Source organism: Mus caroli, unplaced genomic scaffold (genome assembly GCF_978045245.1).
Source record: "Mus caroli unplaced genomic scaffold, Mus_caroli_1 scaffold_17, whole genome shotgun sequence".
NCBI lineage: Eukaryota > Metazoa > Chordata > Mammalia > Rodentia > Muridae > Mus > Mus caroli.
This window is the reverse complement of record NW_028227272.1, coordinates 75,562,122-75,634,210: the sequence shown is the minus strand read 5'-3', so window position 1 is coordinate 75,634,210 and position 72,089 is coordinate 75,562,122. Positions and strand designations below refer to the sequence as shown.

Genomic DNA, 72,089 nt, shown 5'->3' with positions numbered 1-72,089 from the left:
TAATGTGATGAATTTGAACGATGATGTGGCTCTAATTAAGATCAAATTTTTAAATACGATGAACATATTTGTAAAATACCTGTTAATCACCTAAGTCTAATTACATGTTAAAAGATAATATGCTTTATATTTGGATTAAATAAAATATATTTTATAGTTTATTTTAACAAAAAGGATATATAGCCCATGGTAGAATGTCTGGGTAGCATGCAGAAAGTCCTAGGCTCAATCCTAAGAGCTTCCCCATATTAATTGTACTTGTTTTTATTCCCTTTAAGAAAAGAGAGTGTCTATGTCTCCTAAGTGTAACACTGCAAGTGTCAATTGCAATTTGGTAATAGCAGATAGAATTCGAGAGTTTCTCAGATGTTAAAATAGGAGGAACATGGATTCTGACTTGGCCATTAAGAATGTGTCCTCTGCTAATAAACAAACAATAGAGAATTCAGTTTCATCCTTAAACATGATGATGGAGATAGAAACTACTTATAAATCTATTTTTGCAGTGATTTTAATCATAAATAGTTGAGGAAAGTTACAGATGCTCCTCATATGCTACATGCCTTCCTGCGCAGCCTTCCTGGAACATTCCTTTGTTCAAATTGATGGACCTTCATTGGCCATTAAATTCCCTCAGATGCCAACATTGTCCCTGTTGGGTATGCATTCTGTAGATGAAAAATATGGAATTAAATGGTCCCATGATTAATAGGACCACACTTTGCAAATTGCTCTGTGATCTCCCTCATCCCTCCCTTTCTTCCCCCAGCCCCTAGCAGCTACTACTTTTTTAACCATACAACTCCTTTTACTTTTTTCAAGAACATCATCTAGTTCAAACTAGATGTAGCCTTTTAATTTGTCTTCTATTACTAAATAATCTCCATGTAAACTTTCTCTCTGGTGAGGCATCATTAGAAAATAGCACAGTCACAAATAAGGGTAAACTTCAATAATACAACTTATCTTTAAAATTTTCTCCATTTTTATTGGTGTGAGAACATTTCTTTTACACTTGCATACTTGTATCTATATATACATTTATATATTGATATATTTATACATATTTATATAATCTATATTATATATACAGAAAATGGCATTTTGGTTGTGTCTAGGCTTTGACAATTATGAATAAAGCTCTTATAGAAAAAAAAAAGAAAAAGAAAAGAGAGTGTCTTCAGTGGAATATGTAGAATGTCTTCATGTAGCCACCTGCAGCCACGTGAACTGGGTTCCCCTGAAAGGCGGGCTGGGGCAGAAAGAGATCAGACTGTGAGAAAGCCAAGACAAACCTTTCTGTTCAAAGCCTCTGAAGTTTGCTTATAAAGAGGTTAGGCCCACCCCACCCCCCACGCCCCCAGCCCATTCTTAGTGCCTGGAACCAGTCCGTAGGCGATCTATAGGGCGTGTCTCCAGAACATCTCAAGGACCTTTCAGCTGGAAGCAGAGTCTTGAAGAAGAGCAAATAGAGCCTTCAAGGTCAGATGGCTCCACTCTAGGTAATCTCCTTCTTAGTAGCAGCAAGGTCAAAGTCTGGATCAACCTGCTTCAAGGCTGAGGGAGGCTACATCTTCAGTGGAACATGTAGCTCCCATTACATTGCTAGTGGGATCATAGGAGGATAATTTGCCTGTATTGGCTCTCTCCTTCTTCCATGTATTTTCTATGGAAGGCAAAGAAAAGCCAAAGGATAGGCCATGTCAATTCCAAAGGGAAGAATGTCTTGTGTAGAGACTTAAACAACCATAAAAAACAAGGTGAGGGCCTGCCTGCCATGACCCAGTAGCAACAAAGACCAATGTGGCTTAGCTCTCCAACTCCAGTAGGTGAAGCACAAATAGGAACTGGGTAACAGGATTGGGGTCATTTTCAAGACTTGAACTCCCACCCTGAATAAAATGGAAAGCCATTGAAAGGTTTTGGAAAGTTCCTCCAGGGAACTCTGTTGAGAACAGACTGTGGAGTTAATCAAGTCTGCAGCAGGAAGCCCAGCATCAACTATAAGGAAGAGAGATACTGCAGACTAGTTTATTCTTCTTCCAGTGGGATTTTGGAAGTAGAGCCAATGAGATTTGATGAGCAATTAGAAGTAGAGTAAGACAGATAATGAAGGAAAACACCACAAAGGATTTTTTTTTTAATCTCAAGCAACCAGAAGATCTAAATAATCACTAAGTAGAAGGCAAGGAGAATAAAAGGTCTGAGGTTAGGGATGGGAGGAAAAGGGGCAAAAACAGAAGTTCAGTAATGGATATGCTAATGAGTGTATCCATTCAGTATAGATATGCTAATGAGTCTCATCAATCCTGGATTCAGAGAAAGTTCTATACTGTAAATATATATGTATATATGTGTGCGTGAGTGTGTGTGTGTAAGTGCATACAGTATATTGTATATTGCTAAACAGAGGTTAGTTAGCATCATCAATGGACTGAGAGCAGATAGACAACAGTTCTAAGATACTTTATGAAATAGCAGGATTGATTGATAACTGATAGATAAATAGATATTCTGCAATAATCAAAATTAAAATTCTTACAATTTTTAAGTATATATATATAGAGAGAGATAATAGATAAGGTGATAGATTAGATAGGCAGACAGACAGATAATGGATAAATAGATCGATCAATAGATGATAGATAGATAATAGACAGACAGATGATAGAATGCATATATTCCTTCCATAGGTAAAAAGGAATAGAAAATTGAGACAGAAAAGAAAGTAGGTTGCAACGTGTTTTTTCCAGTAAATTTTTATTTTCTTCCAAAACCTCTCATGTATTTTCAGAAGTCAAAAATAACTTCTATTTAAACTAAATAATCATTCCAGATTCTCCTACATAAACAAAGGCAGGAAATATAATCAGGCCGAACCAGAAAATGAAAGACAAATTTGTGTTATCTTTCTCATCAGTTAGGAATGCTTCCTTCTGAGCTTCTGCATCATTTCCTTAACTGTTTGCCAAATAGTACAAAACCTCCTTCCCCTGCACACACACACACACACATACACACACGTTGCTTTTAATACTTTATTATACTGTTTGACATTTTCTGAGTTAAGTTCCAAAGACCTTCATCATCTGGCTGGGTCATTATCTTTCTTAGGTAAAATCCACAAGAACAGGACTAATTGGCTCAGCTTGAATTAAATTGTTTGGCTGAGTGTACTAGAACCAGAAATGAGAAGTCAGTTGGTCAAAATATGGAGACTCTGAATCCCATTAATTGATGCATTTTCTTTAAAATTATATCTAGTTCCATAACTGTTCATAATATAAGCCTGTTTAAAAATTCAAATAAGGTGGGGGGGGGGAGCTGGAGAGATGGCTCAGTGGTTAAGAGCACCAACTATTCTTCCAGAGGTCCTGAGTTCAATTCCGACCAACTACACAGTGGCTCACAACCATCTGTAAAGGGATACGATGCCCTCTTCTGGTGTGTCTGAAGAGAGCTACAGTGTGTACTCACATAAACTCCCTCCTCCTCCTCCCCTTCCTCCTCTTCCTCCTCCTCCTCCTCCTCCCCTTCTTCTTCTTCTTCTTCTTCTTCTTCTTCTTCTTCTTCTTCTTCTTCTTCTTCTTCTTCTTCTTCTTCTTCTTCTTCTTCTTCTTCTTCTTCTTCGATAGAGTCCAGTCCCAAGATGAAACAGGTTTGGTTGCTCACTCTTATCCCTAACTACCCCTAATTTTACATCCCAAGGTGAGGGATAGATACAGTTCTAACAAAACTGGTAACTGAAGACCCCAAGTACAAGTCCAAAAAAAGACCTGTATTTGACTTTTATAATCTACTTAACAAGTAATATAACCAATATGAAGTTCTCCCCTTTCCTCACACATCTCTTCTATTTCAGGTAGCTTTCCACAGCACTGCTTTCCTGAAACTCTTCAGTTGCGTGTATATTACCACTGGCACCGTGTGCTTTAATGCATAAAATGGGTCTGACAGGCATAAAATCACAGTTAAGAGCGAATTTATATTTCTAAGGAAGCACTGAAATGCAGAAATATATTCTGAAGTGCAAAATGGACCCATTGAAGCCATCTGAACTACCAGGACCCCCTCCCCTTCTTCAGTGAATACTTTCTCCTTGCATCTTGTTAGACTTGGAAATGATCTTGGAGGCAGTGCACAAAACTCAAAAGACTGCTCATGCAGATTTTCCTTAACTGCTATAGTTGCATAGGTCATGGTTTATCTCATAGAACCCAGACTGTTCTGGAACTTTCTATCTATCTGAGTATGACCTTGGAATTCTGATCCTCCTGCCCCACTTTTGAAGTGATGTTATAATAAGCTTACACCAGCATGCCCAGCACTACTCAGGATGGAACCCAGGGCTTCACACATCCCATGTAAACACTCTAACAACTGGGCCACACCCCCGTCCCATGTTTGTATATTTAAAAATTCAAATAAGCATATACGGAAAAACAAAAGGTGGCTCAATGTAATCCTATCTAAGTCACTACTAATTATGCTCAAGTCCCCAGCCCTCTGCAGAGGAAAATGTATTTAACAGCCTCTGCAGAGGAGAAGTCTGCAGAAGTCACCTCTGTGAGCTGAAGTCCTTTAAATGTTTCTCTAGGTTAGATTTACTGTCTAACTCATTCTCGGCTTTTCTCTTTCATCTTTAGCTTGCCCTTTTCCTTTATGCCTACGGCTTCTTGTCAATATTCCTGGCAAGTGACTCTACTGAATCTATCCAGAACCCGTAAAAACGTCTTTCATACAGCCCCAAAGAGTTAATCTCTTAAGGTTTTCCTATTTCTCCCCCCTCCCCCCTTTTTTTGAAAAGTGAACATTTTACGAGCTGGTGAAGCAATCATTCAGAAACATACATTTCTAAGGCCATAATCATTTTATAATTTGTGCTGTGTAGCCAACAACTGTAGCTAGTCCTCCACAAGGACAATCCTTCAAATTCAGTCGCTAACATTAAAGCCGCTTATGGCTATCTCAGATAATGGGAGCTGCCCAGCCTGTGATGTGTTCAGTCCCTTTCATTTATGGGGATCAGTGGTGCTAATAGTTGACTGGAAAATGAGCTGTGCACTGCAAACTCAGCAGTGAATGATGGGAACAAGTGAGCATACGACATTTATAAGGCATCTCTCCCCAGTGAGAATATATTAAGCACAATGGTAAATGTGATTTCTTTTTCAAAGCGGCATATTGCATTCTCATGAGATGCTGTGCTTAAGTTCATGTGTTGCCTGGTGAGAAAAACTGACCCAAGGAAGCAGATCAGCAGCATGAGAATCTGTGGAGCACACACAAGGCCTCGAGTTCCAGGCCTTGGAACTGAGTCCAGGAAAGAAGAGAACTGACTGCAGAGGCTTCAATCGCAAACTACTTTATACATTTTTCTAAATTTTTGAAATAAAAAAAAAAATGAAAATTTTAAAATAAGGATCTCCATAGGAATAAAGTCCCCTAAATTATATCCTTTGTGGACTTGTGGTCATATTTTCCTAGAGAACCAGTGTACCACAAGAGTTATCTTATTATGGAAATACACAGTTTTTCTGATTTCTATTGTCCTTCTAAAACTGGGAATGGCAATATCTATTTTGCAGGTTTTGTTGATACAACCTGAATATTTTCTTGCCCTAAACTGATATGACAAACTCAACCCCCAGTTCAGCTAAGACTGGTGAGGTCATGAGTGTGAAACTCCTAAGTGGGATTGGTGTCCTTGAAGGGACTAAGAGATTGAGTTTTTCCCTTCTACCAAGTGAGAACACAGAGAGAAAGCACCACTCTGTGAACCAGAGAATGAACCATCATCAGATGCTTCATCTGCCAGAGGCTTGATCTTATATCTCTTGCCCTTGAAAGCCTTAAGAAGTAAGGTTCTGTTGTACAAGTCACCCAGATTCGCTACATTGCTATAGGAGCCTGGCCAAAAAATATATATAATGTAAACAGCAGAGGTTTTGTCGTGTGTGAGGTCCACCGCTGATTCTGTTTCCATCCTGTGGCGAATAATTTCCATACATACTACCAAAAGTTCAAACGCCTGCCTCGTTGCTCAGTTTTTCTGACTTCCATTCACTTGAAAGATGTATTTTCTTTTGTTCTTTGAAGGAAGAGTTCTGAAGCCTATTCTGTGTCTGTCCCCTGAGAAGACTGGTTGAAATTACTCACCAGTCATGCACAGAAATAACTGGCTCAATAATGCATCCATAATTGGCTTGGGAGAACCATCTCTCACATAAGTGACCTTCATTCAGATGTTTATCCATGAGGGAAAAACGATCAAAGATGTTACGTAAAGTGTTTTTCACAATGCCCAATACAAAAATTCATGAGAGGTCTCTTTGGGTAATGTTGTCCACTTTCCTGTCGAATCTGAGTCCACTTCTTAACAGTAACCCATACTGGGCAAAATGATGTCCTACATAGAATAGCCACATGTGGCTACTGAAGACTTGAAACATTATTCTAAACTGAAAATGGATGACAGTATAAGCTGAAAATATTTAGAGAACATAGAATAAAAACTAAAGGAGACTCAGGAATAATTATTGTGCTGATTAATTGAGTTAACACATTTTATATACTGAATTATTGCCTTTGTGTCTTTAATTTTTGTGGGACTGGAACTAGAAGACCATACACTATATACTAGTAAAATAAAACATATTAATACTAGTCCTCTACCAACTTCTTATGTTTTACAATGTGGCTCTACCCCAACATATTAATTTACTTTAATTGTATTGTATATTATTGTGGTGGACTACAGTACACTGTACTTTTTTACTATAGTAAGGTCTCAGCTTCTGAACAAAAGGGAAAGAGAGAGAGAGAGAGAGAGAGAGAGAGAGAGAGAGAGAACACCGCATGCACAGAAAGAGCCTTGGACCTCATAGTCAGTATCCTTTCCTACTGTAGAGGAATTTTAATCCAGCAACATGGTTGCTCTGGCAAGGGATCTCACCCAAAGACCTTCAAGGTTTTTATCAGCATCTCTAGATTTCTATAGTACAATTCTTTCTGCTTACCAAAACAGGGATCTCCAACTGTTGCAAGGGTATTCTAACACTAAAAATTCCAGGAAACCAGAAGAAGAAAAGAGAAGGAGGAGGAGGAGGAGGAAGAAGAGAGAGAGAGAGAGAGAGAGAGAGAGAGAGAGAGAGAGCTCTTAAGACATCAAGTCTCTGGAGGCAGAGGCAAGCTCTGTGAACTCTGTTAGCTTGAGGCTAGCTGTTCTATAGCGTGAGTTGCAGACCAGTCAGGGCAACAGTGAGACCCTGTCTGAAAGTAACAACTAAAGCTATCCCAATACCATAACGTTACATGTCTTCATCTTTAGTGATGTAGAAAACTACCTGTGGAATATAGCCTTACCCTCAATACAACAGCTTCCTTTAGTCTTGCTTGGTACACAGTTCTGACTCTCCCATTTGCCATTCTTGGCCAAATAAGACAAACACACAAACATGGAACTTAGCAAACTAAATAGCATTTTCATTGTAGTCTTAGTTCCTCATTGGTCAGACTTCTTAACACCAGTGTTCATTCAACCAGAGGTGTTTAATATCGTTCATTCATTCCTCGAGGCTAAGGGAAAGCACGTGGAACAGTGAGGGATAAAGGTGATTCCAGCTTAGGCAGACAGATGTCAACTATGATGATGATTAAGGGATGACAGATGTCACAACTGGATCTACCTCATATCCAAGAGTGTCTTGAGTAAGACAGGGAAAAATTCATGTAGGAGCAGCAAGAAGAGTAAATGCAGAGATGAGGGGCCCCTGACCCATTCCCTAGCTGAGTAGCTAGAGGAGGACAGCAGTGGAAAAGAGTGTTAAGTCTGCAACATTTGGTATCCAATCATTAGCGCAGAAATTGTAGTGTCTGTTGGGTCTCTAGAGACACCTTTGGCCAATGAACGTTAAGAAATAAATTCTCCCTATATCTAAGCAAGCATTAGAATTTACTTGAAAAAGACAGCTGGAGATGAAACAAGCTTGAAATTTTAACCCAAATTTAACCATGGTGAGTCAGTCAACAAGAATTGCAGGGATTTCAGAATGTAGCTTTTGGAAGACTGGCAAATAGCATAGCAGCCCAAGAACAGACATCTCCTTCCTTGCCCACTCTGAAGATCTACCTCGTCCAAACTACACAAAGCAACCATATTATCCCAAAAGAAAGACAGAATCAAGGACTGACAGATTTTAAACCTCAGGTGCTAACAAGGTGTATTGTTTTGTAAATGCTTGGCCTGGGGAGTGACGGATATTAAGAGGTGTGGCCTTGTTAGAGTAGGCGTGTCATTATGGGTGTTGGCTTAAATATCCTCACCCTAGCTGCCTGGAAGTGAGTCGTCTGTCTACTAGCAGCCTTCAGATAAAGATGTAGAACTCTCAGCTCTGCCTGCACCACGTCTGCCTAGATGCTGCTATACTCCCACCTTGATGATAATGGACTGAGCCTCCAAACCGGCCCCACTCAAATGTTGTCCTTTATAAGACTTGCCTTGGTCATGGTGCCAGTTCACAGCAGTAAAACCCTAACTATGACACAAGGCATGGGAAAAGGGAACATTAACCGAGAAATAACTACAGACAGCTTTATACCATCACAGGAAGTTGAGCATAGAATAGGCAGCAAGCAATTAAAAATATTATCTTGAGAAGCCTGCCCACCACCTCACCACAACTGTCCCGCACCCAGAGGAAGTTACTGTGATGTACAAGTCTATGGTGGATTAATGGGAGAGAGAAAGAAACAGAAGAGTTTCAGCACTATGGTGAGATGTGGACCCAGATGGAGAGGAATAACCTGATAGGAGTAGTCTGCACTGCCACCGGAGGCCATGATGAAATTCTCCTTCCACGCTGCCTCTGAGGGCCATGTCTGGATATAGGCATTGTGTTTGTGTGCATTGTGTAAACATTATCCTTGTTTTATTCAAATGCTTATTTCTCTGCCTTTACAGATGGTTTCAATCTGGACACACCATGGAAATGATAAGAATCTCCAGTCCTACGTTTGTGTAAACAAGTCTTATTTATTCTTTGCCTTGTCAATAAATGTTGATCACCCAATGTCTGGGCAGAGGAGAGAATGGGGCTGGACTTCTGCCAGCCAGGGGAAGGAAGGAGAGAGAGAGAAGGGGAAGGAGGAGGAGGAGGAGGAGGAGGAGGAGGATCACATCTGTGACAAGAAAGAAGGAGGAAAGAGTTCTTAAAAGTCCAGCAGAAACATGGAAAGCCATAAATGGGTGTATTATTGAGATTTTGGATGGGAGGAAGCCAGATTAGTTTAAGGGATTAAGATAGACTTTGCAGGTATTAAGGTGAAGCTTGAGACTGAATCTTGGTTTCTCTGTTTCATTATTGGGAACTAGCTAGGAAAAAAACCAGCCACCCTATTTACTACTTATATTTATATTAAAAAGTAGCTTTTACAACTGGGTCTGTGTCCATATAACTGCAGGGGTCTGTGTCAATGTCTATGGCTCATATTACCTCCAAAGGCAATGTGGAAGTCCCTGAACTGGGCTACTGCCTGGGACCATGTTGATGTCCAAGGGCTGTGATGAGCTGCTCACCCCCTACCCACCCACCCACCCCACCCCCACCCCCCCCGCAACCAGCTGTAGCACTTGGGAGAGTGGGCTCTGAATCATACCTGGGTAGCTCAGCAGAGCTGGCCCTGGTGGCAGAAGCAAAGATGATGTGACATCCTGATCCCCACCCCCCACCTCCCCTGCAACCCCCAATTGTGAATGCTAAAGAGCTGGACCCACACCTTAACCACCATAAGGTGGCATGGGTAAGGAAGAGATCCCTCCCCACCACCCCATCCCTCAATCCCACAAAGAGTTGTCTTTCGAACTCCACACATGGCACATCCTGTGCATGCCGGCACTAAAACACACACACATGCACACAAGACAATTAATTAATTTTTTAAAAGCGGATGACAGTTGAGGAACAAATAGCTAAGACTGTCCTCTGGCCTACAGAGAGAGACAGAGACAGAGAGAGAGAGAGAGAGAGAGAGAGAGAGACCAGAAGGGGGCTCCTTAAATAGAGGAAGGGAATTAGGTGAGTGTGAGACGGAGGGTCCTCTCTTTCTGCTTCCTGACTCTATGGGCAATGTGTGCATTGTGACCACAGGCCTTTGCTACCATGCCTCCTCACCTGCCTTTGGACCTCGAAACTAAAATACACCTTTCCTCTTTTAAAGAATGAAGGTAAACTGAGGGAATTCTGTAAGCCTAGAAAGATCCAGCTGCATCCCCACCCTTTCAGATCTAAGCGCAGTCAGGACTTTGCAGGGAAAGCTGTTCCACTCTGGATAATGCTTTAGCTCAATGCGAATCATTAAAGTCAGGCTGAATTCTGTCTGTGTTTGCTCTCTGCCAGTGTCCAAGGGCTACCGATTCATTCTGTCTCTACCTGTGGTTGTAAACATAAAGTATGGTGTAAGAGGATTTCATTGATAAGATAAAGAGATGTCCTCGTTAGCTATAGAATTAAATGTCACCCGCTTTATTTTTATCAAGCACCAGAGCTCTGCTAAGCCTCAGATCTAAGTCTTAAAGGTATAGAAGAAGCTGGGAACCAGTGGGTAAAACATGGATGAACTTTTTGCTTTTATGAACACACTCAGCCTTATGTTTTTTATCGTTGGTTCCTAGAAACCTTAGAAGAGTAGGATGGGAGGGATGCCACTGACTATATTTTTTATGATAAAAAAAACAAAGTGACAAATTGCATCAAGCAGGAGAAAAATTATGAACTATAAGAACATGGTGGAAAGGCACGGTCTGGAGATTTCTGAGTATAGTTCGCAGAGATGGTCAGGCTCAGTACAGAGACTCTGAAAACGATGCCTCAAACATTATTGTAAGAGATGGATGCTGCCATCAGAGACTGGAGCCTTTAAGCACAATGGACCACTTGGATAAATCTTATCTCAGTTCCTATGAACTGGACACCTGGCAACCAAAAGTTGACCTCGTGGTTGGTGGAATGGAACAACAGCTGCAGAAGGATATAACTGGAAAGGCGTGCCCAGTATAATCCAGATATAACTGGAAAGGCGTGCCCAGTATAATCCAGATATAACTGGAAAGGCATGCCCAGTATAATCCAGATATAACTGGAAAGGCATGCCCAGTATAATCCTCTAACAAGCTGAATTTCCTGCTCTTCTGCATCCATGTGTGAGTGCACTCGCATGAGCGTGTGTGTGTGTGTGTGTGTGTGTGTATGCATATGTGCACCTTATTTTAATATCTATTTTATCTGTGTGTGTGAGTGTTCTGGGCATGGATGTGCACCTTATTTTAATATCTATTTTATCTGTGTGTGTGAGTGTTCTGGGCATGGAACTTGGGTCCTCATATTTGACAGCAAGTAATTTACCCACCAAGCCATCTCCCCATCCCCCTACATCCATCAACCGATCACCATGGAAGTCTAGTGAACCTGAACTTCTAGGAACTCTCCCAGTAGGCACGGCCATGGCTCAGTACACAACAGAGAACACTTGTCAGAATGGTAGCAAATGAATACACCTTTCATGACTGATAGCACGGTCACCGCTCCCAGTGTCCTGTTCATCTCTGTCACCACAGAGCTGTCACTGGAAGTCATTCTTCCATTTCACAAATATGAACTATAGACGACACATGACCCAGAGCCACAGTGGAACTGCTGTGTGCACAAGGAAATGCTTGGGACCACTTTAGAAAGGTCCTGAAGAATCTAAAAGATCATTTGGTCCAGGCAGAGCAGATGGCTTTATTAATAGTCCCTCTATTTTTGTTTTCCTTGTAAATGCTTACTAAAATTATAAGTTTGCACATGTTTAAATGAAAATTCTGTTGTCTCTTTTATAGCTACTTAACTATATCTAGTGATAGAACACTACCAACCCAAAGCAACTGTTATGTGCTGTGAGAGAACTTGGTGATGACAGAGTAGATTTCATCACTCTCAAACAACAATGAAGAAACTGGGCATAAATTTTGACATAAGTGTGCATGAGGTGAACATCAAAATTCCAAAGCAACTAAGAGTGGACCCAAAACTGTCCCCAGATGGGGGTGCATGTGTCAACCTATCTGCTAATCTCTCAGAAATCCATGTACTATTCAGTATTCCTGAAAGAAAGACTTGGTTCTCAAGATCCCCTTTCAGCTTTAGAATAATCAGAAAAATCCATGTGCCGGCTTTGAGTTATGGACTAAAAAAACAGCAACTAAATGTTCTTTATGTTCTCTCCCCAGTCTCCTACTCGTTACTATTTGCAATACACAGAAAATCTTAGAGGTGGCAGAGAGAAAACTAGAGGCACCATTCATGGCTCAAGACTTCATGGGCCAGGCCTCCCACATCCAGACAATGTAGGAAAAAATAAAATAAAGTGCTATCTTTCTGAGTCACTGGTATTGGTCATTTTATACTAAATGTGGTGAAGCCTAACCCCAAGGGCACAAGAACAGATTTTAAGGCATTAAATAAGTGCTAAATACAAATGAGAAACATAATTATTAGCGACAATATGTTTACAATTGAGTGATGTAAAAAGCACGGATATAGGTTATGCATTTTTTTTAACCACTTAGGTTTTTGTTGTGTCTTGATTTTTGTTTGGTAGTGGTGGTGTTGTATGGGGGGTTGTGACAGTTTGCCTGGTAGGTGTATTTGTTAATGTGGGTGCGTGCACAGGATACACGTATTTGTGTGTGCATATTATGGAGGACAGAGGTTGACATAGGTTATCTTTCTATGATTGGTCTCCATCTTCCTTTCTTTCTTTCTTTCTTTCTTTCTTTCTTTCTTTCTTTCTTTCTTTCTTTCTTTCTTCCTTCCTTCCTTCCTTCCTTCCTTCCTTCCTTCCTTCCTTCCTTCCTTTCTTTCTTTCTTTCTTTCTTTCTTTCTTTCTTTCTTTCTTTCTTTCTTTTTTTATCTAGGGTCTCTCTAACCAATGAACCAGTTCATTGATTTACCTAGCCAATGAACTTCAGAGGTCTGCCTATATCTGCCCATCTCAGCCCTGCGATAACAAGTGTGAGCCTCCATACCCAGCCTTTGACATCAAGTCTGGAGATCTGAACTCAGCTCCTCGTGCCTGTCCATCTGTTGCAATCAGTGTGGCTCCAGCGTGCTGCCTGATGAAGCCACCATCTGTTATGCGTCTGTCATTCAGCTGCCCCACCCTAACTTTACACTATGGATGGACACTTGACTGTTATAAATCTCTCATCTCCTTTGCACCAGCAGATAACGTTGAGGAAGTATTTCTCAAGATGTTGACAGCACACAGGAACTTAAGCTGATCCATCGAATCACATTTATAGTGTGTCTGTGAATATCTCACAGGGATAAAACATTACATGCAAACCATTATATGAACATAGGGTTACAGGAACTAGAGAGTGGATGAAGACACAGAAATAAAGTGTGATTTACTTGTGCAGACTGTGTGAGTTCCACAGTTTTTAGAGGCATGGTACAAGGGGCTACAGTATCAATCTTCCTCTTGGAGAAAAAGAGATGGTTTATAAGGACAAGCAAGGAGGTTGTGTTCCTCAGCGTTCCTACTGCTGTGTTAAAATACCACAACCAAAAGAAAGATGGTTAAGAAAGGATTTGTTTGACTTACACTTTCACATCACTGTTTTTCATCAGAGGAAGTCAAGGCAGAAACTCAAACGGGACAAGAACCTGGAGGCAAAAGCTGATGCAGAGGCCATGGAGGGGTGCTGCTTACTGGCTTGCTCCCCATGTCTTACCCAGCCGACTTTTTTGATAGAACACAAGACCACCAGCCCAGGGATGGTGCCACCCATCAATCACCAATTAAGAAGATGTGGCACAAGCTTGCTAACAGCCAGACCTTATGGCAGCACTTTCTCAGTCAATGTCCCTGTCTCTCAGAAGACTCTAACTTCCATCAGGTTGACATAAAACTAGCTGACACAGACGTACATTTATGGAAGGACATGTTGAGTGTATTAAGTTCTTTACTTTAAAAGTGGGACCCTGTTACTGAAGGTGAGCAGGATATGAAATCCAGAACGTGAAAGGAATATGTTAGTAGAATGAATCTGTGTGTGTTGAACTTTACTGAGGGATAGGGATGATTTTCTAACACACAAATGGAAGACATTTTCAAGAAATATTTACATATCTCTTTTTCTTGCTTTGTTTTTGTTTTGTTTTTGTTTGTTTGTTTCTGTTGTTGTTGTTGTTGTTGTTGTGGAGTCCAGGGGAAAAAAAGATTTATTTTTCTCAAACCTGTTACCAGTGACGATTTCATATAAACAAAACTCTGCTATGGCCTCGTAGGAAATGGCTTGCTTCCTGGCTGAAGTGAAATGTGTGGCTTACTCTCAGGCCTTTCCCACACCTTCCGTTTCTATTCTTTTTCCTGGAGGAAAATATGGTGCCTAGCTGGAGATAAAGCAGAGCAGGCAGTTTTGACGATGACAGCTGTGAGTGCTTGGCTCTGCTGAGCTTGCTCAGAGGCACACAGAAGCCTTTACATGACTCAGGTACTGTTAATTTGGGGTTTTGATCCCTGTACATCAAATGATTTGGAACTATTCGAAACCCCAGTTCACAGTAGTGTCTATGTTAGATCAAGCCTAATTGTAAAGATAGCCTTTGTTTATAATACAGTTTTTCACACTTCAGTGAGTCACTAATTTGAAGGGTTTATAAGGTTTATTAAGTCACACACACACACACACACACACATGAAAGCACACGTGCCACAGTGTATTGCAGAGTTCAAAGGATAACTTTGGTCCTTGCTATCCACCCTGACTCTTGTTTACTCTCACCGCATATAGCAGAATAGCTGATTCATGAGCTTCTAGGAATTCTCTTGTGTCTGCCTCCCATCTTGCCATAGAATGATTCCAGGCATGCATTCCCAAGCCTGGCTTTTATGTGGGTTCCAAGAATTCAAACACATTTGAGCCGCAAGGTCTTTACCCATGGAGCTATCTTCCCAGCCCGGAGCTAGTTTTGAAAGGACTCCATGTACATTTAGCTATTCAAGTCCCTCTGAGCCTGCCTCTTGAATTATGGAGAACTGAAGACCAACCCTTTTGGAAGGACTGGCTTTTCTTCTCCCTATATTGTCAGGGAAGGAGGCGAGGCAGTGTGGTTACTCAGGGATTTTTGCAGCATTGTTCCGGAACCTCCCTGAGAATGGAAGGAGATTACCACCAACCCAGGTATTCCCAATCAATTTTTATGACTTAAAACAGAAGATAACTATGAAATAAATAAATGAGATTGTTTAATGAAAAACAATAAGCTGAAAATCAGCTTGTATCTCTCTAAGTGCTAAATGGATTAACGTATTCCTGTTAGGAGAAAGGCAAAAAGCCATCATGAGTTTCTAGAGGGGGGTGCCATCTGCATTTGTCTCCGACAACTCTTTGAAGAATACACTGAGATAGAGGAAAGATCTGCAGACATAACAACCAAGGATTCCAGCCAGGATGAAATAAGGGTTACTAGAATAGCTTGTAAAAGAAAGCTGGCCACAGTATACAAAATACCTATTTTTAAAGGCTGGAACACGGATCATACAGCATGGGGTTTTTAAAGGAAGGCAAATGGGATGAGGCACACAAAGCCCCTGGTTCTATCTATGCCTAGATGTATTTTCAGACCGCACGAGGAAAGGCCATGCTGCAGTAAGGAGCATGAGGAAGATGAAGGAGTGGAGGAGGAGGTGGTGGTGGTGGCGGCGGCTGGAATTTGACATACATAGTGTTACAAAGGAAGGCCCATACATAAACAGTATTTCAATTTGTTTGTTTGTTTGTTTGTCTGTTTGTTTGTTTACGTCTTTGACTGAAGGTGAAACTGAGCCTGTGTAGGGTGAGACCCCGAGAGGCTTGGGGAAAATTATCCAATAGAGAAAGACTAACTACTACAGACTATAAGGCAAGCATCTACTAGGACTCACAGGAACGTGAGTTGGTTGAGTTTTACTCAGTTAGGGTGCAGAGGCTTTCCCGAGCATCATGACATAGAATAGAGACCCTAGAAAGACCTCGTCTAAGGACAGGATAAAGGGACAGCTATATGCACTTACAAACTGAGTTTAAAAACATGTTTGGAGACAATCAAGCAGAATGGTGCCAAAATAACTTCTAAACAAACTCCAAACTTTTCTAAAACTTTATATATACTCACTGTATCAGTTTCATAAAACTGGCATAACAAATTAAGACACGTTTAATGGCTGAAGGCCATATCCATTTATTATCTCATGGATGGCTAGGCATGGTTTCAATAACCATTTCTCCCACTGGCTCGTAGATTTGAATGCTTGGCTACAGGGGAGCGGCACTATTTGAAAGGATTAGGAGGTGTGGCTTTGTTGGAGGAAGTGTGTCACTGGGGGTGGGCTTTGAAGTTTTCAAAAGCTAGAAATTGCTGGGCGTGGTGGCGCACGCCTTTAATCCCAGAACTTGGGAGGCAGAGGCAGGCGCAGATTTCTGAGTTCGAGGCCAGCCTGATCTACAAAGTGAGTTCCAGGACAGCCAGGGCTATACAGAGAAACCCTGTCTCGAAAAAAACAAACAAACAAAGAGAGAGAGAGAATCAAAAGCTAGAAATCTCAGCTACTGCTGCGTTGCCTGGAGGCTGCCATTATCCCCACCATTTTGATAATGAACTAAATGTTGGAAACTGCAAGCCAGCCCCAATTAAATCCTTTCTTTTATCAGAATTGCTGTGGTCATGGTGTCTCCTGTCAGCAGTAGAACATTAATGGAGACAATGGGTAAGAAAAAAAATCCAGTAAAATGTATTTCAGTTGAATGCTCTGTTTTGGGTCCACTGAAGCTAAAATTAGGATGTCCGTAGGATGCTGAAATGAAGCCCAAGTTTTTCAGGTTGTTGGCTAAACATAGTTTCTCACAGACTTGGCCTGAGAACTCTACTCTTGCTGTTTCCTGGGGATGGTGACTTATATCTCTGGGATTCGCCCAGTTGGTTTGGTATAATCTTCTGAAGCGTTTCTGACATTAAAGATTCCTGCTTTTAATGGTTTCTATGATTAGAGTCACTTATTACTGTGCCTTACTGTACCGAAGGCTCCGAATACAGTGTTTTCCCATTAGTATCTCTCAAATAAACTTAAAGGTCGACTGAATTCTCTCAACATTTCCTTACGAATGGCTAGATCTTCCGCTTCTCTTTGTGTGGAGATGTCTTTATTTTCAGAGCTACACTGTGTAAACAGAAATTTAGGAGTCCAGCTCTGTTTCCACCTCTGAAAGCCTTTATTCCAGGTTTTTCGGGTTTGTGTGATTTCTAATGAGAAAACTGTAGCAGTTTCTCAACTCCTCTTTAAATGCATCTCTTTTCTTGGTCTACTTGATGGTTTTTATCTTTTCCTTGTTGTTTTTCTTTTGATTATGCGTTAGGGCTCTTTTGTCTAGCTTCAGGTTTGTTGAGCTTCTGAGATATGGCTGATACTTTTCATCAACTCTAGCTTGTTCCCTCCCCCACCCCCCCCACCCTCCCCCGGTACTGCAGTCATACATGTGTGTTAGGTTGGGAGCTGTTATATCTGAGATCGCTAGCACTCTTGGCTTTTGTTCCTCTGTGTCTCCTCTCTGCATTCCTTTTCTTTCTGAACCCAGGTCTTTTCTTCTGCAGGATCTGATTGGCTTTGAAAGGTGCCCAGTGACTCTTTCCTTTCAGAGATATTCTTTGCAACAACAGAAGCCCGCCCGCCTCCCCCCCCCCCCCCCCCGCGCTGCTCCCCCTTTCATTTTCAAATAAAACTAGTTGTATTTGTGATTTCTGTACCACAGTAACAAAAGCACCAGACTGAAACAACTTAGGTTTATTTGGTCTCAGGACTTCAGAAGGATTTCAGCTCGTCCCACATCCCACGGCAGGGAAGGCATGGGAGGTGGTGCAGCTCTTGGAAGCTGATGTGAACTAAATGGCAGTGGGTGTGTACATATGGGGAGAGTAGGAAGCAGAGTCTTCAGTGCTGGGCCAGAACTAAAGACCAGGCTAATAATATTCAGACTTCCTCCCAGTGATCCACTTCTACTAGCTGGGTTCTGCCTCCAGAAATTTTCGTGGTCCCTAAAACAGTACCAACCGCTAGGACACATAAGCCTTCAGATCATGAACCTATGGGGACTGTGTCTTAGATTTAAGCCATAGCGGGTATCAATTCACTAAGAGTATATTAACGATTCTCAATGCCTAAAGTTGCATAAGCACCGAGGAAACACATTTGGCAATTTCCTTTTTAAACTGAATGGGAATATGAGTTAGTGGTATGGTAATTACGCAACTCGCACGGATTTGATCCTCACATTCACACGGACCCTGACACAAAATAAGCAAATGCTCACCATATCATCTAGCAATTCCGCCCTAGTTATTTACCCAAGAGAATAGAGAGACAGATAACATAGAGCCACTGATCTTGGAAGCTTATCAGTTATGGGTTATGAGAACTGAAGAATCATGATGTAACCCATCAGTGCCTCAAAAAAGCAGCCAATGTCCCTGTTGATGAAGTGAAAGTACAAGAGTCAGTAACACTGACTTCATGCGGCCTCGCTACAAGTGCAGGATTTCCGGTCCTACCCCAAATTCCCTAAATATGTACCTACATCCGAAAACGGCACTCAGATCTGTGGACCTGCAATGGCTCCAAGGTGTGGGTAAAGAGCTTTCTAAGTAAGTGTGAGGACCAGAGTTCAGTTGCCCAGATCCAGGTGTAATGGCTACTCTTGGTTGTCAACTTGGCTATATCTGTAATGAACTACCATCTAGAATTGGAGGGCTCACCTGTGATCCAGATCTTGAGGCTGGAAGACACAAGCTTCTGACCTGGATCTTGGCATGGTGATCTTAAGGCATAGCGGCCATGAAAAATTGAGGCCCAGCCTAGGTAGTACTGGCCTTTAATCCCAGGAGACTAAGGCAAAGAGATCTCTTAGTTCAAAGTCATCCTGGGACAAAACAAGTCCCAGACCCAGTTGTGCTAGCACACCCTTTAATCTGGGCCACACCCTCTGCTGGAGACCTACATAAGGACTTTGGAAGAAGGAAGATTCATTCTTCTTTGCCCGCTTGCACTTGCCAGCACATCTGTTGAACCTACTTCTACAGAAGACTAGCTGAAACAACTAGCCTCGTGGGACCGAGCAAATACTAGATTCCTGGACTTCCCATTCACAGCTGACCATTGTTGGGGTAGTTGGACTACAGACTGTAAGTCATCACAATAAATTCCCTTAATATATAGAGACATTCCATAAGTTCTGTCACTCTAGAGAACCCTGACTAACACACCAGGAGAAACCAAACAAATTTAACACATTTACTGCATCATGGGAGCTGGAGACAGGGAGATCATGAGAAGCCCCCTGGCCCGCTAGCCTAGACTACACACCTATGAACAGCAAAGAGGCCCTTTCTCAAACAAGATTAAAAAAAAAAATGAGGACAGACATCTGAAGTTGTCCTCTGAGCTCCACACACATGCCAGGAGATGATCATGCACACATCATACATACCACATATACAAACATATACATACAAATATAAACTTTGTAAAAATCACTTTAGTTAAATAGATGAGTAGAATCCAAATGCAAGATATTTAGCACACCCCAAATTTTAATATGCATAGGGTCCGGGAACCTATAAAATATTTATTATTATTATTAATGGGGGGGGGCGTGTTATGGTGACTGTGGGACACTCTTGGAGGACAGCTTTGTGGAGTCAGTACTCCCGTACTCCACTGGGAATGGAGCTCAGGTTGCCAGGTTTGCCATAGCAAACATCCCCCCCCCACCCCCCCACCCCCGCTGAGGCACCTGAGGTCCATGGATCTGGGGGTCTTGTTCAGAGCAAGGTATTGATTTTTGGATTCGGCATTTGTAAAAACGCCACATGGGGTCTTTGAGTCATCCTCCACACTTCAGTAGCATGGGCACAGATGACCTTTCTGAGTCCTTGATTAGTGGCTTTACCTCCGCAGCCTTGAGTTCAAGCTCCAGTTTTTGTTTCTAAGAAACTGCGATAAAGGGTTAGTCACCACTAAGCTGCCTGATGAGTTTCCTGTTTCTCTTCTGTGGGCTGTTGAGAAAGACTAGCATAGCAAACGTAACTGAAAGTGTTGCATAGACGCGTGGCCTAGTCAAGGCTTAAGGAGTCAAGCAGATGATGAAAGTACATTTACATACTAAAAAAAAAAGTTTAGGAAAAGGGTAGACTTAAAAACAAGAGGCGGAGCCTCAAGAATGTTTTCCGTGGATGTGCATGGGAAGTACCACATCGTGGGGAGGGGCGTCTCATCAAGACATAATCCGAAGAAAACGATGCTCTGCTTCTAGAATTACACCTAAATGGGGATATCTGAAATATCAACTTTTATCTCATTCAGAAAGTCAACCAATATGAAACAGGAGTTCAGGGATAATTCTTGGTTCAGGCTCCTGGTTTCGAAGCAATCCATTCCCCACGTGTGTGTGTGTGCCTTTCTCCTCCTCCACCCCTCAGCCTTAGCCGTGGGCCCATTCCTGCAACCCCGCGTGTGGCTGGAGTTTTCAGGGGCTGCAGGGAGGCGGGCCGGACGGGACCAAGTGCGCCACGCGGAGGGGAGCGAGAAGCTCTCCGCGGAGGCGCAAGAGGATGCGCACGGGAGCGCGGGGCGGGCGCGGGGCGGGCGGAGGGCGGCTACACCTAGCCTGCGCTAGGGTGGCCACGTGGGGCCCAGGGGCTGTGGGCTGGCCCGGCCGCTCTCCCCGTGGGCGGCTCCGGGTGGCGCAGGCGGCCGGGGCGGGGCGGAGCGCGCTGCTGTCTGCGCTGCGGCGGCGGCGGAAACAATAGTGCGGATCGGATCGTGGCGCGCGGACGGTGGCCCGCGGAGCCGGACGGTAGAGGTCCTTCTCTGAGCCGCTCTGGTGCTCAGGACCAGTGCCGGGACGGACGGACGGACGGACAGACGAGACGGATCCCACGCCGTGCCGGACGCCCACGATCCTCGATTGGCGCCCCCGGGACCCTCCGGTCCGTGGCCGCGGAGTCTCCGACGTGAGCCGATCCTTCCCGGGTGTCCCCGTCCCCACGTGCGTCTTGCCGCGGCGGAGCCAGGGAGCGGGTAACCGAGTTAGCGGGACGCCTCCAGGCGCTCACCCAGAAGTTGGCAAAGCCGCGTCCCAGCGGCTCCTTCTGGCCACCGCGACCGACCCGAAGTTGGTTGACAGGCCCGGTGTCTGCCGGCGCGACCCGGGCGGCGGGTGTCTCTTCTAGGTAGCCCTTTTGCTTTTTCGCAGTAAAACTGTGATACTGTAACTCCAAGCATGGCGATGCTTGCCTGATGGGGCTGTTGCAAACACCTCCTTTTTCGTTTTTTGGGTTTTTTTTTTTTTTTTGGTCGGTTACTGCAGGCCATAAGTAAGTTTTTGCCGTTGTGTAACTTGCCCTTTTCTCTTTCCTCATAGGGGCACTATGAACGAAGAGGAGCAGTTTGTAAACATTGACTTGAATGATGACAACATTTGCAGTGTTTGTAAACTGGGAACAGACAAAGACACACTCTCCTTCTGCCACATTTGCTTCGAGCTAAATCTCGAGGGTAAGGATTCTGCGGTTTTAACTGCGTGCCGCGCACTACTTTGCACAACTTAACGCTGAGATGCTTGGAGGTAACACTGCAACTGCTTGAAAGCCTAGAGATTGTGCTGAGTGAGGATCTGCTAAGGGTTTCTGGAAATGAAGCGAGAGTTCACAATAGTTATGAGTCGAGGGAAATGTTTTGTCTTTATAACAGAATGTTAAGCTCCTTTTAACTAATATGAAATGAAGTGCAGGTATTGTCTGATACACATTAGATATTTATTTAGTACATGGCTCTCTTGTATTAAGAATCAACATGACCGTACACGTGGGCAGATGTAATTTTACTCCTTTCCGCCAAACTTAGTCTCTATTTTTCCCATCATGTGGTGAATTTTAACTAACTTTTAATTTTTTTAAGTTGTTTATATCAGATTTCAAATAACTTCCTTTAATATTAATAACCTTTAAAAAACCAAAACGGCTTTTGAATTCTTTCGATGCCAGTATCATTGTGAGAAGTGTAAAAGAAATGCTTGAGAAATTAAACCTTTTGCTGAAGGTTCTGTTGGGTACACAGATAACTGGGTCCTAGATGTTTCCAGGAAACATGGGCTGTGAGCTTTCTATTTGCATTGTCACAGTGAAACCCCAAGTCTTTTGGGGTATCTATGAGTCACACTGAAGAAGAATCTTAAAATTTCCCCCCAAATAAAAATTTGAGTATAACTTGAATTTTGAGGTTCTAATGTGTCAGTGGAGAAAGACCTTACTAGATACTAGATATTTTTGAAATACCTAGATGCTTAAGGGCTTGGTTTCAAAACAACATTTCATTTTGTCTTTAAAGATTTTCATGATTTTTTTTTTTTCCTATTAAGAGGGACAAAGTATCCTTTTTGCTAAGCACACTCCTGCACTGAGATCATAGACTTTGCCATTCCTGTTAGGACTTGTTCCTCAGAAATGTTGTAGCTTCCAAATGGTGTGTGTCTTGGAGCATCATGGAGTTTCTGTGGGCTAAATAGTATGCTTGTTACTTTGGCTTTAGTAAATGTAGTGATTACACCTAGTTTTAAAAGCGTGACTTAGAAATGATGATTTTTTTTTTATGTGTGTGTGTGGAGTTTATATTTATGTTCTCTGTTGCCTCAGTGAGAGGGCACACTTCTGCTCTTTGGAAACAGTTTTTTTTTTTTTCCCCCTGTGTGTTCTCACACCTCCTGGAAGTTTACATTTTAGAAGGGCAGAGGCATCATCAGACACGATCAGCTTGCAGCCTCTGTGTTGTCTGGAAGAAACTGAGGTCTGGCGGGTGGGTGGGCTGCTCCAGGTTGCTGGAGTGGCATCCGCAAGCTGTTGTTCTGTGCCAGGCAAATGTTTGCTGGGAGCACATCTGTGCCAAGCCCGGCCCTAAGCGTCTTACTGGATTATCTTCATTCAAAATAGCTCTGGGATGCCTGCTATGATGACTCGTTTGAATGTGATGGAATAGAAGCTGAGAGACCTGAGGAGTGCAGTTTGAAGGCACATCGCTAGTAATTGGTAGTCCCAGGCTTCAAAGCTCGGCCATTCTAGTTCTTGTGGCTGTGACCTCAATCCCACTCATCTACTGTCAATAGGTAGTGAACTGTGGGATAGATGCTGGAAATCCTTCCTCCTGAATCCTAATTGGTTTTTGATTCAGCCAGCTTTCCCTAATTGGTGCTTCCTGATACGTAAATCATCATGCCATATAAAATTTTACTACTGAGAGACCTCAGTTTTCATTATTGCTTTCCTGGCCCTTCTGAAGACGCCTTTTAACTAACTGTGAGCGTTGTAGCTCTTGATGTGTAAACATGACCCCGGTGCTATGTTTTTTGAAATAGTAGTTGTCTATTAGTCTAAAAGACAAAAAACGGTTCTCAATCCGGATTAGAACTGTTTCATCCTCTGTGTGTGTTAAAGGTGGAGTTCAAAAGCCGCCTCGGTTTGTCTGGAGTGTCAGTTCCTTGTGCTCACAAATGGATTTCCATTGTTACTGCGCTGATGAGCTATTTGTTATAAACATTTGTTTAGTTTAATATTGTCCTACTGCTGTGGGACGATCAAGAAAGATTTCCACCAAAGTCAGTTTTTATATCAGTACCCACCCAAGTCTTGTTTTTAAAAAAAATCAGTGGAGGGCTGGCAAGATGGCAGGATGCGGGGAAAGACACTCGATGCCCAGCCTCAGGAGCTGAGTTTAATTCCTGGATCTCACAGGGTGGAAGGAAAGAACCGGGTCCCTCAAGTCATCCTCTGACCTCCGTGTGTGAGTTGTGGCACACACCACACAACACACAACACACACACACACACACATTTCACACGTTTTTAAAACCAGTGGGAAAAAGTGAAGATGGGGTATATTCTTCACCTTTGTCAGTGACTTGAGTTATTATAGTTTCCTTTCTATAACTGGGATGTAAGAGGGACCTTTGAATAGGACATTTACAGGTTTAGTAAAGTTTTGTCTGGAGTGTGGTGATGTTGCTGTTAACTAAGAGACTTTAAATTTTCCTCTCAAACATTTTTTTTTTTTTCTGCAAAGAGCCCAAGTGACATGCAATGCCTGGAGGACCACCACAGCTGGGCTAGGTTTTAGTTCACACATTTGAAATAAAACGCCATTATATACACTTCAGAGTGTTTACATGAAATCAGCACTAGCCTCCTAATAATGAGCCTCTTGTTTAAGAGCCATGTGCTCATGTGTACTTCTGCAACGAGGACAAAGGATGAAAGGGGATTGACCTCACACAGGCTGCTCTTACTGGAGGGACTCTGTATTCTAGGCATGGCTCTGAGTTGTCTTTTTTCCTGTGGTTTCACACTATTTAGAAGGAGAGTGGGTACTGACTTAACTTTCATGTTCCCAAAGCGTGGTCCTGTTCTTCAAAAACCTAAAAATGTCTTTCAAGGGACATTAGCTGCTCCCAGGGGTAACTTTCGAGCCCATAACTCACCTTCAGGATAATTTATGCACGTGGGAGCTAAGGAGATAGGCGCACAAGCGGAGGGCTAGGCCCCAATCTAGTCCTAAGGCACTCTAAGATTTGGCATAGTGTTACTGATCAAGTACACGTAGAGGCATCTAGTTTGTTGCAGTAGCTTCTCTAACCTACGTAATAGCCAAACTGCTTCTAGTCCCTAAACAGAAGCCAGGTCTTAGGGGCCTGCAGTGAAAAACCCGTAATGTACAGAAGGCAGTAACCGTCCTGGGAGTGGATCCCCGAAGGCCGGAGCTACTCTGCTTCTCAGATAAGTAACGTAAGCTTTCTTGCAGTGATAGATACAACTGTAGATAACTAAACCAGTTCGGTTCCCATCTAAGCTGGCTTTGCTAGCTGACAAGCAAGCGTGTGTCTGGCTTCTCTGCGTAGTCTGTCGTCTGTTCTCCCTAATCTCTTGTCCTTTCATGAAAACTGAAGTAAATTAGGTTCCTGAATCTTTCTAGCAGGAAAAATCAAATCAAATCTGTATTTTCTCCGAGTAAAGCATAGGCGAGCCCAGTGTCTGCCTTAACTATTCATCCATCCTGGGTTTCTTATCATAACTTTGTTCATCACTGGTTGGTATGAAATCCTTGGCTTCCACCTGAAAGCCAGAAGTGCTTGTTTAGTGTTGAAGGTCGTCTGTTCTTCCTCCATGCCCTGCTGTAAATGCCAGCGCCTTTCTGCTCAAGCAGACAGATCCACTGCTTGAGGCCAGGAAGCAACAAACTTCACCTGACCACAGCCTGGGTCCCATCCCATAGAGGCACTACCACGTATTAAGGTTAACTAAAACCAGGGTCTGGCGAGATGGCTCAGGTGTTAACAGTACTTGCTGCTTGCTGGTTTAGTTATCTACAGGGTGTTCACTATAGGAAAGCAAGGTTTAGTTACGGAACTGGAAAGCCAGGGAGTGCAGAGTTTTGGTTGCCTGTACCCACAAGATGGCTCACAACCATCTCACACTCTAATTCTAGAAGACCCGATGCCACGTTCTGGCCTCTGTGGGCACCAGGCACATACAGTGCACATACATACTTGCAAGCAAAAGCCCATACACTTAAAATCAAAATAAATAAATGTTTACAAGATAAACTTAAAATGCCATTTTTAGTTCATCTAACCATAAAGCCCATTGCTGTTCCTATACTTTCTGTGATCTTTCTCTTAACTGCTGGATTTTTTTTGTTTGTTTCTTTCTTTCTTTGTTTTTTAATCCCCAAATAAATCGCCTCAAAAGTAGCTGATGGTCTCAGCAGCTGACCATCTCTGAAGAGATACGCAAGGAGAGGGGAGCCATTAGTCTCTCCTAAACAGAGGCAGAAACAAACCAGGGAATCGTCCCAAGCTTAAAATATACCAGCAAATTACTTAGATTTAATTTCATTTGTTTTTACCCAGTAATAAGTTTCTGGGGCACTCCTCCTTGGGAGTTGGGTTAATTACGGTGTTTTATGGACTGAGCTAGGACAAAGAAAAAAATTGAAAATCCTTACAGCTTTTTGACAAGACCCCTTTAAGTATGGCTACATGCTGGCCTTCACAATGCAATCATTATTCAACGAGCTTTGACTGAAGCAGTTCAGCCCCAAGGCTGAAGATTGATCTGAGCACTAATTGATCTCAACCAAAATGGAAACGGTTTTGCCTTCAATATGATGAAACCTTTAATATTGGGGGGAAAGTATTTGTATACCCCATCTTATTAGTTGCCTCCTTAATACACACTGTACCTTTGTAAAACATCAATCTTACATGGAGCAGCAACTCTTAAACATAGTGAACATAACGTCAGGAAATCGCTTGGTGGCACTAAGGGAGGGCTTCCTTTCCACACAGGAGACAATGTTGACACAACCCTTTCTCTTCTATTGGGGAATAAGTAAATAATGGTAGGGGTAACCTCAGCCTCCCTCCCAGGCTTGTGACACAAGCCTGATATTGGAAACTATGTGTTAAGCAAAGCAAAAGAGAAAGAAACAAAAGCTTGGGTCTTTCTGCCCAAGGAGTAGCGCTATCAACCCCAGACTTCTATCTCAGCTTCTGTTTGGGGCACGTGTTTGTACACGTTGGGTTACACAGGTGGGCAGGTACAGGCTAAGGGTTGAGGCCAGGGGCTTTCCTCAGTCACTCTCTACCTTATTTTTGGAAACAGGGTCTTTCACTGAATGTCAGTTTCCCTGAAGTCTCACGTGGAGCTCATGGACAAGCCGCACTGACTGGCCAATGAGACATGGGGTCCTCGTGTCTACCTCTCTAGCTCTGGGTCTGAGGGCCATGCCACGAAACCTAGCTTTTTCGATAGGGTGCAAACATTTGTCATGCTTGCATGGCAAGCACTTTACTGACAGAGCCATGCCCCCTCCCCCGACTTGTTTTTATACGACAAATACCCACTCCATAATCGTTGACTCTTCTGTTACATAGGTCCAAACCAAATCCTGACAACGATGAAACCATCATGACCAACCAACATTTGTGGGTAATCCAGACTTTAAAACTTAACCTAGATTTTCAAACTGAGACTAGAAAGTCAAGGAGAAAAGTTTATGTAATGAAAATAGGTCCACTGTAAGTAGGTCAGGGGTAAGAATCTGAACCTAGCTCCGCCCATGTGGGGTTCAGTTCAGACAAGCCTTTATCGTGCGCCCTTCTGATTACAGCTGTTTCTTTGGAAACATCCTTTGATTTCAGCTCACTTTCCACTCTCTTCTCTAATGAGGTTCAGCTAACAGAACCATTGCAAAAGTACACAGGGATACACAGTCCTGAACCGGGCCAACAGACAGGAATCCCCAGTGCCGTGAGACTGAGCCCATCTGAAGTAAGCACTCCGTTTGTGGAGAGCTTCACTCTCCTCTGCATAGGCAACAGGAAATGAGTAACACTTCCTCTCACTCAGTGATAAACTGCAGCAAAAATTAAAAAAAAAAGAAAGAGAGAAAAGGAAAAATGTGGAGATTGGAAACCTTGACATTGTGAACTGATCTCAAGTGAAATCTAACAGTTGTTATAGCAAACGTAGATCTCTCCCATCTTGGCCGAGCAGAAATAATTTTATCCTCATCTGTGTGTGACAAAATGAAGGAACCCAAGTGGAGTTGTCCTCCAGTCACTTAGATAGTAAAAGACACACTGGAGCTCAGACCCAGGTAAGTCTCCGAGGCCAGCACTGATACAGCTGTGGCCACTGGGTAAAGGACACTTCTTTGACTTTCTTATACATGCGTTGCTTTAACTGTAGATCACACACTCTGATAGTGACACCCTAGGGCAGTGAGTGGCACCTTCTCTATGGCAGTGACATTCTCTCTATAATTAGTGCCACCTTCCCTGTAATGGAGATATCCTTTCTGTGATAGTGACTGGCACTCCTTACTGAGAGTCCCTCCTCATCGGGTTTTCCCATTGTCTATAGTTAGTCCTTCAGGCTGCTTCCCACTGTGTTGCATTTGTTTTGTTCGATAAAACTATATTGGCGTGTTTTTGCCCTAGCCCGCCTAGCCTCAACCCTGGTCCCTTGTGACCTTGTACCTGCTAATATCTAGCAGATTGTCTTCTATTTCTCTCCCCTCAAATCATCTACATTTGCAGCTAATTTTAAACATCTTCACTTGTATAATCTGTGAGCACCTGAGACTGCGAGTCTGAAGGTAAATTATTCTACGCCATATGTCATTTTTGGACTGGAATCCTTCCTCCTGTCTGCTGTTGGAGGTGAAGCATGGAGATGGTACAGTCTTATACACCTCGTGGAATGATGCAGGAGGGTTACCGCCACAAAAGGACTGTGCAGTCAAAGTCCTTTAATAGGTTACATTTCTGGTCTGGGCTTTGCGGCTTGCGCAGATAATTTCCATACACAGAAGTCTGAGGCAGGAAGATTATGGTGTGTTTGAGATTGTGTTTAAGAGGTGGCGCACGCGTTTAATCCCAGCACTTGGGAGGCAGAGGCAGGCAGATTTCTGAGTTCGAGGCCAGCCTGGTCTACAGAGTGAGTTCCAGGACAGCCAGGGCTATACCCTGTCTCGAAAAACCAAAAAAAGACACAGTTCCATACCCTGTCTCACAGAAACAAAAAAGCTCCCTCAGATGAGCAGACTGTATGCCATCCCTCCCTTCTGTTTTATTCTCTGCTCTTGTTTCAGGATGGGATTTTGCTGTGTAGGTTTGGCGGGCCTGTCTGGCCTTGATCATGCAGAGGTCTACCTGCCTCTGCTTCCCACCTACCAGGATTAAAGGCGTATATATCACTGCCTCTGCTTCAGTATGAACCTTCCATTGCACCCTCATCTTCGTGGAAACCTGTCCACTTTACTGCTGCAGGGACTTGCCGGTATATTTGTCTCCTGCACCATTTCCTTTTCCTATGTAATTCCGTAAAGACCAGCGCATGTTCAGCCAGCACAGAAGGACTAGCAGAATAGTGGTTGAGTGGTTAATTTGTGAATTAACATGGAAGAATGCTAAGGACCAGCCTCGGCTTGGAGACGGGTTCTGAGGAAAGGGAGCAGTGAAAGAAAGGACTCACAATCAAATCGTGGGTTGAAGCTGGCGGCCTGTGCTCTGCTGGAGATAGCGTCCCTGCCTGCCATCTCTCTGTTCTGGGGTCTTTCTCTCTGATCTGCTTTCTCTCTGTGTTTTGACGCTTCTCCAGGCAGTTCTCTCTTGCTGTTCTAAAAAAATTCTCTGGATATCTCTTCTCTTGCAGATCATAAACCCAGTCTTTATTTTACATATCAATCCGGTCATTTACTTCAGGTTTCCCTTTGACCATCCTATGAATCTGCATCCCGTGCCCCCAGCCCCCTAATTCTTAGAAGACAGGAAACTCACATTTTCTTTTAACATTGCAAAAGAAGTCAGAGATCTGCCTGCCTCTGTTAAGCACAGTCAGCTAGCTGGGGGGGACCCAGTCCTGAAATTACCTTTTCTAACACACCTGGACCTAAATTTCCTCCATCCCAGGCTGACCTTGAACTCAGGAATCTGCCTGCATTTGTATCTGCCTGTCTTTGTATCTTTCTGACAAGCCGGCTCATAGTATAGCTGCCTCTGTTTCTTTAGATCCATGGAACCCCTTATAACAATTCACATTTCATCCTTATATTTTTGCATAGTTGGAAATGTATATAATTCCGAATTCACGTCTTTAGAGTCGTGTTTTCCGCAGCCTTAAGGGCTGTCCTGAAGGTCCAGCATTTACCATCTTGCTAAAACATTAGCCACACCTTAGCCTCCTGGACTGATGCTGTCTGGGATTATCATGGCCATCATTAATGTGAACCAGGAGGACATTCCTTGAAGGACTGAAAATATGTATATTATTACACAAACGAGCCCTAAGCCCATGTCTCCTGGGACATGACATTCTGTTCCTACTAAGGCCATGTCAGAAGAACTTAAGAGAATTGCCTTTAAGATTTTTCTTCTAAACCGACTCACAAGGAAACTTTGGTCTATTTACCAAATTACCTAAGGACTTTCTGGAATCTGCTCACAGCTGTGAGTCTTACTAATATAACCAAAGAGCTTTGTCTTCCTTTCAGAATAACACCACAGTACAGCTAGCACTAACAGTTGTGTCTAGTTATTTTAGTTGACTAGAAGTATAAAAGCAGTGTTTGAGCAGGCTGTCTTGGAATGCTTTTCTAGGCTCCTTTGACACAGGCAAACACTACTTCTGGATGCAGCAGCCGCCGCGTAGGCACTCACTGCAGATAATCTTGACTGCTTTGAAATCGGTGATCAAGACAAGCACGTGGACCGCGCAACCCAGAGCACTCTATTAATAATAATATTATAATTATTAATAACAAATGCATAAAAAATGACTCTCTAGCGCAAAATCATGGTCGATTCATCCCAGCAGCCAGGAGTGAAATGTGTTACGAGACATACAAAAACATTGAATCCAAACAGAAAGTACTATTATTTCCAGCAGCTGATAACAGGTGTCACGGTTGAAATCATGAACAAGTTTCCCCAGATGTTAGATAAAAGTCAACCACTCGGGACTAAAAGGTGATTTCTGTTATCACACGCACAGAATCTTGGCCTGTGGAGAAAATGAGGGCAGGAAGTGAAGAGTTAGGGCTGAAATGGAGTCGCAGCACTGCTCTCTGCCCTGCACCGCAGCAGGTAATAGTTTTCTCATTTGCAAAGGCAAGTCAGCTGCAGACCGGAAGCAGGCTTCTCACTTCCGGAAGCAGGCTTCTCACTTCCGCTTCTGCTGTTCCTCTGTCACAGCATTACTCCCTCATGGGTTCTCCTTCAGAAGCCATTTATTTCCTCTCCTCTTGCTCACCACAACACCCGCACCGAGGCCTCTCCGTCTCTACGACCAAGAAGACTCTTTAAAACACAAGCCTCATCCTGCATATGTTTGGTTATGACTCGTCAGTGAGCCCTCCCCTGCCATTTCTTCCGGGTCAAGCTCTTAGCTCCCGGATGCAGCGTGCTAAGTATAACATGATTAGCTACTTTTGGTTTAGTTAATTCGGAGTTCATAGAGAGTATTTTTTTAAATTAGATATCTGACTTGCACTATCAATGAACTGTATCCCACCTCTTGTTTTTTAGTTCTTGGGGGGTTTTGGTTTTGTTTTGTTTTTTAATTTTCAGGTGAGATCTCACTAGTTTTCCAGGCAGCCCTTGAATGTGCAGTAAGACAAGCTGACATTGAACTTGCCAACCTCCTAAGGCAACCTCTTCCATAGCTGGGATATATATATATATATATATATATATATATATCCTGTACTACCAAGCCCAGGATTCCAGGAGCCCTCTTAACTTAACTTAACCCCTGCCTCTCATCCGCCCTCCAGCGTAACTCTAGACTCCATTGCCTTCTTCCTGTCTTAGTTTTATTTATGCCTTTAGTGACCTCATGCATTCCCTGTGCCCTAAATACTATGTATCTCTCCTCCTTGAATGTAATTGCTGAGCTCTTGGAGTATGTATGAAGTGAGGAAGACTCATGAATAAGACCATGAAGGGAGAGTAGCCTTGCTTGGGCAGAGAAGAATTGATGGATCTAGGGGTGTGTATGTGTGTGTGTGTGTGTGTGTGTGTTAGTGTAGGGGTGTAGTATGTGATGACGTGCTAGTCCTGTGGTTTGGGCTGAAGGAGTCCAATTTCTCCTAGGCGTTGCTGTTACTGGGTTACTGGGCCCCTTTTCCATTAACACCGTAGCTTCATGTTCTGTGGATGTTGAAGTTTGAATTGCTGAGGAGTTGGCCTTTCTGTCACAGGTTTTCCACCTCTGCATCTGACCCCCCTCTTCCTGCAGCAGGGCCAGGCAGTGTTGGTTGTTTTAAGCCGAAAGCAGCAGACAGTGTACGCCCTGTTCACTTAGCAACTTTTCCCCAGTGCCCCTTTTATTTCTTGGCTTTCCACCAAGGATTGACAGGTAAGTAAAACTATTTTGGTTATGATTTTACATCTAGGGGGGATGGGGGTCGCTTGTATACCCTTGAGGTTAAATGTTCTGCTAGATGCAGTGTTAGCCAAGAAAGAACTCAACAGAAGTTTTAGTATAATATGCTTTAAGAATGAATGGGTCTGTCCCTTCCAGTGCCTTTGTCATTCGTGTCTTTCTTAGTTGGCTGAAACATGGCCCAGAACCTAAGCCCAGTTTGTCTTGACCAAATGAACACCGGTGTTCATTCTCAGACCAGACTGTGTTTCTTTTCAGAAATGTCTGTGGTGTTTTGAATTTTTCCTACTTAAAATTTAAGCAGCAGCCAGGTGTGGTGGCATATGCCTTTAATCCCAGCACTCAGGAGGCAGAGGCAAGTGGATTTCTGAGTTCGAGGCCAGCCTGGTCTACAAAGTGAGTTCCAGGACAGCCCGAGCTATACAGAGAAACCCTATCTTGAAAAAAAAAATGTAAGCGGCATTGTTCTTCTCAAACAAAATAGTCAAAATACAGAAAGGAAAGGGAGTAGGGGGGGTTCATAACCACCCAGTGTGTTTACTGATCTCAGAGTTTCTACTGCTGAATCTTCTGGGCAAAGGAATGTGGGGAGGGAAATTGTACTTATAAAAGGAAAGTTAGTGCCCACGCCATTACCACCCAGTATCTTCATATACAACATGAGGAGCATTCTTCCCAGGCAGTAGGTCACTCTTTAACACATCAGCTTTTTTAAAGTATTCATATGGCCTTGAGAACTGCTTGCTTAGTTTCCAGTGTAGCGGTGCTGAGACACTGTGACACGGCTCTTTCCCTTGCCTGCTGAAATTCCTGTTGTGATGCAGCTTAAATTCCCAGGAGAAGATGTGGGCACTGAAGGTAGGTTTATCGTGTGCTTTCATGTCTCCCCACCACTAAGTTGATACCATGCACTCTGTCATTTAAAACCCATTCTTGTTTCATCGTGCAATCAGTTGGCTTCCCTTAGTTTTCTCTCCTGTTCGTTTAGCTCAAAGTTATTTTTTACCCTAGAATTATGATGAGGTAGTTATGACAGGTAGCCACACTACTTAAAGATGGTTATGCCACCCAAGATAAAATATATGTCTGTGGGTCGCTGCTCCAACATTAATTGGTTCCTGTGTTCATCTCTGTTGAGAAATGTTATAAAAAGAAACATTTGTATGACTGAGCAAAGAAAAGGGAAGCTGAATTGTCTGCTGCCAAAATGCCACATCCGTTTGGTTCAGGTTGGTCTAAAACACAGGTTTAGCTTTAGCTTTCCACAGCATAATTGGAGGATGTTACAGAACACTCAAAAAATACTTACCTGGAACGTGAGGGTCTGGTTCAAATGTAAGCAAAGATATGGAGTTGTAGAACTACTGTTTTATAGTAATAATCTGGGGTCACTTTGTCTCTCCTACCTGTTAAGAAAGTCAGTTTCTCAGTCCAAACCTTGGCTGAAGAGACAGTAACTGAGAAGATGAACCACAGTTCATCTTAGTTTCTGTCTTAGCTAGGGTTTTACTGCTGTGATCAGGCACCGTGACCAAGGCAACTCTTAGGAGGACAACATTTAATTGGGGCTGGCTTACAGGTCCCTAGGTTCAGTCCATTTATCATCAAGGTGGGAGCATGGCAGCATCCAGGCAGGCATGGTGCAGGAGTAGCTGAGAGTTCTACATCTTCATCTGCAGGCCCCTAAGAGAAGACTGACTTTCTGGGAGCTAGGAGTAGGGTATTAAAGCCCACACCCACAGTGACACACCTATTCCAACAAGGCCACACATCCTAATAGTGCCACTCCCTAGCCCAAGCATAAACAAACCAATACAGTTTCAAATCCACTTCTGGGTCTGGCTGGCTTGTCCCCATTCATGGTTGCTACTATGAAAGTGTATTTCAGGCTATCTTCAAATAACATTCATCTTTATAATTTTAGCATTGAGACACTGTCAATCTTCTGAAAGTTAGGATACCTATATGCCACATCAGTGGATGGTTAAAATTGCCAAGTCTGTTGTACCCAGAACTATGCTCTGTTGCTTTATAACTTAATTTTGCTTTATATGGTAACCTCACATACAAAAATAGCATAAATGTTACAACAATGAAATGAAATCTATTTAGTGAAAAACTTGAATATGGAGGATTAAAAACCTGGATTGTTGGCTTAAAACTTCATATGGTGTAATTTAATTTAATTGTACCACTTTAAATGATCTGAATTTAGTGTGTTTTAATGTTCTTGAAAAGCAAACCTAGCCCTTTTTATTCTGTGTGGTTTCGAACTTGGTATACCCCATTACAGTGACGCTTTCAAAGAGATGGTAGTGGCTTTCATCCACGTTCTCTTACTAAGTCTCTTTTCTTAATCAGTTGTCTGTACATGAGCTGTCCTGGCCAAGTCAGCAGCCTGACCAGTGTGGTTAAATTTCAATAAGTGAAAATGAAATAAATTCAGAGTTGAGTGCCCAGGTCACACTAACCTCATTTCTAATATTAAATATTAATGTGGCTGATGGTTACAGTATTTAGTAGCCTAGGTGGAATATAACCACCATCACACAAAGTTCTGTTGGCTATTACTGGTTTAAAAAAAAAATAGTAAGAATCCAAATTAGAGAGTCGAATCGAATATGAGATTTTTGTACTCTTTTAGTCCTAAACAGTTGTTATGTAGGTGTGTTTTCCTAACTCCCCAACTGTTAAAATGAAAAAGTAGAATTCACTGGGAGAGAGGATTTTTATTTGTTTGATTGATTTGGTTTTGAAATCGTTGCCCACTGTCAATACATGAACCCACTTCTCCTTTGGCTTCCCTGGTACTTGATGTTGCGGGTTGTATTTTAACATGACTTCTCTGCACTCTTGGCTTGCTGAAGTTCTTCCTCATAGTTTTATTTATTGGAAGCAGGCTGATTTGATTATCAGCCTAATCCTCTTAGCACATAAAAACTTGAGCCTGGCACAACCAGCCCTGAGCTGAATCTGTTCCCTTATAGGGCCACCTGTTGTATGTCTCTCCTAAGTCGGTGGTTCTCAAATACACTGGACGGTGGCTGAGCCTGTCTGCGTGCTGACTCAACGTGATCGCCAAGAATTCCATCTGCTACCCAGTACAGAGATGCTGGGTTACCTTGCTTTCAAATGTCAAGACCTTGAACACAGCAGGCTTTATTTAGTCATTTAAGTGTCACTTGAATTAGCTAAACATCCGAGAGGGCAAAGAATAGGGTTCTCCTTGTTCATACTGTTCTGCAGGCACTGCAGGCACTACAAAAGCTTTCTAAGGGACCTGTACTGCAGAGTTTAGGAAGGACCTATTTAGATCCAGGCCTGCCTTCTCTCCTTTAGTTCCATGATAGGATAGACAACTCAAACACTTTGGCAGTGTTCAGCAACAATTGGTAATATCTTTTTCAACCATAGTTTGCCCAGTGCTTGCTCAATGGATGCATGGTAATATAGTCAAACTGGGTGTGTCAAACATTGTTCTAACCAGTCCATCTAGACGAATACGACTACAGCTGTAACATACATTAAAGAGAGAACCTTTGAGGTCACACAGATGTATGTGATTTCAGTCAGGCACTGGCATGGACTGTCTTGATTTGAAGAATGTGGTCTCTGTTCCCATGAAATTGCCCGCCTTCTATACAAGCTGGTGGCTGACCTGATTTAACAACAGCAATCAAGAGTTGCTTGTGAGTGTAGTGTTTTTTTCTTTTTCCTCTTTTAAGATATTCAGAGACCAAACAAAAAGTGTGTGTGTGGTATTGGCCCTGTGAGGGCACCACCTCTACAGACTGGGCTGCTCTTCCGTTATCTGCTCCTCAAAAGTAAAGAAGTGCACTTTCATTCATTTTAATCTGTTCTACTGCAGCTGTATGCATATCCAGTCATTTTTATAATTAACAGTTGCTTAAACAAGCATGGTATTATTTAGCATGTACAAGCACTTCTCTCTTAGCAGCCAAGGTGCATTTATCAAAACAAATCTCTCTGAATTCTGGAAATTATCTAACCTCCAATATGGACCTCCATTTAAAAAAAAATGGAAGCAATACTACTGATTATTACCACACAAATAGTTGTTTTGTTTGAAGGTGATATGCTTAAATTATTTTACTTAATATTAATAACCTGGACCTTAAGTCATAACTCTCTCATCTGAGTAAGGGAAAAAAAAAACCTCCACAGTCCTGCTAATAAGAAACCCCACAAAATCAAATCAGGGTCCAGTTGATAAGTAAGTGTACCCTAGGTAGACAGATAATGTGACTGAGGAATACACGAGGCAAAGCTGTGTGACATGTGTGAGGACAGTGTGTATAAGACCAGGCTTCATGACAGCACCAGCTGGCACACCTCCAAGAAAAGACTGCTTAGTCGATTTCATTGTGAGCTATCATAAATAGGAGGATCTGCAATAGGTAAGGATTAATGGATGGATGGATGGATGGATGAATGGATGGATGGATGGATGGATGGATAGATAGATAGATAGATAGATAGATAGATAGATAGATCGAACTGATAGATGAATATATGGATGGATGGATGGATGGATGGATGGATGGATGGATGGATGGATGGTTGTACAACATATTAAGAGTTTTGGCAATTATGGCTTTTCAAAAAATGACTTTGGGAGTATCGTCTCTCTTAGAAAGAGGCATTGTATTCCCACAATAAGCAGATTAAGTAAAAGCCCAGGGATACCCTCAATTTTAAGTGTGACAGTGGCAGTTACAGGTAAATATTCACAATTGACTAGTTTGGGGCCCTCTATGGGCTTTGATATAAGCAGTTTTATTTTAAAGAGAGAAAGAAACTGATTGTTAGAACAACCTGCCAGATGGGTTATCAGGAGAGTTTTAGAACACAGAAGAAAGGCTTAAGTAAAAGTTCTGTGTTGTGGTTTGTTTTCTATTGATTTGTCAACTCTGTCAAGTTGGCAGCTGAAGCTATGACAACCCATTCCTTGCCAGCTTTTACACAGCACTTTAAACTATAACCTTTCCTTTCTTGTTTGTTCCCCAAGATCTTATGATAATATCATGGTATAAAATAATTGTACAGCCTTAAAAGTCTTAGTTTTTTGGTTTTGTTTTGTTTTGTTTTAAAAAAGAAATTCCCATCACTTCAAAGTTCAGTTTCTCTTTAAAGTTACAAAGTCTCTTAAGTTTAGGCTCCTGGAAAATAAATCCAAAGTCCGTTCAATACTTCCAAGAAGGAAGGACAAGGCCATAAGGCACACTTAAAGAAAAGCAAAGTCTAACAGTGTCATTCCGTCATTGGGTAGCTCAGTGCCTAACTCACTTACGACCTTGGCACCAGAGGCCTTTAGCAGCTCGACTTCTCAATGTCAATCTTGGAGGCTCAGGACAGCTCCATTCCATACTTCCGGCTGGCCTTGGGAAATGCCCTCTAATCCTGCATCTCCAATATACTGGTGTCTCCACTGCAACCAAGGTTAGACCTTCACCAACGGCCTCAGTATCCTTTTGAAGTGATGTGCCTCAGCTTCTCTCCAGTACATCTTCAATCCTGAGGTTTATCATGATAGAAGTGCTTACTTCTCCAATGCTAATTTGAAATGGTAAATTGGAAAAACCACAATCACTTAAGATGGGCATGTTGCTATTATATTGAGACATTTTTTTTCTATATTAAAAATGAATGGTAAAAGGTCATCATGGTATTATTTTACTTTTTAATTTGCTATCAAATGGGATAGTTAAAGTCTGCTTACAAATATTTTCAAATCGAATTTTAAAATTCAGTGGCGTTAAGTTTTTATTATAATTTGACCTAAACTGTTAAAAGATCAGGTGTCCCTGAACAAGTGGTAGCTTCTGTGAATCAGCCCTTGTTGTATATTTATGTTAATGGCTGTTTAAAATATATAATGAAGTAAACCTTATGATTTTCTTGGCAGACTGATAGCAGAGGAATCTATTTGTGTATTCGTGCCATTCACCCCTTCTTAGACTGTCAGCCCTCTGGACTTAAGTATAGGAATGATGTCACTGAAAGATGCCCTTAATTATCCCCTGAGTAAGCTGCCCAGACTTCCCAGTACCCTTTAAGTAAGATGGGTAAGACCGCAGTGAAGTAGTCTATACGTGACCATTGGTAAAATAAGGCATATATATGGTTATCATTGTTGCTGCTGCGTTTTAAATACTCTTAACTTTCTCTGATGCATTTAACTACTTTTTATGGAGTGCCAGAAACTAAGACTCCCGGATGCCTATCAGTAAGCTAGATAATGGCCCCTTTCTACACTGAACTTAGCTGGCAAGAAAAAAAAGCCAACGGAGAGGCAGGCGTAAGACCAGGCAGGTGTAAGAAGCTAACCTAGGTGTGTTGGTTAGAGAAAGCTTCTTAGAGGAACGGAGGACTAGCTAGGAGTGGATAATTCCCAGGGGTGCAGTGGGTGCAGCAGGGTTTAAGATGTTTACAGATGAACACGAGGAGGAGGAGGAAACCCCTTTAAGATGAGGAGCAGAGCATCTAACCATGGGACAGGAGCCGCTCTCAGAACAAATGCTCCAGTATCTTTCCCGAACAGTCAGGGGTTTCCACACCCCCAGAGTGAGTGGGGTTTCAGTGTTGAGAATGGAAGCAGAGGAGTTTCATGTCGACATAATGAATTCAGCGAGCCTACAGTAGGACCATCTACAGCAAAAGTTGTAGGTTATACAAAGCACGTATCCAGGGTGTGGGGCTGATGGGCTACCTACCCGGCGTGGGATTTGGGGCCAGCTGACGAAGTCCTGGTGTTGGTTGGCGGTACACTTTTATTCCTTCCTTGATAGCACTGAAACACAAATCTTCCACCTATCTCGTTACTCACCAGACTTTCAAGTTCGATTACCAAAACTACAGCTTGAGCTTTTGAACCTAGGAGAGAATAAGGAATATAACATTTTATGGTCCTTGAAATGTGTTTTGATGGTTTTTGTCATTTAAACCTCGCATCTCAGTGGGTCTCCTGGCTCTATTTTCATGCAAATTTAGATAAAAATCCTTCTGGCAGGCATTCATTTAAAACTCCATGCGTGACTTACCTTCAGTATAGAGGGAGCACTGTTTGGCTTGAATACTATGTCTTGCATTATAAAAATATAGGACTATTTTGAAATACCCTTTGATTTTGAAAAATGTATGCTATATTTTGAAAAGCTTCAAAAAAAACCTGATAACTGTAAAAAGGGAGTCAAAATATTTCTATTATTCTTAGTGTGTCATGAATACCTGTGAGTTAAATTTATACCCGCTAATGTATTTAGTGCTGTATGAGTGTTGTGTGAGATTCATTCCTTCTAGAAGATAAAATTACCTTGATCAGTTTTAATAAGTGTAAAATTGAACTGCGGAAAGTATAGACATTTTAATTTCTCTTACAAAATAAATGAAGGAGTTCACTATATTGATAAGGCTTTCATTCATATATATATATATGAATGAAAATTATGAAAGAGGCATCATGACACTCTCTCTGCTCTCCCACCCAGCTGGGCTTTGGTTTAACCTTGTGCATGCTGTCATAGCAGCTGTGAGTTCATGTGTAGAACTCTCACATCCCAAACAAAAACAAACAAACAACAAAAAGGAAAAACGCACCATTTCACTATAGGCACCCACTGCCTCTAGCTCTTCCTACCCATCTTCTGAAATGATCACTGACGTGTGACATAGACGTCACGCTTAGGGTGTCTCTTACTCTCTGTCTTCTGACAGGTTTTGGGTCTCTGGGTTAAATATATATATATATATATATATATATATATATATATATATATATATTAGAGAGAGAGAGAGAGAGAGAGAGTGTAACTAGTAGTGAAGTCCTATAGACCCTCAGACATTACAGGATATTGACATTGATCAGTCTGGTACAAAGCCCAATGCTTCATCCCTGCTGACTATCATCATAGTGCTGGAAGGTACTGTGCGTGCTACATAGTGCTGAAAGGTACTGTCTATTCTACATAGTGCTGGAAGGTACTGTGTGTTCTACATAGTGCTGGAAGGTACTGTGTGTTCTACATAGTGCTGGAAGGTACTGTGTGTTCTACATAGTGCTGGAAGGTACTGTGTGTTCTACATAGTGCTGGAAGGTACTGTGTGTTCTACATAGTGCTGGAAGGTACTGTGTGTTCTACATAGTGCTGGAAGGTACTGTGTGTTCTACATAGTGCTGGAAGGTACTGTGTGTTCTACATAGTGCTGGAAGGTACTGTGTGTTCTACATAGTGCTGGAAGGTACTGTGTGTTCTACATAGTGCTGGAAGGTACTGTGCGTGCTACCAGAGGAGAAAAGTATTAACTACTCTTATCCAACTGTAATGGCTGCCCTGGCAAAATAATGCCCACTGTTACAACAGCGGCAACAGTGTTATGAGAGTAACCAATCTTTTTTGCTCTGCTTTAAGGCCAGTTCTGTAAGACAAACTCATGCCTGGTACCAAATCTCATACATTGGGCTTGTAAATCATAGGCCTATGGCTGGTAGAGTCTAGGTCCCAGAGGTGAAGCCTCTACTATCTGATAAATGAACATAGTATTAGGCCATCTTTTTACCTATACTACTTATCTTTCTACCTATAGATCAGTAATTTGTCAGCCCTCATCATAAAGGTTTATTTTTGCAATAGATGGCCATTAACCCAGAGACCCAAAACCTGTCAGAAGACAGAGAGTAAGAGACACCCTAAGCGTGACGTCTATGTCACACGTCAGTGATCATTTCAGAAGATGGGTAGGAAGAGCTAGAGGCAGTGGGTGCCTATAGTGAAATGGTGCGTTTTTCCTTTTTGTTGTTTGTTTGTTTTTGTTTGGGATGTGAGAGTTCTACACATGAACTCACAGCTGCTATGACAGCATGCACAAGGTTAAACCAAAGCCCAGCTGGGTGGGAGAGCGGAGAGGGTGTCATGATGCCTCTTTCATAGTTGAAGAACTGTTAACAATAGATGACTGGTGGCAGAGGCCATTTTCTTCACATAAAGAAAAGCTGTGCCCGTGCATCTGCTAGAAGTATTAAGTGGGCTTGACATGAGTTTTAGAGAAAAGTTAGGGAAGAATAGTGGACTGGTGGTGGAAGAATGGGGGAGGGATTGGAAATGAGGGAATGGGACAAGAGTGTGGATTTGATAATACACTTTCTATAAAGAATGTGATTAGCGTATATCCATCCTCTGCTTTGGTTTTCTTTTCTTAACTTTTTATTGGTTCCTTGTGAGTTTCCCATCATGTACCCCAATTCCACTCATCTCCCCCTCCCCTTGTACCCACCTCCACACTTGCAACCTCCCTGCCAAAAGGAAAAAAAAATCTGGTTTGGGAAGCTGTAGTGTGTCTTACAGTTTACCCTTTAGTCCACATTTCTTGGCTTGCAAATGTTCATCAAAGTGAGTTGTTGGTGTGGAACGAGGTCTCTGAGTTCTGTACACCATCAATACCAGAAAATCACTGGGACCCTCAGATAAGCTGTTGTTGCCCTGTGTCGTGGAGATTATGTCCTATTAAATCTGGGACTCCACACACTCCAGCCATTCGTTGATGGGATAGATGTGGAGTTGGGTCAATTCAAACCGGATTTGGACCTTAGCTCTCTCTGAGCAGATTGTCCCACCAAACTCTCCCACAACCACACCGCTGGGGCGAGCACTCCTGCCCTTCCCGGGCTGGCCCATCTAATGCCACCGCCAGCAAGGGACAGAGCCAGCTCTGCCAATCTCATGCCCTCGGAGCTGGCTCATCCTCACCCACACCAGCAGGGTCAGCTCTACTGTGCTGCCCAGGCAAGTTGCAGGGCCTGCTCTCTGGACTGTTACAGCCAGTGGGGAACATGGCCAGTTCTCTTACTCTCATGACTCAGGGGCCAGCTCTGCAGCCTGGATTAGCCTGTGTTTTTGTTGGGAGTGGGGGAAGTTTGGGGGTGCCAGACATGGTTGAGGTGTATACAGTTGTGTTCATGTGTTCACATGTGTGCAGATTCCTAAGTGTATCTATCACGAGGGAGTCTGAGGTTGATGTTCAGTATTTCCTAAGATCACTCTCTATTTCCTAAGGCCAGGTCTCCTGATGAGGCCAGAGCTCAGTGTGAGTTCTGTGGATCTGAACTCGGATCCTCAACACAGGAACGCCAAGCCTGTCCGCCGAAGCATCTCCCCAACCCCTGAGCATTCTTGTCATTGAACGTTGTAAAAGAAGGCTTTGTAAATATGTACAAAGATTAATGATCGCTGGGACCCATAGTGTGTGTTTCTATATTGTATGCATTAAAATGTCACCGGACGAAGACTCCAATTGTATCAGTACATTTTTCGAAAGTCTTTTCTGGTCAGGCAAACAGTGCTGCTGAGTTGAAGATGTGGCTCAGTCAAGTATGGGGCCCTGATTCCAATTCCTGGAATGCGTGGATAAGTGTGTGAGGGCTGGGGCGGGGCATGGACCAGACCAACTCTCCACTGAATTCCAAGTTCAGTAAGACTCTGACTTAAGAAATAGATGGAGAGCAATCCAAGAGAGACACACACTTGGTTGAACTTGGGCCTCCACACATACAGCATACTAGTCTATGAGAACATACACACACATGGAGTGCAAATGTACAGTAACTCAATAACAATATTTTTCATATAAAGTTAAACGGAAACAGATTAGGCTACGTTGAGTATTTATCTGCTTCAAATTTGCAGATGAATTCTATCAAGACTTCACTAAAACTCCTTTGTAGTTAAACTAATGTTTTCTTAAGAAAATGTGAACATTTTTTGAGTTTTCATTGTCTTCTTGTCATTTTAGGAGTGCCAAAGTCTAATCTTTTACACACCAAATCATTGAGAGGCCATAAAGACTGCTTTGAAAAATACCATTTAATAGCAAACCAGGATTGTTCTCGTTCCAAGCTTTCCAAAAGTACTTACGAAGGGGTTAAAACCATCGTGAGTAAGAAGATAAACTGGATTGTGCAGTATGCCCAAAATAAAAATCTGGATTTGGATTCCGAGTGTTCCAAAACTTCCCAGCATCCCCTGTTGAATTTCAGGCATAAGCCAGAGAAGAAATTGCTCCCACAGTTTGACTCTCAGGTGCCAAAGTACTCGGCAAAAGGCTCAGCCAGAAACACAGGCAGCATCTCAAGCTATGCGCAAAGAATCCTGGAGCACAGGGAAAATACAGACTTCGGGCTGGGTATATTGGAAGACGCAGATGCATTGTGGACTCACAGTCACAACCAGGCACAGAAAACAGAAGAGACAAGCTCTGTTCCGGACGGGAATATCCAGACCCAGAATCCACGTTACAGCCGTGAAGAATGTGAGTGAGTAGTGTGTGATGAAGAAAGGTGAAGAGTATGTGGTTTGACCTTTTTGGGGGACGGACGGTTGGGTGGTAGTTGGTTTGGGGTTTGTTTGTTTTTCTACACATGCGTGTGTCTGTGTGTCTATGTTGTATGTATAGAATTACAACAGCGGATTACAGATTTAGTGAACATAATATTTTAAGTGACAAATTGACCTCAACAAAAGTGAGATATCTTAACTTCTTTGGAGGGTTCTTAACTATATATTTCATTACACACCACATTTCATTGCCACTATCATTTATTTTGCCCTTGTTAGTGACCAAATGGAATGGAATCAGCAAACTGATTGGAAATTTCAGGGTTCCTTCTGTTTATGTAACTGGAACTATTGGCCGGTATACATTGTCCTGTTGCTAACCCCTTATAAGACTAACTGGCCCAGGGGTGGTCAGTTTAAAGACAGACATCTGACAATTTACGGAAAGCCTAAAAGGTAACATGGGCGTTTGTTTTCAATTTTAAAATGACTGCTTTTGCCTGCATCTTTTCTACAAAATCTCACTAAGGTGACTTTAATTGGCTTAAATGAAATGATTTTAGATCCAGAAGGGTCCTTGACTATGTCTTTAGACAACTTCTTGATTCTTCATGTCAAGGTTGTTTTGCTAGCTAGACATTTCACATGACTTGATTAATGCCTAATAAAGTCAGTGTGGATGGACAGTGGCTGGGACTTCAGAAGATGGAAGTAGGAGAGACCAGAATCCAACGGGCACACTACCCACCTTTATTTTTTCAAACTGTTTCCTGTGGAGGATGGAGGATGTTCCAGTATGTGTTTCCTATGAGGGTTTTGTGGTTAGAATTTGCTACCCTTTAAGAACCAATGAACAAAACCTGGCGTTCGGTTGAATGTTGAATGAGGGACTTCACTGCCCGTTCTTTACCTAAGAAGCTGGCAGGCAGCTTGCTCTCTGAGGCTGTGTGTGGTAACAGCTAACTGTGTTTTCATATTTCAGTGAATTCGATGACTCTTGCTGAAGTAGTACAACTGAGTGCGAAGCTCCAACAGCGAATCCAGGGTAAAGACTCTGTCTCAATGCTTGTTATGTGGAAAGATGCCGATACCGACTCTCCCCTGTGACAGGACATTGTTAGCATCTGCAGCACTGAAGTTAGGGAATTACACATTGAGACCTGTTGAGGTTTGGGAGGCAAACAGGAAAGGTTAAGTTCTTTGGGGCCTTCAGGAAAAGCAACCTAAGTAGAATAGAGACCGCAGGTAACCTCTGCCTTTGTCCATCATCGACTTCATCGAGGGCCACTCACGGCATCGGGCACTCTGGGATATACGTCCTGATAGTTCCTTAAGGCAGTAGTGCTAGCCCTGGTTATCTGTATAAACTATGAACTATTTGAAACCCATCAAACGTAGTAAGATAACTTCCTATGGTTATCTGATGCAACTATTACTAAAACATAGCTATTTTTTTCCTTATTCCCTGTTTCTGTCTCTCTGGGCCCACCTCAGCACACCTGCATGGAATATTTGAGATTCCCAACAAAACATGGTATTTTGTCCATAAAGACATCAGGATTTTCTATAATAATAATCATCATCATCATCTGCATTTATTGTCATGTCTTCCAGCTTCCTTCCATTTAAGTGAAGCAGTTAGTTATACTTTGAAGACCTTTAAGTCACTTCCAGAGGTTATGCATTCAGACAGTAGGAGACTCAAGTGCAAAGCTTTCAGCACACAGCTTCTGAAAAGCACTAAAACTTGCACTGACGATCCCAGTTCACGCCTACTCTGCGTTCTTCACAAATAGGACCTCGTCTGTAGATGGTCACATTTATCACTGATCTTACCCATAATAGAAAATTCAAGTCCTAGGTCTGGATTACTTGCCTGACTCAGGTCTCTCTCCTAATCGTAGGAGACCAGGTTTTAAAAATCCAGGTAGTCTGTTCCAAGTCTGAGGAGTTTCTAGACCTGGATATTAATGAACATTTATGTCATAGATCATTATGTACTGATTGGTTTATTGGTTATAGTGGAGAGAGATGACTCAAGTGGTGGCCACTTTTCCTGCGGTATATACTTAGAATCTTTCTTGCACTTGGTGGAGTGGAGAACAGACAGCATCGCAGTTTCCTCTATGAAGTGTGATAGAGTGATCAACGCTGATAGGCTCAGAAGGAAACGTTCCTTATTAAAAATGGCTTGATGCATTGTACCTGTGTTTACTGAAGATGGAGCCTTAGCGTTAGCTTTCTGTGCACTAAAAACGAAATTGCTTTTCAAATCTTCACAGAGGTTTTTGAAGAGTTAACACACCAGGTGCAAGAGAAGGACTCTCTGGTGTCAGAGCTCCATGTCCGTCACGTGGCTATCGAGCAACTCCTCAAGAACTGCTCCAAGTTGCCATGCCTCCAAGTGGGACGGACAGGGACGAGGTCACACCTACCCATGAACCACTGAAGGGAACGTAGCTGCCCTGCTTTATCCTCTACTGCTCTACTAAGCATACGGACCGAGAAAACATGGCAAGGAAGTCATGGTCCATTTTTATGGTTGTTGTACTTGCAAAACATAAGATAATACTCATTATCTTTATCTAATAAAGCAGATCACTCTAGTCCAGGTTAATCAATCATTTGGCTTCATTGGGGGACTTCTTATAATTACTATATGCCCCTCCCTAACTTTTATCATATGTGACTACTTAAATATTCTGTTACAGTGTTTTATTGACCAATTTTTATTGTAACTCAGTTGTCAAAACAATAGAAGCCTAGTAAGGTCTTATATTCACCTAAACTACTAGAGAGAATTTTTAAGAGGGAAATAGAATTCATGATATCACCTTATTTATGAGCAATATTTTAATATAAAATTTTATATAGAGAATTGCTATTTTGGGTATTTTTCATTGTCTTTATAAGTCTGTATTTGAATGGCCATGTGTATTTGCACTTCCTGTGTGAATATGTCAAGATCGCTGCATTTTGGCGATACGGTGTTTTTATAACTTATCTTTCTTTCCAAAGATAAATGTGTTTCAGATAGTATTCGGAGAAGCAGTCTACCTAGCTGAGCTGTTTTAACTATTTAACAGCATATGAAAGTGGAATTAATCGTTCCTTTAAAGCAAATATCCAAGTAAACAAAGCACATTATTGTTTTCTAATGAAAGCAATGCTGAATTAGCTTAGGAAGAAAATACTATTCTAGTTTTTATGTGTCAGTCTCCATAAAAGTAGAAGCCCTGCCCTGCTTCTTAATTCTCAAGACTTTCTTGGATGTGTTAGTTTTGGACAAAGTAGGTCAACTATCTTCAGACTGCACGGGTCTTCCTTTGGGGGAAAAAATAAAATTATTATGTGTGCCACTTCACATGGAGTCCCCGTAATCTACGAACTGTCCAAAATCTGCTATCCACATCACTGAAGTTAGTCCCAAAAAATAATAAAAAAACCATTAAAGAAAGAAAAGAAAAAGCATTTCAAGGTACTTTTCTAAGTTTTAAAAATCTAAAGGGATAGAAGATTACAGCACCACCCTCACCACCCCCCAAAAAATTCTTCAATAAAAAGGATAGTATAAGCTACTTTGGTTTCATATTCTTAACTACTAAGTTAATGATAACACAAAAGCTAGTGCAAAATTACGATGAACTTTTAGCTGGTGCTTAGAATGTATTTGTGTGGTAGATAGGTTTTGCCTGCAGAAATCTAAGGAAAGAAAACCCATTCGGTGACTTGGCAGCCCCTCATGCATCAAGATAGTTTCTGCCATGAAGTCGGCAGTCTGTATCTGGGCATGGGTCAGACTTTTAATATTGAACATAAATAATATTTGACTAAGCAAACAGCTGCCTCACTGTAGAAAAAGCACCTTTTCATGATGCTAAGATGTGGTAAACTGGCCTGGCTCTGTCCATTAGTCAATGTCCCATTGGTTTTGCTTTGTCCTGAAGAAAACTTACCTTTGAAGACTTTTGGAAGGAGTTTTTGGGAAAAAAAAAAGAAAAATACTTTTCAGTTTCTCTCAGTTCTTTGAGTCATCCAAAATGAATTTAAAATCTGGAGAGCAGAGGTGAGCGCATTGCCTTAGTTTTGGTGAGCTTTAAATTGAATGTGTGCAATATGGAAGGGTCCACATTTACAAGCTGGGTGAAGACAACGTGTCCTGGTTATGCCAGTAAGCGTTTCAGTGCTTGGTTGTTATGGTTACATTTTCCAACGTGACTGCACTCCTGCCTGGCGTAACTCCTTAAGGATGGCAGCAGCCAGCGTATTGCGCACACTTGGGCTTCTGTCTTGGATGATGGAAAGGCAGTCGGGGCAGCCATAGGAGTGTGAGAGAGTCGGCTTTTGGAATGTGCAGTACTCCGTGTATGTCTATCCTAGGAGACATACCCTACGGTGCAGTCCTAAGTACCAGTGTTACCCAAAGAAAACGTTTGCTTATCTCTTATTGGCAAACACTTGGTTTACTAAAGAGTTTGGAATAATTGGAATTTCTCCCATGTACTCTTTAAGGTCTTAACTGGGACCTCTGATTCATTTCTTTTGGATATTTCACTGGAAACACCAAAGGAATGGTGCTCCTTAGTCTGTCTCTGGTACTGGTGGGAACACTCGTACCCATTCGCGTGGGTTTTGCTGGAGTACACTACTTTGTGTAATTCAACTGCCAGTTATTTGTTCAGGGTTCTTGGTTGTGGTGGTGGCTTGCTTGCTTGCTTGCTTGCTTGCTTGCTTACTTGTTTTGACACAGGGTCCTTGCTACATAGCTTTTGCTAGCCTAGCATTCTCTTTGTGGACCAGGCTGGCCTGGGATTCGTGGCAATTCTCCTGCTTCAGGAGGAGATCTAGTGCTATGATTCAGGTCTATATCTTACTCCTAGCTTGATATGTGCTCTTGATTGAATATGCAGTTATTGTATATGCAAAAATAAGGAAGGGGACAGAGTTGAGGTCCAGTTTAAGGAAGCAGGAACTTTCACAAGTACTGGTTTCTTCTCTGTTTGGTTCTTTCCAAATCATTGTGTGTCTTGAGAACGTTCAGAAGAAACTTCACATGTGATTTCATTTAAAAAAAAAAAAAAAAAACCCAGAAGATGTACTGCTAGTGAGCCCATACGTCTCCGAGCTTCTATGAGGAGTGAAGTGAAATTTTGTCATACTAGACTTCATAGTTAAACAGGGTGCGTATTTTAAAAATCAGAAGTCAGATGTGATTTTAACATGATTTTTTTTCTTTAAAGATTAGTGTTTTTATGTGCCTAGCACATATCAGGCCCTGAGTTATTAATTCCTGTCATCCTAGTACATATACAAAGGTTTGGCTTCTGGTTTGGGTTCTATTGTGTTGCCCAGACCCAAGCTTAGTGGCGATCTTACTGCTTCAGCCTTCTGAGTGGAGAGATGGGGGGAGGGGAGAGGATTGACATACATTGCCATGCTTGGCTTAAATATTCCTGTTGTCCATTCTTGTAGCATTTCTCCAGAGATTACCGCCTGATTCTCGCATTAATTTCTAAGTTAGTTCTTTGGAACGGGCATTCACTTGACACGCCACGCTGATGATCCAAACAGTCTGCTTGCTTCACTGTGTGCTTCCTGCATGTAGCACTGGAGTCAAGGGAAGCCCTTGCGTTTCCAAGTTCCATGTTTGCCTCACCCATTCTTGTAAACACTTAATGATTGTTTTTCAAAACGTGTGCATCCTGGCAAGTGATTTCAGGAGCATGGTTGAAGAAGACTTCGTTGCCATCTTGACAGGTAGCTTGTGGTTTCTTGGACTCTTGCTGTTTCCTATGGACCATTGAGAAATGGCTTTTACCATTTTGTTTGTTTATATAGAACTTACCTTGGTGTTTATCCTTTTAAGACCTGTCAGGTTTTTGTTAAGTTTCAAAGTCATCCTTTTTAATCAGTTTGTGTAGTAAGTGAGAATGTTAAAGATCTCGCTGGCTTTTTAAAGGGTTCAGATGTGTGACCAGGCAAAATAATTCCATGGACATGAGCTGTCATTTAATGGCGGAGTATAGCGTTCCTGTCATCACGTTTTGTTTTAATTGTTTGAAGGAGTTGTTTGTTTGTTTTACTTTTTGCATTTACTGACAGATATTACTACTGTTCACGCTACAGCAAGATGTGTGAATCTTTTAAGACTTCATATGTATAAAAATTTTAATATACCCTCTGTTATGCTATGACTTAAAGCAGAGACTTGATTTGGGTCTGATTCCAGTTTTACCTTGAACAGAAATTTTTTTTCCTGAGAAAATTTGGTTTAAAAAAAAAAAAACACTAAAGGACAGAGCCCTAAATAAAATACCCTTGCCAAGTTTAGCTTTGTGGTACGGGGTACAGAAGAGTTTATCTGCTGAAATAATCGGACTCTTTGGGGAAGGGGAAGGTCACACTGGTCTAGGTCACGCTGTGACCTTTGCCTTTCATTTCCCCAATTCCTTTCCATCCCCCCCCCCCACATCAGCCTTCACCTGAGCAACCCCAGGCCGCGCCCACCTCGATAGGAACCGATCACGTGGGTGGAGACAGTTAAGATTTTTAAACATTTAGTTTGTAAATGTTTTCGCTGATATTTTTAGTTTGAAGAAAACTCCAGTTAGCAAAGTAGTTTAATTTCAAACTAGTTTGAAATTACTCAGTAATTCCAAGGTTACCAACGTGAAGCAAAGATGTCCTGGAGACGGACTCATTTAAAGCTGCACCAGCCGCTGTGCCGCCAAGTGTAGTGGGGTTAGCTTTGAAGATCGGGTTGGTTTGCTTTCTTTGTTTCTTTTCCCGCCCTACTGCCTCCAGAAGAGGTGGCTTTAAAAAGTGCTTCGTAGTGTGTGTGTGTGTGTGTGTGTGTGTGTGTGTGTGTGTGTGTGTGTGTGTGGCAGAGACAGATACAGCGAAACCCGGCTGCATTTGCAGCAGTCCTAGAACTTCAATGTGTGCTTTGAAAACTTCTTTTCAGCAATGTTGCTGCCATTTAGAAAGCGAAAATGAAACTGCCGTGGTCAAAGCTAAGTTGGTCTCCAAAAAAAACAAAAAGATTATTTTGTCTTCGTCCGGGTTATATGCAATTTATATATTTGTATTCTGCTTTGAAACTGTAACTAGATAAGTCTGTCTACTATTTTTAACTTTACAAGAATAAAACAAATATTTTGGTAGCTATCTCCGAGCCTCAGTTGATTTTTTTCTTACATTTCTGTGTTTACTGGCGGCAGGCACACCAGGCCACATTTGTCTTGTGGAGGTCAGAAGCTTCTAGAATCAGTTCTGTCCTCCTACCACGTGGGTCTCAAGGATCAAGCTCAGGTTCTCAGACTTCACAGCAAGCCTCTTTACCTGCTGAGCCATATTTCCAGCCCCAGTCAGTGTAAAAGGAGCAGACCTACCTGCTTGCTTCTCTGCCTGCCTCCCTCCTCCCTCCCTTCCTCCCTCCCTTCCTTCCTCTCCTCCCTCTTCTTTCTCCTTCTCCCTTCCTCTTCCTTCTTCTTTCTTCTTTTTAATCATATAGCTTGCCTACCCTGAAACTTTTATATAATCTTATGCTGTGTGATGGATTGTATATGCTCGGCCCAGGGTGTGGCACTATTTGGCGGTGTGGCCTTGTTGGAGTAGGTGTGTCTCTGGGTGTGGGCTTTAAGACCCTGATCCTAGCTACCTGGAAGCCAGTCTTCCACTAGCAGCCTTCAGATGAAGATGTAGAACTCTCGGCTCTGCCTGCACCATTCCTACCTGGATGCTGCCATGTTCCTGCCTTGATGATGGTGGACTGAACCTCTGAACCTGGAAGCCAGCCCCGATTAAATGTCCTTTATAAGACTTGCCTTAGTCAAAAGTGTAGATGCTTCATTCCTCCTTAGAATAGGGAACAAAACACCCATGGAAGGAGTTACAGAGACAAAGTTTGGAGCTAAGAGGAAAGGATGGACCATCCAGAGACTACCCCACCCCGGGGATCCATCCCATAATCAGCCACCAAACGCAGACACTATTGCATACGCCAGCAAGATTTTGCTGAAAGGACCCTGATATAGCTGTCTCTTGTGAGGCTGTGCCAGTGACTGATAAACACAGAAGTGGATGCTCACAGTCAGCTATAAGATGGAACACAGGGCCCCCAATAGAGGAGCTAGAGAAAATACCCAAGGAGCTGAAGGGGTCTGCAACCCTATAGGTGGAACAACAATATGAACTAACCAGTACCCCTGGATCTCGTGTCTCTAGCTGCATATGTAGCAGATGATGGCCTAGTCGGCCATCATTGGAAAGAGAGGCCCCTAGGTCTTGTCATCTTTATATGCCCCAGTACAGGGGAACCCCAGGGCCAAGAAGTGGGAGTGGGTGGGTAGGGGAGTGGGGCGGGGGAAGGGTAAAGGGAACTTTCGGGATAGCATTTGAAATGTAAATAAAGAAAATATCTAATAAAAAAATTAAAAAAAAAAAAGACTTGCCTTCGTCATAATGTCTGTTCACAGCTGTAAAACCCTAACTAAAACACTCTATCCAGTTAGCTGCTTCAACAATTTGAATTTGGTTTTTTGGGTTTTTTTTTTTTTTTTGGAGTGGGGGAGGGGGGACTTGTTTTCTTTTGTTTTTCCCCAAGTTGAGCTACTAAGAATAAAACTTTAGAGGGCTGGAGAAATGGCTCTGGTTAAGAGCCCTGACTGTTCTCCCAGACGACACAGGTTCAAGTCCCAGAGTCCCCAGGGCTGCTAATAACTAAACCTGCAGTTCTCAGCGGATCCAGTACCTTCTTTTGTCCTCCATGGGGGTCAGGCACACAGGTGGTGTGCAGATATCTAAGCAAGCAAAATATTCATATACACCAAATAAAAATTTGTAAAAATTTAGAGACTGCCATATCCATCTAGAGACTGCCATATCCTGGCATCCATTCCATAATCAGCTTCCAAACGCTGACGCCATTGCATACACTAACAAGATTTTGCTGAAAGGACCCAGATATAGCTGTCTTGTGAAACTATGCTGGGGCCTAGCAAACACAGAAGTGGATGCTCACGGTCAGCTATTGGATGGACCACAGGGCCCCCAATGGAGGAGCTAGAGAAAGTACCCAAGGAGCTAAAGGGATCTGCAATCCTATAGGTGGAACAACAATATGAACTAACAAGTACCCCCCCTGGAGCTCGTGTCTCTAGCTGCATATGAATCAGAAAATGGCCTAGTCGGCCATCAGTGGAAAGAGAGGCCCATTAGTCGTGCAAACTTTATATGCCTCAGTACAGGGGCCAAGAAGTGGGAGTGGGTGGGTGGGGGAGTGGGCGGGGGAGCGTGTGGGGGACTTTTGGGTTAGCATTGGAAATGTAAATGAAATAAATACCCAATTAAAAAATTTAAAAAATTGTAAAAATGAATAAAACACACCTATATTTCAGTTGGCTTTTTAAAGAACATTTGAAATAAGGAAAGAGTGTATTAGTCAAAAATCCTTGTGGTTAGCATAATGAATCCGTATTAAATTAGCCTTTTCTCATTCATGATTGAATGTTTATTAAGAGTGAAGAGGTGGCTCGTGGCTAAGAGCACTTGCAAGAGGACCATCTCACTGTCTGTGGTGTGCAATGGAGGCCAGGGGACAGCTTTGTGACGTCAGTTCACCTGCCTCTACCCACTGAGCCATCCCACCTGTCCTTCATCAGTGACTTTTAAAGTCATTTTTATGAAGTTTATATGGTGATAATTTAAAACTAAGAAAAACAGACAGTTGTGAAAAAGGTCAGAAGTAGATTACACCATTAAGTAATATCAAAGAATTGAAACACTGAATGTGCTGGGAAAATGTGAATCACCCTGGGAAGTCTCAGAAATCTAACCCTACACCCCGTTTAGAGGTGCATGCCTAACACTTGGGAGGCTAAAGGCTCAGGAACTCAAGGTCACCCGTGGGCTTTCTAACAAGTTGGAAGCCAGACTGCTACATAAGACTGTCTGAAAAAATACACCCGTTAATTAATAATACCTAATATTCTTGAGTGATAGCACTACATCAGGAAAGGAAAGAGACGAAGAGTGGAGTTTGTAAAAGTTGCCAGGAAGTGTACCAGACCACAAGCGAAGTTTTCCTGTTTAGCCACATTTAAAAGAAATTCTTCGTGACTTCTCTCAGCCTCAGCTCACTAAGCTCTGTTCATACTCGGTTGTCCGAACTGCCTCGTTTCAAACTAGCTCTGAAATTGTTCTCCCTTATTTCTTCAGTGACCTGTTAGAACCTAGACGTCTTTACAGGTGCCTTGGAGCCTGGCAAGGAATTCTAAACATAGTGAATAAAAAAACAAAAAACAAAAACAAAAATACCGAGAGGGACCCTGAGGGTAGAGCGGCGCCCTTTTTATGTAAATGATACTCTAAATAAGAAGGTGTTCAAAGACTACAAGTTTACAGTCTGATCTAAATGATATCTGAGGTTTTTACCATCTTGAAGTTTCAGTTTTATATCAGTAAAATTTTGTGGATGTGCTATTTGGGGGATGTGGCATAGGGTACCAAGTTTATCTCTGGATACTTGCTATCCTGACTGCTTTGCATCTGGGTTTTCCCCACCCCAGTTTTTGAAACAGTGCTACTGCCTAAGGGGATTCCCATGCTGAGAGAGCACCAGTGTTGCCCATAGGAACATCCATTATCCTTTTTTTTAATTGGGTATTTTCTTCATTTACATTTCCAGTGCTATCCCAAAAGTTGCAAGTCCAATGGGCCTCTCTTTGCAGTGATGGCCGACTAGGCCATCTTCTGATACATATGCAGCTAGAGACACGAGCTCTGGGGGTACTGGTTAGTTCATATTGTTGTTCCACCTATAGGGTTGCATATCTCTTTAGCTCCTTGGGTACTTTCTCTAGCTCCTCCATTGGGGGCCCTGGGATCCACCCAATAGCTGACTGTGAGCATCCACTTATGTGTTTGCTAGGCCCCGGCATAGTCTCACAAGAGACAGCTATATCAAGGTCCTTTCAGCAAAATCTTGCTAGTGTATGCAATGGTGTCAGCATTTGGAGGCTGATTATGGGATCAATCCCCGGGTGCGGCAGTCTCTAGATGATCCATCCTTTCGTCTCAGCTCCAAACTTTGTCTCTGTAACTCCTTCCATAGGTGTTTTGTTCCCAATTCTAAAAAGGGGCAAACTGTCCACATTTTGGTCTTCGTTCTTCTTGAGTTTTATGAGTTTCCCAAATTGTATCTTATATCTTGGGTATTCTAAGTATCTGGGCTAATACCCACTTATCAGTGAGTACATATCATGTGAGTTCTTTTGTGATTGGGTTACCTCACTCAGGATGATGCCCTCCAGGTCCAACCATTTGCCTAGGAATTTCATAAATTCATTCTTTTTAATAGCTGAGTAGTACTCCATTGTGTAAATATACCACATTTTCTGTATCCATTCTTCTGTTGAGGGGCATCTGGGTTCTTTCCAGCTTCTGGCTATTATAAATAAGGCTGCTATGAACATAGTGGAGCATGTGTCCTTAAGCATAGAATGAGAAATAAACCACTGGCCTCCGGTATTGAGTAGTCCTTGCTTGCTATAAATCGGACTGGACATAGCACTCCGTTACTTTTGGCTTGCTTCTTTTCCCAGCATTCTAAGTGATCTTACAAAGCTTAAAACTCTTCCCACCTTAAAGCAATTAGTAAGACTAATTCTTCGGCCTGCAACAGAAGGTGTTTGACACCTGCCTCTGGTCCAGTCTCCTCCTTAGAAATCTTATGGAATTGTTTTCTAAGAGTAAACTGCCAAGGACCACTGGATTTGTGTAAACTGTGACTCAGGACTACACGGCTACTTGTTGAGTCAAGTAAAAGTGACAGGAATTTCTGAAGAAGTTAAATCTCCTGATAGTGTGCATGCCACTTTGACCACTAAAGACGTTCTTGGTTACCAGAAGGGGGGCTTTCGAGACCTGCCACTGTCTTAATTAGGCTTGCTATTTCCATGATAAGACAATATGACCAAAAGCAACTTGGGGAGGACTGAGTTTATCTTATCTCATTTTATTGCTTATGGAAGGCAGGGACCTGTGGGCAGGAACTGATACAGAGGATATGGAGGAGGGCTGCTTACTGTCTTGCTCAGCCTGCCTTATAAGACCCAGGACCACCAGCCTAGGCGTGGCACCACCACAATGGTCTGGGCTGTCCCTCATCCATCACTAACCTTATGAATACACTACAAGCCAATCTTATGGAGGCGTTTTCTCAACTGGGATTCCCTCTTACCACATGACTAGCTTGTGTCAAGATGACCCAAACCACCACATCCATTCATAACTAAAGGCATTCAGCATCTACGTACTGAGTTCATGAAAGGGTTGGTCCAAGAAAACCAGTAATGGTCACGGTGAGACTGGCCTGTATTCTCCTTGGTAGTACTAAATGACTACCATCATCGTTAAATGGTCAGCAAGTATCACAATACATCGAGCATCTGTGGAATGGATGAATAACTGAAAAACTTCAGAGTCAGAACCAGGATTGAATGTCTCCTAAGAGTGTGTAAGTAGGTATTCCACAAAATGCCCGAGCCACTCTTCCAGTGACTCGTTAATACAGGTATTAGCTACATTTCCTGTTGCAGTGATAGATTACCCTTGTTTTCAAAAACAACTCAAGGAAGGAAGGGTTTATTGCACCTTACAGTTTGGGAGGATACAGTCTTCTGTGTAAGGAAATCATGGAAGCAGGGGGTTAAGGAATCTGATCACACTGCACCAACCATCAAGAAGCAGGGGGTAATGAACTTCTATACATGGCTACCTCTCTCCTTTCATCAAAGAATGAGGTCCTGATGCTGAAGCTGTAGGGCAGTGGCAAAATACTTGCTTAGCATGCACAGGACGCTGGGTTCAAGCCCCAGTAAAAGAGTGTGGGATTTGGCAAGGATTAAGTCCAGGACTTAAACCCAAGGAATGGTGACCCTCCTCCTTGTAGGGTATGTCTTCCTGCCTCTGTTAACCCCCTCTGGGTAAACCCTCACAGGGAATTGCATATCCGGTCAAGTTGACAGTCAATCGTATCCATTGCACTATCATTATTTCCACACGGCTTCTCCACTACAGCTCCCTGACTATCTAGGGCCTCTGGGAACTGATACTTTCTCGGCCTCCCAGTTCTCCTCTAAATTGGTGGTGGTTCTCTTTTTTTAATTTTTTTAATTTTTAAAAAATATTTTTTTATTTTTTATTTTTCGATTTTTGAGACAGGGTTTCTTTGTGTAGCTCTGGCTGTCCTGGAACTCACTCTGTAGACCAGGCTGGCCTCAAACTCAGAAATCTACCTGCCTCTGCCTCTGCCTCCGCCTCCCAAGTTCTAGGATTAAAGGTGTTCTCTCAATTTCAAGTTTCTGTCAAGCTGGGGCCTCATCCTCAGCATTCCTCAATCAGTTGAGAAACTGGAGATTTTTAATTCTCAGGGGACACTGATGCTGCCCACACTTTCCACCATCCCAGAGGAATTTGTGAGGAATTGCAGGCTGGTCTCTAGTCAAGCTGAGGTCTGAACCCCGATGGTCATAATTCACCTTCATGGCACAGTAGGCTTTCCCTCATGCTCCTGGAACTCTGGCCCCTGCCTAAGTTACCACCCACCACAGTCCCCACAAGAGAAGCATGGTCAGTAGTCAAGTAAGCAATGGCCCAAGCTTCTGACCTTCAGGTTAAACTCCTCCCCAGTTACCTAGCAACAGTGAAGACCATAAAAGGGGCTGTTAGGCCCCCACCTCACTCTTACTCCTTTGTCCCCTTACCTCTTACTTCTCTCTCCCTTTTCTCTTTTGTCTTCTCTCTCTCCCTCTCTCTCTTCTCTCTCTCTCTCTCTCTCTCTCTCTCTCTCTCTCTCTTTCTCTCTCTCTCTCTCTCTCTCTCTCTCCTCTCTTTCCCCTACATTTCTATAATAAAGCTCTTAAACCATAGAGAGTCTCTGCTGCATTTAGATCTGCTGCACCACTCTAGACAGTGTTGAGAACCTCTCTTCCCTTATCCCTCTCTCCCATACCCCCTGGGCTATAGGGTGTGGCCCTGGGGCCCCCAGGTCGGGGCTGCCCCTTCTCCATCCCCTGCAGCGTGGGTCAGAGGCTTAAATGCTCAAGGGGGGTGTGTGGAAAGCGTCCTGGCAGTCCCCCAACGCCTGGGTCCGCCTGCCCAGAGCACAGGAACTCTAGCCGGACATTGGGCCCCTTATCCTCCCCCACTTCTCCCTGGGCCCCCCTTTATTTTGTTCCCACAAAAGTTCTCTTCCCAAAGGGATGTGGCAATCTTGCTCCTTAGCTTACCACTGTTGCCTGCAGAACTGCAGAACGAAAGCCGATGCCCTTCCCCTTAATCACATGAAGCCTTCGTCTGACATCCACGTGTTCTCCCTTTCAATTTTTTCAATCAAAGAATTAGGTCAGGATGCTGGAGATGTAGGTCAATAGCAGAATACTCCACTTAGCATGCACAGGACCCTGATTATTCGAGCTCCCAATAGAGTGTGACGTTTGGCAGGCGCGATTCAGAGAGAGTGTGAACTAGAAGTCCAGAAAGCCATCAATTCAAGAGCCGACCCTCAGTGCTGGACTGCTTCCAACAATGGTCTGACTCCTAAAGGTCCCACAACTTCCCCCAAACAGTGCCAAGGAGAGAGACTGAGTGTTCAAATACCCGAGCCTGTAAGGTAGATCTCTGATTCTCACCACATAAGGTATTTTTTAAAAAATAATTTAAGTAAAGTTAAACTGATTAAATTGAGCTGCACTGGAACAAATCTGAAATTTGATACATCTGTCTCTCAAGAAGAAAATTCACAAAACCCTTATGCAACAGATGAAATTTCAAGTGTGGGATTAAAAAAATAATAACTTTTAAAGCTACTGCAAATGCCATATGGGAAAAATGAGAGTTCTCTAATTTTTTTTTTTTTGCAGATTGATTTATTTTTATGTGTATGAGTGTTTACCACATTGTGACTAGTTCCCACAGAGAACAGAATAGAGCACGGGATCCCTTGGAACTGGACAGTCGCGAGCCACCACGTGGGTGCCAGGAACAGAACTTCGGTCTTCTGCAAGAGTAGCAACTGCTCTTAACTTCTGAGCCATCTCTCCAGCCGGTATTTTTTTTTTTCATGGATATGTGTTTGTGAATTTGTTCATGTGTATGCATATGAGGTGCGGGGAGGGGGGGTGGAAGAACTGCACATGGAGGCCAAAGGTCAGCCTTGGGTGTTTTCCTCAGTCGATGTCTTCCTTCCCACCTTGTTTTTGCAGACAGTGTCTCTCGCTGAGCCTGGAGCTCACTGCTTAGCTAGACTCGACAGTTAGCTATGTGGATCTCCCTGTCTCAGTCTCCTCAGTATGAAATTACAGTCTCGTGCCACCAGACCCTATATTTTGTATGGGGGCTAGGTAGACAAAATCAGCCCCCAACCAAGCTACTTTGCCAACCAAGCCATGTTGCCCATTTTCTTTCTTTCTTTCTTTCTTTCTTTCTTTCTTTCTTTCTTTCTTTCTTTCTTTCTTTCTTTCTTTCTTCCTTCCTTCCTTCCTTCCTTCCTTCCTTTCCCTTCCCTTCCCTTCCCTTCCCTTCCCTTCCCTTCCCTTCCCTTCCCTTCTTCTTCTTCTTCTTCTTCTTCCTCTTCTTCTTCTTCTTCTTCTTCTTCTTCTTCTTCTTCTTCTTCTTCTTCTTCTTCTTCTTCTTCTTCTTCTTCTTCTTTTTCTCTGTCTCTCTGTCTCTCTCTCTGTCACTCTCTGTCTCTATCTCTCTCTCTCTCTGTCTCTCTCTGTCTCTCTCTGTTTCACAAGCAGGTTTTGTTTGTCCTCTCAGCTTATACCAGGTACAGAGGGACTAAGACTATTCTGAAGGCCCAATCATTATATGCTGATTCTTCACTGGGAGGGATTTGGGAAGTCTGTGGCCTAGAATGAAGTAGCTTTATAAGAAAAGTCAGCATAGAGGATGTGGAACATAGCCAAGATGGAGTTCAAATGTCCCAAAGTCTATCTGTAGCTTCAAAGCAAAGAACGGACAGTACGGTAGGAGGAGACAACTGAACAGTGATAAGGGTGGAAGAGGAAGTTCCCATGGGCAGGAGAGAGATTGCTACCTAACATTCAGAGGTTTGTCACTAAGCCTCCTTTGCCACTACTGGGCAACTGTCTGACTCTCTTAAACGTTGTCGTCTAACCTGTCAAAACTGGGAGTGAATGTGATCCTTAAGGATCCAGTGTCCTACAGCTATGATGGATGTTAAGGAAAGTGCAAATGGCAAACCATCCCAGGCCCTGCGTGCACAGCAGAACAGAGCTGAGCGCCCACAGAGGAAGTATGGTTTCATTCAAGAGGAAGCTGGAGTCTTTACAAGGAAGCAAACAAAAGACGGCCACATTACCCTGATTCATAAGCAGAGACGCAACTCTCTATGTATGATTTGAAGGCATTTAAGTTAAAGACAGAAAAATGTCTGTAGCTTTAACACCTTGTGACGCTAACACTTTTCTCTGTCAGACAAAACTAATGAAAAAGAATGTTGTTTTTTTCAGGGACTATACAAGATGCTGATTCATGAACAGCGCATGCTTTCAAAGCTGACTCACTTTCATCTCAGCAATGCAAAGGCACCCGGTCGCCTTTAGAAGAACAGCCTTTGTTTGAGTCACAGAATTGTCTTTTATTCTGGGCTAATACCATCTCTGCCATCTACCATCCACTGCTCTGTCTGGAAAGGATAATGGCAGGAGGTTGCTTGGATTCTCCTTTTCTTTATTGGCTATTTTTATTTGTCTTGAATCATTTCAGTTTATGATAGTTAATCTCACTTGTTTCGTTGGATGGTTGGATTACGAGATAACTGAGAACTCTGTAAAGCACAAGGCTGGCCATGTCTGGGAAGGCCTTTCTAGAGTTGATTGGCCCAGCTCTTGACATGGGCAGCGCCACCTCTGGGAAGCTGCTTTTTTGTCAGTGGACATGGGGAGCAGCAGCCAGGAAGATGAAGTAGGATAGGCAGTTACGTGCAAGCTCGGGATGTAGATCGAGTCATCTGAACTGATTCTCACGCAGTCCTGGATGGTAGAAGACCACTCATGCTCCCCAAGACTGACAAGGTAAATAACCATATTGCTTGCTGCCTCTCGCTGTGGGAGTATTTTTTTGTTCCTTTCAGCCCTGAATAGGTGGCTCTGAAATGAGGAAAGGCGACATCTGGGGCTCCGGCTAAGTTTCTGTCAGCTGTTGCTGCCGTATTCTGCTTCACACAAACACAGAAAAATGGGTGGAGGAGGTGTGTGTGTGCGTGCCATAGACTGAAAAGCTTCCCGCACTTAAACAGACACGCAGAGGAGCAGCTGAGCTAGAGAAACGCAGGTCCCTTTCTTCTGTCTCCTTTTCATCTCCATACTTGTGTGAACAAACCATGAGGCTGTAGACCCACAACCTTCAGAACTACAGTGCATTTCATCCATGCATGGAAGGATTCCCTGTCACAGAGTGATCTCTTCTCAGAAGACAAAATAAGCCAACGTGTGGGTCTGACTCTCATAGCCAGCAACTGGATATGGAGGAGGGCTTTCTAGAGTCTCATGAGCTAAGAATTGATTTGGTCTTGTTTTGTTTTGTTTTTTCTAGAAGAGACCTTTAGTTAAAAATAATAAAATGGGCACAGGTGGCACAGACAATGCTATGAAGAGCCAAGTATGTGGTGGAGAGATGAGGGAGGGAGGGAGGGAGGGAGAGAGGGAGGGAGGGAGGGAGGGAGGAAGAGGGGGAGGGAGAGAGGGGAGAAGGAAGAGAGAGAGGGAGAGGGAGAGAGAGAGGGGGAGGGAGAGAGGGAGGAAGAGGGAGAAGGAGAGAGAAAGAGAGAGAGAGAGAGGAAGAGAGAGAATCAGAATAGTTGGTGCACGGTGAAGAGAGGCAGAACTGGAGATGACAAGAGGGTGGTGAGGAACAGCCTAATGTGAATAGCCTGCAGTGCCACCTGAGACTATGGTAATGGCCCAGTCCATGCCGCTAATGAGGGCCATGTCTGCTTCCCTGGCTTGGAACAACAGGAGTCTGTGTGGATGTACATGGCCCTTGTTTCTGTGTGGATGTCCATGGCCCTTGTTACCCTCAAAATCCATTCAGATGTCCCTGTTCTAGGCTGCTGCTTGGGGCCATGTGGATGTACAAGAGCTTTGAAATACCCAGCCCTGCTTTTTGAAGCCTGCAACAGTCATGAGAGCTAGCCTCATCCCTCTTTGGCTGTGTAGTGGTACAGGTGTGGGAGAGATCACACACACACACACACACACATACACATACCACCACCACCACCATCCTGCCACGTATTCCTCACTTAGGAATGGAGGTAGAGCTGGCCCTGGTACCATGGGTGTGGGTGAGCTGTCCCTGTCCCTTGCCAGCTATAGCACTCTGGTAAGCTGGCCACTCCCCTTGCTGGGTCAGCGCTAGAGAGCAGGTGGTGTGCATACAGGAAAGCTAGCCCCAATGGCATGGGTGTTGGAGAGTTGTGCAGGCTGCCACAGGCAAGAGATCTGATCCTGCTCTTTGCCAGGTAGTATGGGCAGGCACCAGAAAGCTGTTGAGCTGACCAAGTCAGCTACTTCCCAAGCCCAGATCTGAGGTTTTGAGTTTGCTTGCCCCAACACTGACCCCATCTATGGACTGCTGGAGCACATGAAGGGGCCATTCCTGCAGAACCAAAGCTGCAGGAACTCCATGACCCAGGGCAGCAACAGGATATCGAGAAGAGTCCTGGTGAGGATCCAGTATGGATGGTGTAGCAGAAGCCAGGGGCCTTGAACAAGACCAACGAGTCACTGCACTAAACATTTGGAAGTAAAGCTGTTTGGGAAGAGGGATCTCCTGTGGACACACCAAGTGTCATTGGGGAGAATTTTTTATTTTAATTTTGTGCGTGTGCGTGTGCGTGTGCGTGTGCGTGTGTGTGTGTGTGTGTGTGTGTTCGGGGAGGTTGCAAGAGCAGAGGGCAGATATGGATGGATGGGAAAATGGATGGGATTGGAGTGCATGATGGGAAATTCATAAAGAACCAATCCAAAGTTTTGAAAAAGCATTATTATTATTAGGAAGTTACTGCAGTTTAAAAATAACAATAATCATAAAACAAAACCTTTCAAGAGTAACACAACATATGTGAGAGCAGAATTGCTCCTGATTGATCTGAAATTGGTCACACCAGTTGGGCAAAGTCTCCCTCAAGTCTACCTCAGTGATTCTCCTTGCAGGCCCCCAACTGCTACCAAGATCCCCTGAGGCAATGCTGAGACACCTGAAGCAAGGGAAGTCGCCAACGCCCTGATTCCTCAGTTGCCTAGAACACTCATGCAGTCTACAGTTTGTTAGTCACAGACATGACCCACATGCTCCATCTCCTGGTTTCTTTTCCAATAGCTTTCATGCATATGCCACCTTCACCTGGACACCTAGACAGCTGCTGCTGCTCCTCCTCCTTTCCCCTCCTCCCCCTCCCCCTTCTGCTTTTGTCCCACGAGAGCCATTTCTCATTTACACTATGAGGGATCACAGAACAAGCCAGGGGAGAGCAGATATCTGGGAAAGGAATAAACAGGGCAAACCTTTTAGTGAATCAAGAGGTATCTTAAATGTTATTTTTTATATGGAAGACAATCAGGATAGATTGAGAAGACCTCACAGGAGTATAGTGTAATGATGTATCTTCCTTACCTCAAAACTCCATTGCCAGAAAAATCCACTTGGATTACTGTGGAATTTCAACCCGTGTAACCATCTGTAGCTGTTACCTGACGATGGGGTGGTTAGCCTGTTGATTCTAACTGGCTCTTCAAAGTAGAGGAGACATAGCTACTAGTTGGATATTTGAAGATTTGTGTATGATATGTTTGAGATTCCTATAACAGAACCAAAGGTGCAATGGTGTGTACAAAAGCCTATGTCCCTCATTTTGCAAGTAATTTTCATTGCAAGAGATCAGACATTTCTATATTGCATACTGGAACCAATGAGAAGGCTAAACAAGCCATGCAAGAAACAAACTCAGAGAGAAGCCAAATTCTACCCTCTTGTGTTAATGAATTTGAAATGGGAGCCTGGTTAGACAATTAAGCAGGATCTGAAACTCTTTAGGGTAAGTAGCCCTCTTCTTAGTCATTACCACTAACCTGATGCCAATTAGAAGTAAGTGGAGGCTTTATCCAATTACCCTCTCCTAGCTTTCCTGGAGTGCTAAAGAACAGAAAGGGAACAAACAGTTCTGCTGAGCAAGAATTCTCCTCTGTAAGTGACCTGTGGTTTGATCCCATCTCTGAGGGTTCTGATCTGTCAACCTAACAGTAAAAATACTAGAGATAGTATCAGAAAAATACCCGAAGAAATCCCCCATATGGTCATGGGACTTCTTTCTCTGTTTGTGGACCTATTCAGTTCTAGAGCTGCTCTTTACTGTAAGGTAGGCATCCACAGAGGCTTGGAGAGGTGAAAGGCTGTCAGGTCTGGTGCAAACAGGAGGTCTTACCTGGGATGCCTTGACAGAGACTGCCAACTCTAGACTTTGATAAGGAGGGTACCCATGAGGGAGAGCAGCAGCAGAGAGAGGTGGGGCCTGTCAGTAGGAAGTCAGTGCCCCAGAAAGCATATACAGAAGAGACAGGTGAGCCAAAGGACAATGGATTGGATAGAAGAAGCTGACCAAGAAGAAAATATATTAAGGATAACAGAATTTGGGCATCTTAACCCATAAGGAGAACTAAAATGAACCTATGAGTCTGGAATGAAAATAATGAGGTAAACATTTAACTGTCTGAATAGGTGACACATAATGGGAATGCCCACATACATGATTCCCCTGTGTGCCTTTCCACTGAGAGCCAGGGAAACTGAATTCAAAACAAGCCAACGAGTAATACCTAGAGCTTAAGTCTTACCTTACTTTCTGCTTTTTATTTTATTTTGGTTTCTGTTGTAATTGTACATGTGCTTATTTTCTGTGTGTTTAGAGAGTGTATGTGGGAACATCACTCATGTGCATATGTGTGCATTTATGTGTGTAGGCCAGTGGTCAACACTGGCTATCTTTGCAGTTCACTACCCCACATTAGATTTTTGAGACAGAATCGCTCACTGAACCTGGAACTTGCCAAGTTGCTAGTCGAGATCTCTGGCCAGCGTGCCCCAGGAATCTTGCTGTCTCTGCCTCCCCGGTGCTGGGATTACGGGAGCACTGCCAGAATTCACCTTTCTGCATCTGGTCTTCATTATCGCATAGCAAGCAGTGTACCAAATGAGACATCTCCCCAGCCTGGTTTGCTTTTTTGAAAGAGGGTTCCGTGTAGACCTCAGCCATGCTATGTAGGTGAGGATTACCTTAAACTCCTGAACTTCCCGCCTCCATCTGTTCAGTGCTGGGATCACCAGCTCTAGGTTTCTTAAAACTGAATCAGAGCTCCTTGGGAGCTGGTACAAGCCAATGAGTCTAGAGCATCTTTGTTCTGGTTGGATTTGTGATGTCTCTGATAATTGTGACCATTGTTACCTCCAAGGAGATGTCAGATCTAAAGTCCATTTATCCACTCTCAGAACCATGAGAAGCCAACTTCTTTACATATTTTGAAAAGGTTTCAAATTCTGGCTATACCATTAATGACCTGAAAAACCCACAATGAAAAGGGACACTACACCCAGAACTCCCAGGGACTAAGCCATGAACAAAGGAGTACACATGGCTGCAGCAGCATATGTAGCAGAGGATGGCCTTGTTAGGTATCAATGGGAGGAGAGGTCCTTGGTGCTATGAAGGCTTGATAGATGCCCCAGTGTAGGGGAATTGAGGGCAGGGAGGTGGGTGGCAGAACACCCTCAGAGAAGCAGCAGGAGGGAGGGAAACCAGGAAAGGGGGATAACATTTGAAGTGTAAATTAAAAAAAAAATCCAATAAAAAGAAAAGAAAAGAAATAATTTAAAAAGAAAAGAAAGGAAAAGAAAAGAAAGGAAAAGAAGAGGAAAGAAAGGGGACACTAACTGCTGTATGAAAGGCCATGTTGTATGAATTAACTCACTGTTTGAGTTAGGGTTTCCATTGCTGTGAAGAGACACCATAACCAAGGCACACTCTTATATTGGGACAGCATTTAATTGGGGCTGGTTTACAGTGTCAGAGGTTGAGTCTGTTATCCTCATAGCAGGAAGCATGGCAGCTTCCAGGCAGACATGGTGATAGGGAAGGAGCAGAGAGTTCTATCTACATCTTGATTTAACTGCAGTCAGAAGAGGACTGTCTTCCAGACAGCTAGGAGGCAGTTTCTCAAAGCCCACCCCCAACAGTGATGTACTTCCTCAACCAGGCCACACCTGCTCCACCAAAGCCACACCTCCTAATAGTGCAACTCCCTGGGCCCAGCATATTCAAACCGCCACAGTCCACTCCCTGGCACTAATGGCTTGTTCAAACACATGAGTCTATGGGGGCCATACCAAGCCATAGCATAATGCAAAATACATTTAGTCCAACTTCAAAAGTCCCCATAGACTTATCAGTTTCGACAATGTTTAAAAATCTAAAGTTCAAAGTCTCTTCTGAGATTCATCCAATCACTTAACTGTAATCCCCTATAAAATCAAAATCAAAAAGCAGATCACATACCTCAAGCACCACAGGATATGCATTATCATTCCTAAATGCCATAATGAGGAAATACTGGGAAAAAAAAAAATAACAACAACTAAAAACCAGCTAGGCAAATTCCAAACTCTGCATCTCTATGTCTGATGTCAAAGTGTTCTTCAGATCTCCAACTCCTTTCTGTTTTGTTGACTACAACACAATTCTTTTTCTTTGGCTGGTTCTACTGATAGTGGCTTTCCTTGGCAGGTATCCCATGGCTCTGACATCTCTAACATTTTGGGGTGTCCAAGGCAACTTTAACATTATAGCTTCTTGTTCCAGTGTCTGGGATCCACACACAATCTTCTAGGTTCCTCCAAAGGGCTTAGGTCACATCTCCAGCTCTGTCCCCTGTAGCCCTCTAGGCTCTGGTTGACTCCACTCCACTACTGCTGCTGCTCTTGATGATCAACCCATGGTACTGGTATCTCCAACACACTGGGGTCTTCTGCTGTAACTAGGTTTCACCAATAGCCTCTCATAGGCTCTCTTCATGGTGCCAAGCCTCAGTTTCTTTGCATGACCCCTTCAGTCCTGGGGCATCAGATGCAACTGAGACTGCATCTTCACCAATGGCCTTCCATGGCCTCTCACAGTGCCAAGCCACAGCTGGTCACCATGAACCCTTCATGCCTTCAAAACCAGTACCACCTGGGTGACTCTTACACATTACCAAGTCCAGCTGTAACACACGGTACAACCTTGGCTATCTCTAGAACACAGCTTCTTTGTGCTCTCAGAAAACACTTCCCAGATTTCATCTCAGTGACACTGGTCTCTTCTTTATCACCACTAATTTCATAGCTCCAGCTAACCAGCATCCATTGTCCAAAAGAGTCTATTATTGATTCTAAAGCCACAGTCGCGTGGCTGAAGCTGCTGAGTTCTGCTGCTTGCTGGAGTTGGAACATGGTCTCCTTGTTCTATCATTATCACCAGCTTTCTGTTTTCCAACTCCTTCACTGCCTAAACTTGACTGTGCTGTAACTAGCTCTGTAGACTGACCTTAAATTCAGAGATCTGCATGCCTCTCTCACTCTCTCCTGAGTTCTGGGATTAGAGGCATGTACCATATGCCTGGACCTAAGCTTTTCTTTACTTAGAACTTGCCTTGAACTCAGAGATATGCTTGCCTATGTCTTCTTCACTTAAAAGTGTGTAACACCACATCTGGGCCTAAGCTTTTCACAGCTACTGTGCCTCAAGACTCAGATCATCTGGATCACAGGTGTGCCCTCCTTTTGAGGTTTTGTCTTTTACTGTGTATTGAAATGTTAAGTGCAGCCCCCAAGATGAGAAAGTCTGCATGTAGACTCAAGTGGACTATGTGAACTTGCCCCCAGGTTATTTTTGATTGGTGAATAAAGATGCCACCAGACAATAGTTGGATAGAAGAGATAGACAGGGTTTAGGGTTCCCAGGCTTGGAACCCTAAACCCTGTCAGAGAAGAACCAGGAGGGGAAGAAGGTGAATGAAGAGAGAGAAGCTGTCATAGGTTAGGTAAGCCATAAAAATATGGCCCTGAGGGCTAGCCAAATGGGGTTAAGTGCAGCCCGATGAAGCATAGTAATAACTCAGGGTTATGGTGAGGAAAGTAGACTCTAATAGCATAGAGGGTAGGTACCCGCCCAGCTCTTGTGCTGTTTAAAGATTATTGTAAATATAAAGTCTGAGTGTGTCTTTTATCTAGGAATTAAATGATCAAGGTGGTGTAGAAACCCCAGGTCAGGATTAAATAATTTCTACAACACTCTCCATTTCTGGATTGTAGTTCATAACAGATTAAAAGACCAAATAACCAGTTCATAATAATGCCTGACATAATGTAACTATCCCTTGTTCAACTGCATATACATAAGCAATATGCTTAGCAGGATAGGATCTTGCCCTGAGGTCACCAGTCCCTTAATCTGTTTATCGACTTGAGTACAGCTCCATACCATTTCCTGCTGCCCGTTTAATACTTGAACCAAAGAGTTTGTATTTTTCCTTCCTAAGATTGCTGCTATGCTTGATGAAATGTTCTTCATGAGAATAAAGCAGAGGACAGAGTCTATGCTGAGCCCTTTTGAGTCTTCCTTTGTCGATATAATTACTATAAATCTCTTTGCCTTAGCCTCAGGCAGACTCTTTGGACAAGGGCAAAAAACATCAATATTCTTCAGCAAAACATCATAAGAATGATCTCCAGGCAATATACTAAATTTTGTCTCCTCTGAAACCCCTTGAGCAAGAGCTGTACAGTTTGAATCACCTCCAGTACCAACATTTTTCATTTCCTACTAGGATGGCCCATTAACCCCCACTTAAAGCATTCCACGGCTTCCAAAATCCAAAGTCCCAAAATTCACATTCCTCTGAACAAAAACATGGGCCTCACACAGCAATACCTGACTACAACAGTTCTTGACCTGCCATTGGACCTTGTGGAAACTGAACATTTGAAAATAGGACACCAAGTTACCAAGCAATCTGAACTGCCCATCATGAGCTGAGTGGTTTTAGACCATCCAAGTCATTAAGTAGGATGTGCATTGCAGCAGTCTATTGTCAAATAGAAGTGGTATATATGTGATCAGGCCAGAGCAGGTCCTGAAGGCACAAGCAAGTTACATGAAGTTGCCCAAATGCCTATGATTGCTACTCCTGCTACAATGTCATCTGCTGCTAAGCATGCACCTATATTGTCATGGAATGTTCCCTATGATTAGTTAATTGAAGAAGAGAAGACTAGGACCTGGTTTACTGATGGCTCTGCATGTTCTGCAGGTACCACCCAAAAGTGGACAGCTGCAGTAATACAACCCAACAAGTCTCCTCCTAAAAAAAAAAAAAAAAAAAAAAATCCGATAATCTTTTCCAGTTGTGCTACTAGCTTGGTCAAGTATTTAAACTCATCAACCTGTGGGAGACACTGCACACACAACAACAATAACATCTTGTAAGACAGAGCAGGGATCCAAGCTCATAACACTCTTCTTATCTTATAAAGACACTATTGTCATCATGAGGCTCATGTCCTCAACCAATATAATGACTTGAAGAAGACCCCATTTTAAAAGATCATTAATATGTAAATCCAGGTTCTTACTCCTGCTTCTCTCCCTTGCCTCTTGCTCTCTTTCTTCCCCTCTCTCCCCATTCCCTTCACACACACACACCCCAACGTGGTCGGCCTCGTCTCTACTCTTTCCCTCTCTCTGCCTTTCTCTGCTTCTACTACCTTCTTAACTCCCCTCCCCATGTCCTGAATAAACTCTATTCTATGCTCTCTCTGTTTCTGTCTCTGTCTCTGTCTCTCACTATATATATATATATATATGTGTGTGTGTGTGTGTGTGTATATGTGTATATATATATATATCATATATAAATTCAATGATATTGTCTCTAATACTTGAACTTTTAGAAGGTGCGTTCACAGCACAGCAACATCCTATGCAACCTTAAGTGAACTCCTCTATGGATGTTTCTGCAACATTCTCCTTTTCCTTGTAAGGTCTATGTTAATTGTCTAATTTTCTAAAAAAAAAAAAAAAAAAAAAAAAAAAAAAAAAATCTCTAAATTTCTGTGATCCTGTCATACTTTACCTATAATTCTGTTTTGGGGAGCATTTGTTTAGGGTTAACCTACCTAAAAAATGAAAATGCTCTAAGCATGGGAACACCTCCTGCCTTTATAGCCTCACTCCATACAGAGGGATGGTGGGAGACATCATTAAATTAATGTTGAAAGACTTGAACTTATGAATACACTCTTTCCAATTTTTGATAACTGTTCATTTTCAATACTGTGGTGACTCATTTAAAATGGTTTTATTTTAGAAATAATCTTGCTTATCCAATTTCCTTCCATTATAAATTTGCTGCAGCTCCACTTCCAGGTCACTGATCAAACAGAAGACAGCTTGTCACTGCACCTTCAGTGAGTCACTCGCCTGAGGGAAAAGTCACACATTTACATTTTTGGCCTTTAGCTAAAGGTCCCTTTTGGTTTCCAGAACAGTGAAAAATTCTTGAAACTAATAAACCCCTTGCTAAGTGTGAGTGATTAAAACCCATTTAGTCACTAATGAAAGCACACAGCATCTGAATGTCCTATTCTGAACATATTCCTGATGTTTATGACCATTATTGCTATTAAGAGCTGTCAGATATAAAATCTATCATTGATTTGTATGCAGATAGCTTCAATAAGCTATCTTCCTGACACACATTTTTGGGAAGTCTTCAACTTCTGGCTGCATCATTGGTGACCTGAGAAAGCCCCTAAGAAGGGGCTCTGTATTGGCTAATATTTGGTCAACTTGATACAAACTAAAATCATCTGGTAAGATGGAGCCTCCACTAAGGAAAGGCATTTATCATATTGGCCTTCAGGCAGGTCTGTGGGGCATCTTCTTGACTTATTGATATAGAAGGGAGTAGCCCACTATGGGCAGTGCCACCCCTGGACAGGTGGTCCTAAGAGGCATAAAGAAGGTAGCTAAATATAATCCTGAGCATTCCTCCATGGGTTCTGCTTCAGCTCCTGATAGTAGGTCCCTACCTTGAGTTCTTGCTTTGACTTTCTTCAGTGATGGACTGTGATCTGGCAGTGTAAGCCTGATAAACCCTCTTCTCTTCAAGTGGTATGGCTTTTTTAGTCATGGTACTTACCATAGCCATAAAGATCAAAGTAGGACAGACCCCAGCTCTTGTATGAAAGACCATTCAGGAACAGGTGGGTGATCTGCTACATAGGTCAACTTGATACACTAGCCCCTAGTATAGTCAAGGGAAATTAAATGACCCATATCATAAATTTTATTTTAATTTTAAAAAGTAGAAGCTAACCGAAAGCGCTATACTCTCAGCTATCAATCAATACCTATTCACAAATCCTAGATCATTAAAATTAAAAAAAAAAAAACCTGAATCATTAAAATTCCCATTTGTTAGCAAGCACCTGAACCCCACACATCAGGGATGCTGTACTTTCCCCTGTACTATGGCTATCGTGAAGAATGTTGGTTTTGAAAACAGAAAACAAAGGCTGTTGAACTTACTGTGTATTTAGCACTTCTGTTATTGAGAAATGTTCTCTTTGGGAAAGCCCTGGAAACACGTTTCATCATAAGTCTTATGATGTTGTATGAACTGACATTAGCGGTTGACATACATGGATGTTCCAATGGAAAACTGAGAGCAGTTGAAGGAACCAGTCAGGATCTCAGGAGTTCTGCAGGTCCAGCCTGTATCCTAGCATCCTGACCTCAGCAAAAATGCCCAGCAAACACAATTCCCTTTGTAATTTCACAGCTCCACGTCCATGACCCCAGCTTCAAGATTTCATTTCTCCACCCAGAATGAGAATGTATCTGAGTGTAGCCATTCCCTGCCTGCAGGTTTTATAAGGACAGTGAACTAGAGTATACTGTGCTATTGAACCATAACAAGAAGTAAATTACAGGGTGAAAACCGGAGCAAGTTCTGCTGAGCGGGTGATTTTTTTTTTTTTTTTCTAAGCGAATGGCCACATCTTATCTGAATTAGCAAAGAGTGGAAGATCTCTTAGGGATGTGTCACTGTAATTCATCTTTACTTTGCCTTTAGTTTGGCAACTTGAAGCAATGTTTGAGAGAAAGAGTTTCTACTTGGGGAAGGAACCTAGACAGAAGAGTGCTTTAACAGTTATAACAGCTATCTTCAAACACCATTTCTCTAACTCTTAGGATGGTTTTTTTTTTTTTTTAATTGATGGGCAAGCACCCAGGGGAAAGAATAAAACTCAAAGACTTCCATCTTCTCTGTGTTCCTGGAACTGCTAAGAACCAGCAACAACTCACAGTTCAGATTTTTCTAGGGAAGGAGATGGAAACAGAGAATCACATTGATGCCCTAAGTCAGACCCATGACAGCGAGGTGATGTGACGATCACCTGAAGACCAGTGGGAAGTCCTTTGCCTCTTGCCACATCTGTACAGTTTACCAGTCCCCATTCATGCCCAAAGCTGGAGAAGAATTTGACA

At 42.8% G+C, this 72,089-nt stretch overlaps 1 protein-coding gene across 4 annotated transcripts; it reads left to right on the top strand.

Annotated features, from left to right (window-relative positions):
• The first annotated feature begins 20,837 nt into the window (after window positions 1-20,837).
• CUNH21orf91 (chromosome unknown C21orf91 homolog) lies at window positions 20,838-46,998 on the top strand. 4 transcript variants are annotated; one of them, XM_021184819.3, is made up of 5 exons: window positions 20,838-21,089; window positions 21,500-21,633; window positions 42,879-43,394; window positions 44,403-44,465; window positions 45,703-46,998. In XM_021184819.3, exons 2-5 carry the CDS (start codon window positions 21,507-21,509, stop codon window positions 45,867-45,869), a joined length of 873 nt encoding a protein of 290 aa, XP_021040478.2. In that variant the 5' UTR covers window positions 20,838-21,089; window positions 21,500-21,506; the 3' UTR covers window positions 45,870-46,998. The 4 variants fall into 4 exon arrangements, with proteins under 4 accessions (XP_021040478.2, XP_021040479.2, XP_021040480.2 ...); XM_021184820.3 differs by having other exon boundaries at window positions 20,945-21,124; XM_021184821.3 differs by having other exon boundaries at window positions 20,961-21,065.
• The last annotated feature ends 25,091 nt before the right edge of the window (window positions 46,999-72,089 follow it).

Coding starts and splice junctions, on each gene's coding strand:
- CUNH21orf91 (XM_021184819.3), top strand. CDS start 21,507: ATGAACGAAGAGGAGCAGTTTGTAAACATTGACTTGAATGATGACAAC. Junction 21,634..42,878: donor CTTCGAGCTAAATCTCGAGG/GTAAGGATTCTG, acceptor TTGTCATTTTAG/GAGTGCCAAAGTCTAATCTT. Junction 44,466..45,702: donor GCTCCAACAGCGAATCCAGG/GTAAAGACTCTG, acceptor AAATCTTCACAG/AGGTTTTTGAAGAGTTAACA.